The sequence below is a fragment of the Humulus lupulus genome, chromosome 9 (genome assembly GCF_963169125.1).
Source record: "Humulus lupulus chromosome 9, drHumLupu1.1, whole genome shotgun sequence".
NCBI lineage: Eukaryota > Viridiplantae > Streptophyta > Magnoliopsida > Rosales > Cannabaceae > Humulus > Humulus lupulus.
This window is the reverse complement of record NC_084801.1, coordinates 122,892,468-122,964,556: the sequence shown is the minus strand read 5'-3', so window position 1 is coordinate 122,964,556 and position 72,089 is coordinate 122,892,468. Positions and strand designations below refer to the sequence as shown.

The following is a 72,089-nucleotide window of genomic DNA, read 5'->3' as shown; positions in this document are numbered from 1 at the left end:
TTTATATCATAGCCAGTGTGACCTAGTCTCAAATGCCATAAATATGTCATGTTATCGTTATCGGTCTTTTAACGTTTATTGGTCCTAGGTTTAACTACTTTGAATAAATCATTATTAAGCACGAGGGGTTCGTTAGATCGCAGAATATAAAGCATGTTTTCGATACATTCATTACACAATTGTGATCCATTGAAAGAAATAGATATATTAGAACTTGTAAAAGTCATAACAATTTGTTCTAATTGTAACATGGAAACTAAAATTAAATTTCTACTAAAATCCATAATAAAAAATACATCTTTCAAAATTAAATATTTATTTTTGAGCTTCAGGCGAGCTCTGCCTCTAGCTTGGACCACAACGAACGCTCCATTCCCAATTCTAAGCTTTAAGTCGCCTTCATCCACTTCCTCCCACAATTCAAGAAGCTATAAAGAGTTACAAACATGGTTAGTATATCCAGAATCAATAATCCAAATAGATTTATCATTCTCTAAAACACATGTTTATTAGATGAATGAACTATAATCATTACCTTTATTTTTCGCTGCTAGAAACTTGGGGCAATCTTGTATCCAATACCCCTTCTCATTGCAGTGAAAGTACTTACCTTTACCTTTCTTGTTTTTCTCTTACTTCCCCATAGGCGTCTGTGCACTTGGTTGTGCAATCGTCTTTGTAGCCTTTGCAGGCCTGGGATTGGTGTTTTGTCCACCTTTCTTATAGTTTCAAGCTTTTGAAGATGAAGCTAGGTTAGCTTCAACCTTAGCTGGATCAGCAGCAGTAGCATTAGTCTTCTTTTCTCCTCCCTTACTTGGTCCACCCATGATTGACTCGAAATTTTGAAGCTCGTTCATGAGTTGTGTTAGACCATAGTTGAGTTTGTTCATCACATAGTTGGTGGTGAACGCCAGGAAAGTTGGAGAGAGACTTTTGAGGATTAAGCCGACTTGAGTCTCCTCATCTATTATTGCCCCATGCAGTTCAACTTCCTGAAAGTAGTTGATCATTTTGATCAGATGATCTTGAACATGTGGAGACGGTGCCATTCGAGCATTGGCATACTTCTTGGTGGCCTCAAAACGAGTCTGTACAGACTTTGCCCCGAACAAGTCTAGGAGTTGAACCATGATTTCGTAGGCCATCTCGACATTCTCCATCTTTGTCTTGAGAGTGTCGACCATACAAGTAAACATGTAGTATTGTGCCTTGTTATTACCCGCCTACGAACGCTCATATTTTTCTCTTACAAACATGGTAGCTCCTTCAACTGGAACTTATAGGGATTCTTCAGTCATGACGAACTTGGAGTTGTCACCAATCAACAATATGTTGATGTTCTGCTTCCACTTAAGGAAGTTTTCTCCAGTGAGTATCTCCATTAAAAGATGAGAAAGGATGGGAGTAGACACAGCCATAATAATACTACATATTATCAATAAAATAGAAATCAATCACATTTGCTCAATAAAACTTCTAATCACTCAAATTTCAAGAAATAACACAACATATACCATAAATATGTAAGATATGGAAAAAAAATACCAAAATAATCATATCTCTATTTCTTTAGGTTTTTAACTATTCTATGATATTATTGTCCCGGTTAGTGAGAGTAAAAAAAATACCATTAGTTAAATATAGTTGTAAACTCATTTAATAATGGACACCATTATTAACAACCTACTATATGATCAAAATAAGAAAACAAAATTTCTTATTTTATGAGCTAGACCCGCGGTTTTGATAATCATAGATTTAGTCATGGCAGCCACCGTAGGGGTGAGTCTATTAGAATTTGACCTATAAATATTTATCTTTCGATATCTAACCTTGTCAAAATAACTAATCAACACCTTCTATAGGGGGACGAATCAAAGCATCTCGAGGCCCCATTTTGATCTTGTTAAACTAACGGTGGAGATCGAATATAATTCTTAAAATAAGCTCATTTTAATTAAAAATAGTATTTTTATTATTAATTTTCGAAAATTAATGACTATGGTTCTCCAAAAAATTGTACAATTAAATTTTTTAAAACCAATGTCCTATAATTTTCTATTAATTCTAAAGTTTCACATTGAAACAAATTCAATTAAATTAGAATTAATTTGTTGCTAATCAATAATAGGTTTAACTACTATAATGAACCTATACAATTAAGTCTAACTTAGACAAATGGGACTGAACAATTGGACTTGTATGGTGGAGGGTTGAGTCCAGTATGTCGTTCTCACTACTATGGCCCCCAAACTTCCATACAAGGTCCAAAAGACAGGAATTTAAACCTTCGTTTTATTAATTGTTATTAATTAATTAGGCCCACTATAATCATGCAAAGCAAATGGGTTCACAAGTGGAATCACCCACAAGATAGGAATTTAAACTTTACATTTTCTAATGGGCCCAAATAAAACCTATCATTTTATGAATGTTTTATTTAGCAAAATTCCATATATTATTCAAACATATGGGCCACTATATGCATCTTAGCCCAATTGCAAAAATATCACATATAGTGTAAATAGACATGTTATAATTGGATAGTCCTAATCATGTTACTATATGAACAAGTCTATGAATTTTTGCAAAAATACCACAATTTATTTCATTTTAAAAAATACCACAATTAATGTTCTAGAATTTATCCAAAATTTGAATTAATTAAATTTTTGCTAAAATAAATAATTCAATTTAAATTAAATTAAATTTAACAACAATTAACAAAAGTTAATTTAAATTCATTTATCAACAATCAACTTTGTTACACCCAAGGTTCAAGAATGGGAATTGTGGACCTCGAAACTCAGGCTCGTAAGGCGTAAGCTCAAGATTAGCACGGTCATCATGTGAATCGCAAGTCAGGGATAGCCTCGCTAAGGCAGCAAGTGGCAACCTCGGATTGGTGAGCTCGGGAACTACGTGGTCTCAGAGGTGCTCCGATGTTATAAGTTAGGTTCGCAACTCACAGTAGCAATGGTTCAACACTTGTATAAACCTCTTGATTCATTTCCCGCCCTCAAACAAGATGGTTCGAGCTCGAAAGGTGTAAGCTCGAAGAAGATGGTTTCGTCAATAATTACTTATTGGGAGCATATGCGAACCAAGATAACGAGCTCATGATAGGCAAACGATCTCGAAGGCACGTGAATCTAGCGTCCAAGCTCGTCGAATGTGTGTGAACATATTTATTGTTATAAATTCCCTATGTTTAAGGGATCTGATATAATTTGTTATTAAATCTCACATATTATGGGATATTACTACGTACATGATAACTGTATGCATTTAATGGAATTATATGATTTGATTTGTAGAGTAACTTCCTGAAATATGTTGGAAGCAATTCAGAAAACCCCTCTATAAATAGAGTGGGATAATTCTTTTGTATGGACCGAATCATTGATATTGGGAAAAACTCTGTACAATTGCTTCCAGAAAGCTATTAGAGAATTCCACAGAGTTAATAACATAGACTCGTGGACTAGGCAGATTTTAACTGCTGAACCACGTAAAAATCCTGTCTATATTTTCTGTTTCCTCTGGTATATTTTGTTTAATTTCTCTTCTTCTTTAAGTTGACGAAAAATGGCGTCAACAGTTTGGTGCTTTCATTGAGAGCTATTAAACAAGACGTGAGCCTGTTTAGTCAGAAAGCCTCTCAAATCATCAATGGCCACTGCAAGTAACACGACCAATGCCCAATATACCCAAGGAGGAGATTCCTCATGACGAGAATTACCCCTGACGGCCTGGAAAGCGGCCCATGGTGGACCCCGATCCCGAAGAAAGGAGTGATTCATCCAACTCTCGAGGGCCGCCTGCCCCCAAGCCTGTCTAGGATATGTATTACAACCCTGAAAGGTATGTTCCAATTGTGGAGCTTGAATATTGCCAATTGCACAAATAATTGGCAGAAGCAATGAAATGCAATGAAGAGTTAGCTAGGCAGGCTGCTGGCACCTAGGCCCTTCCTCGTAGGCTGCTGACACTTCCAATTGGGGACGTCCCTGTGGGAGCACAGCTGCCAGGAGGGCGGAGCAGGTGCCGCCATCGGCATCCCCGCTTGTTCAGCCAAGGCCCCGGGCTGAGGATACTGCTAACCCAACTGTAGAAGCACAAGCAGGAATGGGAAACAACCGAGCCCCCTCAGTGGCTCGGAACCCAAATCTTGATGCTGCGTAGAATGACCCAGAGCCTAACCTATAAAATTTGGGACCATCTAGGCCCAACAATGGGAGACAGCCACCATCTCCCATAAGACACCCACCATCACCAATAAGGCACCCCTCGTCAGTCCAGGAAGTTCCACGACCTGCACATTGAGATGGAAATTGACGGGCTAGGCATGGACAGGGGAGTGAAAGAGAAGCTACCCGAGATCGCAGGACCCCTCAGCCTACAAAAAGCCAGATGTCACGATCACAAACTGTTGGGACAAGGAAGCCAGCAAGGGTACCACCTCGTAATGACCGAGCTACGACCCATGTAAGTGAAAGATCGGACTACACTAGGTCCGTGAGAATTTACAACACGAAGCCAAGGAATGCAGGGAATTGAGGGAACCACCCTGATCTGCGGGAACACTTAAACCATAATCGGGGTCGAGACAATCCCCCAGGCCCAGATCTGCGAGACCATCTGAATGGCTGCCAACATCCAGTGTATAACCCTGCACCAAGACAGGGAGCTAGAATTTTTATTAATGATAACCAGCCCCCTTCAGATCCAAGCTAGACCTCTCGTGGATTTAGTCTAAGAAAGGACTGAACAATTGGAAAGAGCGTTCAGGCTCTTACAGAATGAGCGTAACCGGGAGAAGGATGAAGAGTTTGATGAAGAGCTCGAGCCTTTTTCCCCGCATATCTCCAACACCCCGTTCCCTCAGGGATTCAAAATACCTCATGTCCGGCCATTTGACGGAAACTCAGTTCCTTATAGTCATCTGAGCACGTTCAACACTATTATGCGAGCCAGCAATGTTGGTTACGAGCTCAGGTGTATGCTGTTCCCAGCAACACTTACAGGACCAGCAAAAAGCTGGTTTGAGAAGTTCAAAAGGCATTCGATCGCGTCTTGAGATCAATTGACTAGGGACTTTAAAAAAAAAATAAAGCTACGGTTGGCATTAGGCCCGAGGCTTCATCCTTGACCAATGTCCGACAACAACAAAACGAGTCACTAAAAAGTTACCTCACGAGGTTTAACTTAGAAGTGGCTCAAGCTCGAGATGTCGACGATAGTGGTCACTTGATGGTGGTTAGAGCTGGCGTAATGCCAGGAAGTCCCCTCTAGGAAGACTTACAAAGGAAACCTATCAAGTCTTTAACTGAGTTCAATCGAAGGGCCCAGAGATTTGTCAATGTAGAAGAGGCGAGGTCAGCACTAAACATGACCTCTCAACCCATAACTACAATGACAAACACTAACTATGCTCCGATCTCAGCAGACCCTTCAACTTCGAAACCCCCTGGGTATAACCCTTCAAAAAGGAAGAAAAACAAAGGGAATAACCCTGAGGCAGATGGAGGAAAGAAGAAAAAGGGGAAAGATACTTTTCCGTATACAAAGTGTATATCAAGCCCAACGAGTCTCAGGAGAATATCTACCTGGCTAATGAAGGCCAGGTTCCATTTAGATGACCTGACCCCATGAGGAACCAAAAAGAAAAGAGAGATTCTAATACATACTGTAGATTTCACCGAGACATCAGACATACAACCGATGAGTGTTGACAGTTAAAAGACAAGATCGAAGGCTTGATCTCAAGGGGTTATTTTGGACAATACGTCAGAAACCGAAACCCCAATCAAGCCTCCACCAGCCAACGGGTAGCGGCTGCACCACCTGCCCAAAACAGTAACTCCCAAGCTCAGGAGGATGAGCGACCCCTTCTGATTGATGGAGAAGATGTAATAACCATCTCGGGGGGACCCCATATCGCAGGATCGGGCAAGAATTCCCAAAAGAGATATGTAAATGAACTCAAGACAGGTGATGGCTCCCCCTATGAACCCGAACCAAGAGCTCCAAAACAACAAAGGGTTGAAACTCAACCTATAACCTTTACTGAAGAGGACGCATCACACATCCAATTTGCTCATAACGACCCCCTGGTCATAACCCTCCAGCTTGTGAACAAGAGGGTACGCCGAGTCCTGATTGATAGCTGGAGCTTGGTAAATATCCTCTATAAATCCACCCTATAAAAGATGGGACTCGCACTTCGCGAGCTAAAAGCCTGTGCAACAACGTTGTATGGTTTTTCAGGAGAAGGGATTGCCTGTATGGGATCCATTGAACTCCCTGTGACCTTGGGAGACTATCCAGTTGATGTAACCAAGATGATGGAGTTTGTCGTGGTGGATCTCCCATCAGCCTACAATGTACTACTCAGGAGACCTGCCCTAGTGGTGTCAGGACGTTGAAAGAGGACCAGCTCGCTGGAAGGGAATGCTATAGCATCTCTGTTAGGGGAAAGAAGCAAACAAGTGCACAAACACTTGTAATTATTCATAACAAGGATGGGACAATCTTCGAGATAGACAAAGAGATCGACCCCAGAATAGAAGAAAGGGCTAACCTCAAACCTCTAGAAGAGCTCGAGGAGGTCAAGCTCAAAGACCCCACAAAGATGATAAAGGTGGGCAAGAATCTTTCTGAAGAAGCGAAATATCAATTAATTTGCTTCTTAAAAGAAAACTAGGATGTATTCACGTGGTCGCATTCAGACATGGTGGGAATGAGTCCAAATGTCATGAGTCATGCACTTAACATCGACAAGAGCTTCCCCTCAAAGCAGCAAAAGCGAAGACTTCTGGACGACAACAAAAAGAAGGCCCTAAAGGAGGAAGTTGAGAAGTTAAAGGCAAATCAATTCATACGAGATGCCTTCTATCCTGATTGGATTGCCAATCCAGTGTTGGTTCCAAAACCCAATGAAACGTGGAGAACTTGTATCGACTATTCCGACCTTAATAAGGCGTGCCCCAAAGATTGCTTTCCCTTACCTCGGATCGATCAGATCGTAGATTCCACGGCAGGTCACGGCCTCATGTCGTTCATGGACGCCTATTCTTGATATAACCAGATCGCCATGCATGCACCAGACTAAGTGCATACAAGCTTTGTAACTGATAAGGGACTATACTGCTACAATGTCATGCATTTCAGGCTTCAAAATGCTGGAGCAACTGGTGAACATAATGTTCTCCAAGCAAATAGGTAATAACATGGAAGTTTATGTTGACGACATGCTAGTCAAGTCTAAACATAACGATAACCATGTGGATGATCTCGCAGAATGCTTCACCGTATTGCGAAAGTATAACATGAAACTCAATCCACAAAAATGCTCTTTCGGAGTATCTTCGAGAAAGTTTCTAGGTTTTATAGTGAACGTACGAGGGATAGAGGTCAATCCTGACAAGATCAAGGAATTGATTGATATGCCCTCACCTCAAAAACATAAAGATGTCCAGAGTTTAATTGAACGAATGGCGGTACTAAGTAGGTTTGTTTCAAAATATATAGATCGTTGTCTTCCTTTCTTCAACCTTTTGAGAGAGGGTAAAAAGTTCGAATGGACAGAGGAATGCGAGCTTGCATTCCAGAATTTAAAGAAACATTTCGCCGAACCTTTGATCTTTTTGAAGCCTATCACAAGAGAGGCCTTGTACTTGTATCTCGCTACTACCGAGCACGCCATTAGTGTTGTGCTCGTCCGAGAAAACAAAAAGGTACAAAAACTAGTATACTATGTCAGCAAAAGGTTACTGGGGGCAGAATAGAGATACCCTTTAATGGAAAAACTGGCTCTTAGACTGATCCACTCATCTCGAAAGCTCCAACCTTATTTCCAAGCACATCTTATTCATGTGTTAACCGATCAACCACTGCGACAAGTTTTATCCAAACCAGAAGCCTCTGGAAGATTGTTAAAGTGGGCGGTTGAACTCGGATAGTTCGAGATCACATATCACCTAAGAACGATCATAAAGGGACAAGCCCTGGTGGATTTCATCATAGAATGTACCCGAGTATCTAACGACAAAGTTATAACCCAGCCCGCGAGTTGTGGAAACTTTATGTCGATGGATCCTCCAATGAAAATGGATTAGGGGCAGGTATCATATTGATCACTCCTACGGGAAGTCGATTTCATTCTGCATTAAGGTACAACTTCAAGGCGTCAAATAACAAAGCTGAATATGAAGCATTATTGGCAGGACTTCGAATAGCCAAAGAACTCAAAGAAAAGGCTATACACTGCTATAGTGATTCACAGTTAGTGGTCAACAAAATTGTAGGGGAATATCAAGCTCGTGGCATGAGGATGGCTGCGTATTTAGAGAAAGCAAAGGCTGCACTCAGACAATTCGAGTTCCACGCTATAGAGCAAGTTCCCCGAGAGCAAAACTCAAATGCAGATGCATTGGCCAGGCTCGCTACGACCAACGAGGCCGACACATTGAACATGGTTCCAATAGAATCTCTATCGACCTCGAGTATCAGCGAGCCTGACAAAGAAGATGTGTGCATGATCGACTCCCAACCGACCTGGATGACCCCAATAGTTGATTACCTCGAAACTGGTATTCTCTCAACAGAACGGAATGAGGCTGGAAATTGATGTATCACATCCTGAGATAAACTATTATGGAAGGAAGGTTGTACCGAAGAGGATATTCTATGCCACTACTCTGATGTGTAACTCCATCCGAGGCAAAGAAAATTCTAGAAGAAATTCATGAAGGATTTTGTGGAGATCACACAGGGGGGCATAGTCTATCTAAAAAGGTGATAAGACAAGGATATTTCTGGCCCACTGTCAAGGCAGACGCGTTAGAGTATGACAAGAAATGTGATAAGTGTCAGTGTTTTGCTTCGATTCCACAAGCCCCACCTACCGAGCTAACCATACTAACCTCCCCATGGCCATTTGCAGTGTGGGGAATCGATCTCATAGGTTCGCTACCAACAGGTAAAGGGGGAGTGAAGTATGCTGTGGTCGCAGCCGATTATTTCACAAAATGGATCGAGGCTGAACTTCTAGCAACAATTACCTCAAAAAAAGTTTTAGACTTTGTGGTAAAAAACATCATCTGCCGATACAGAATGCCCAGAAAGATAGTGTTAGACAATGGCACCCAGTTCGACAGTTACCTTTTTACCCATTTCTGCGAAAAGAATGGGATAATAAAAAGCTTATACTCTGTGGCTCATCCCTAATCAAATAGCCAGGTCGAAGCAGTCAAAAAAACCCTTAAAAGTTCCATGAAGAAAAGGTTGGAGGAGGCTAAATGAAGGTGGCTTGAAGAGTTACCCCAAGTGTTGTGGGCATATCGAACCACAGCTCGAACTTCAACAGCCATATTCCCTTCTCCCTAGCATATGGATGTGAGGCCATGCTGCCAATTGAGGTCGAAATACCTACAATTCGGAGTCATGCCTACGATCAGATCTTAAACCAATCCCAGCTCGAAGAAAATTTAGACCTTATTAAAGAAAGACGAGAAGAAGCTCAACTGAAAAATGTCGCTTATCAGCAACAAGCTACCAGATATTTCAATAAAAATGTTCGAGATAGAAAATTCAGATTGGGAGACTTGGTACTAAGACGTGTATTCCTGGCTACAAGGGACCCATCTGTTGGAGTACTCGGACCTAAATGGGAAGGACCTTACCAGATCAAGTCTATTATTCGACCTGGAGTACATAAATTGGCCAGATTAAATGGATAATTAGTACCACGAGCTTGGAATGGCGAACATCTACGACCTTACTATCAATAGTATAGGAAAGATGCCTTTGTTGTAACCAAGCTTGTATGTTTTTCAGACTTTTTGTTAATAAAGTGTTCAACTCTGCTTTCTTTACTAAATGTTGTATTTTTTTGCAAAATCTCTTAATTCAATAACCTATGGTCACACTCATAGGATATTAAGGAGGCATCAGTGGTATACAATAATACCATAATTTTGAAAAAATAAAAATGTCTAGATCGTTAACCCGACATAAGAATGATTGTACACTCGTAAAATAATAAAAAAATGTATGGATCTTTCACCCGACATAGAAGTTATAAGTGTATATGCGAGCTAAAGCTGTCTGGACATAACCAGATGCGCGAGCTAAGATGACCTGGATATAACCAGGTCATCAAAATTACAAGTGTGTGGATCAGAAACTAGGCATGAGCTAAATAATTTTGGAACAAACCAGCTAAAACCAATCGACAGAAAGTTGGAATATAAATAAACCTACTTCGAGCTAAGTCGAGATCGAGGCTGGAATATTTTGCAAAAAATAGTTTCAACCTCGCAACCTTGGAGAGCTACTCGAGGAAGAGGAAAATTGACTAGAAAAGCAGGATATAACTAAACTACCTAACTTACACGCCATATAAGTACTTTCGAGTGCATGGTAAAAGTAAGGTCCGACCTTGATAAATAACGAGATCGGACAGGGATATATCGAGTAAACTGTGCATGAACTCATTGAAATTTGAGTTTAAATATAACAGATGTGTTTGTATAAATAAACAAGCATAGAAGCGAACCTTTAATATGAAATGCTTAAAATATTTCGACCCAGAAATGTAAAGCAAAAATGTTGAAGTAAAAGCTTAATAAAGGTTTTCGAGCAAAGAAAATCATATACAAAAATGACTCTGAATAAATATAAAATAGTCCTTAAACGAGCTGTAGATTGTTTTTGCCCCAAGGGCATAAATAAAAAATTATTACAAAAAATATTAATGGGAAGCAACCCATGGCCTCGCTTCTATGAAGGAGGTGCATCCCCCCCCCCCCCCAGCAGTATCTGGCTTCTCCGTTGCCCTTTCAGCCTCCTCCTCGGCTTCCTCCTTATCAAGTCGAGCTTGCCACCTCACCAGGAACTCCTCTTTGAGAGTATCGAGAAAACTCGTATCGAGATCAGCATTGTTGGCCCAGATTCGGTACATGGCCTTATCAACTGTGTGATCTTTCTTTTGCTTGAATTCCTCGAGGAGGCGAGCCTTCTCACCCTCGATTATCACAAAGGTGGCCTTCTTCTCCTCCTTGAGCTTGGCGTTCAGTTCTTCAAGCTCCTTAATCCTTGAGTCCTCTCCTTAATTTCAACATCTTTGGCTCCAGCTTTGACTTTGTGGCCTTAAGCTCATCTACGAGCTTGATCTGGAGATTGTTTGATTCTTGAGCATAGGACATGCTCAAGTGGACTTCATTGTTCAGCTTGTAGTTAAGCTGAGCAAATGTAGCAAGGGCCTATACACAAACAAATTGATTTAGAACACATAAAAAATAAACTCGAACAGACAACACGACAGTAAAAAGAGGAGAATTACTGAGGAGATGAGCTCGCTATCCTTGTCATAAAGGGTGTTGGTGTCTTGGCAGGTAGTTAGGAACTACCATTGAGGAGCACCAAGAGTGTTGAAGCTCTGCCCAACTCGAGACAGAACGTCTGAGCCAAGGGTGGCTCCGTGCTTCCCCGCAGCATTGTCGATCACGTACTCACTGGAATGAGTCAAAATCGCAACAGGCGTTCCCAAGTGGGAACTAGCTTCTTTGGAGCCGGGGCAGTTTTGTGAGAAGTCTAGATGGCAGGAGGTAGGGGGAGTGTGACTTCAGTAGATACCCCGACCTCGGGGTCTGCAACAGCAGCTTGGCTTGGGCCTTGGGAGTCTGGAGGAGGAGGGGTCACCTCGATTCTCTTTGAGACCTTAGAAGGTCGTCCCGCTCTCTGTGATGCTCTCAGGCGCTTTCTTTGTTTTTCTCCTGAGCAGTGATTGAGCACATTGTCAAGATCGGACTCCATATCACCTGAATACACAAGTCGTGCATCAGTTTATGAGTTTAAACTACAAAAAGAAACGAAGGTTCAAGTAAAAATAAACCTAACTGGAACTCTCCCCCCCCCCCCCCCCCCCAGCTTGTGCTCGACAACCATGTAATCCCCCTATCTTTAAAGGAGGTTGGGGGAGTCCCTTCCCTATACGAGGGTGACAGCCTTGAAAGGTCCCTATAGTACTTGGTACCGTACTGAATGGTGACTCCATCCCAGACTTTATTTAAACTATACATAGTCTGGAATTTTCCTAACCAACTATCGAACCTATGAACCCTCTCATCTACCCAAGACCATACATGGAAATTATCCCTGGAATCCGGGAATAGGATCAAGGTATTGGGTTTATCCTTTAGCAGGGAGGGGGACCACATAGTCGAGCTAAGAATGACTTTACCTCCACCACTCAAGCTCGAAGCCTCGTCGTTTGCTTTATTTCCCGAGCAAGGGCGTTCGTGACAATGAGCCAATAGGGAGCGAGCCCTTGAGCTCGTTGACCTCTCTCTTTGAGGAAGATTTTCAGTGGGAAAGGGTACATGCTCCCATTCAACATGCTTACAGTACGCGATTTCATCTATCGACTGGTCCAGCTCCAGGAGGCCATAGGCTCGAAGTTTATCTTCATGAAGAAGATAAGACAGAGAACGTCTACTGTAGGGCGGCTGGAGTGGAGCCTTCTTGTGCTCCACCATCGAGTCTGTAGGTGTGGGACGGTGATAATTGGCTGAAGAAATGGATATGTGTCATTATTTTGAGCCTAATCACCAATCGAAATAAGGAAAATAATAAGTATGTGAACTTACGAATTCGTTGGAACGAATAAAATTTAGAGGGAGCAAGGTCGTCCGTCCAGAAGAAGGCTAGCTTGAAGTTTGGAGGATGGTTGGGCATGTCCTCGAAGATCTTTTTCTCCTTTGGGTAGCTCGACAGATAGTAGAAATCGTATCCTCCCCGAGCTCGAGAGGGATTGCTTTTTAGACAAAAGAGATAGAGGATTTCTTTTGGTGAAGGTCCTTCCCACTTTAACTCGTGGTATAGCGACCTCAGGGCAGGCAAGACCCTGTATGAATTGGTCTGAAGTTGGAAGGGCGCAAGCCCGACAAAATCCAGAAAATCCTTAAAAGAGGATTTCAGGGGCAGTAGAGCCCCTGCATTCATATGCTCCCGACTCCAAGCCGCGAGCTTAATCTTATTATTGGGTCAACCATCACCCGGGGCATAGCAGTTCTGCTCATTTAGAGTAGCAGCTTGACACATCAGCAAGCTGGATAGTCTCAAGTCGTGGCGAGCAAGGATGTTCGAAATCTATCCCGTCAAAGTCACTGAGCTCCAATAATGCTCAGCTTCGAAAAATTCCTCCCTAGAGGTAGGAATGGTAGCTTGTGAGGTAGATGGACGGTTTGAGGGGTCCTCCATCAGAGAAAAGGAAAGTACACCAGGCTCAAAAGCAATAGTGACTTTGAGCTTGGGATCGAGGGAGATAGGTCTAAGCTCAGGGTCTGGATCTGGGTAAATGGCGAATCGAAGTTTCCTCCTTTTTCTTTCTTTGATCTCGTCGATCTGACGTTGGAAATGGGCTCGAATATCTTCTTGCTCACACCTCACTTTGTGCTCGCGAATCAGCCGCTGGTTCCGAGTGAAGGGAGATTCTGGACTTGGAGTTGTTGGAGAATAAGGGATTGTAAGCACTGAACCCCACCAATTCTCAGAATTCTGTGACATCTAGCAAGAAAGAAAAGGGTGAGGGCCAGGCATACAAGAAATCAGAGTATGATTTTTGGTGATTCGAGCTCGAAGGCTTGAAATCACGAAGTAGGTTCGATCGAGGGCGAGGTCTCAAATGGATAGGACGAGTTTAAGGAAGAACCCCGAACTATTATAAAGTATGGGCTTCGTGTGTGTATTTGATGCGAGAGTGGGAAAGTGTGGGTTCATTTTAAGAATCTCATATTTTCAGGAGAAAAGTTGACGGTTACTCAGAAAGGTGATAATTTTGGGATTCGTGCAATTTAAAACCCTAATTCAATACTCCATTTCTTGGTCTACACGATACATCACCTGTAGTCTTAAAGGTAAAAAACCTGCATTTGCATTTTTTGCACTAAATCAGGGGTTGAAACCCATGATTTCAAAAATCTTTCTGAATCCAAAGTTTTTGTAGTATCAGCTAAACTACATTGCTAAGGCTATAAACTGGTAAATACGTTCAGAAGGGAAGGAAGTACGTAAAAATGTATGAAAAAATAAAGAGTGAGAAATCAAGAAATAGGAACTTACACAGAGAAGCAACTTGCGGGTATAGTGAGGTCGACAATCGAAGGAGCGGTGTCCGAGAAGCTCTCACAGAGTCGAAAATACCAGGGATAGTTTGCCTCTTTGGTTTGGAAAACATGCAAAGATGAAGCAAACCTTTTAAGTTCTATTTTCTCTGTCTTTTTCTCTGAAAACTCAAAACACGAAAGTGAAATGAAGAAGATGATGTGAGCATATTTATAAGCCCTAGAGAATGTCAAGGGTCGAATTAATCTGGACCATTGGTCAGATCTGGTATCTGATCGAACGATCGGGTGCAAAAGTGGTAATGGCAGCAAAAAGTTGGCAGACGAATAGGCGTGGGTATGGTGAAAAGGTACTTGAGTATTCTGATTGAGCAACCCATGGTTGACACGTGTCCACACTCGAGTATATTTAGTGGCTTAGTCTTCGATAGAAGCAGTTCAAAAGTTTCCTACTCATAGGATCCAAACTGATACTTTTGAGGGGGCAAAATGTTACACCCAAATTTTGAGAATGGGAATTATTGATCTCGAAACTCAAGCTCGTGAGGTGTAAGCTCTAGATTAGCATGGTCGTCATGTGAACCGCAAGCCAGGTACAGTCTTGCTAAGGAAGCAAGTGGCAACCTCGGATTGGTGAGCTCGAGAACTACGTGGTCTCGGAGGTGCTCCGGGGTTATAAGTTAGGTTCACAACTCACAGTAGCAATGGTTCAACACTTGTATAAACTTCTTAACTCATTTCCTGCCCTCAGACAAGACGGTTCGAGCTCAAGAGGTGTAAGCTCAAAGAAGATGGTTTCGTCAATAATTACTTGTTGGGAGCATATGCGAACCAAGATAACAACCTCGTGATAGGCAAACGTTCTCGAAGGCACGTGAATCTAGCGTCCAAGCTTGTCGGCTGTGTGTGAACGTATTTATTGTTATAAATTCCCTATGTTTAAGGGATTTGATATAATTTGTTATTAAATCCCAAAATTATGGGATATTACCGCATACGTGATAACTGTATGCATTTAATGGAATTATATGATTTGATTTGTAGAGTAACTTCCCGAAATATGTGGGAAGTGATTCAGAAAACCCCTCTATAAAATAGAGTGGGATAATTCATATGTATGGACCGAATCATTGATATTGGGAAAAACTCTGTACAATTGCTTCTAGAAAGTTATCAGAGAATCCAAAGAGTTAATTACACAGACTCGTGGACTAAGCAGATTTTAACTGCTAAACCACGTAAAAATCATGTCTCTATTTTCTATTTCCTCTGGTATATTTTGCTTAATTGCTCTTCTTCTTTAAGTTGACGAAAAACAGCGTCAACAAACTTATTTCACGTTATTTTAAAAAATAATAATTGAATTTAAATAGTATTTATCAATAATTAACATAAAGCTAATTTAAATCTCATTTATTAACAATTAAAAAAATTAATATTTTGTTAATTGATTTGAAAAATGTGATATTTTTAAAATTAAACCAATTTTAAATTTTAAAACAAATATCTTAACCATTTATTAAAAAAAATATATATTAATGGTTATAACAAACCTAAAATATCTCAAACAGTTAAACAAATTCAAATATCCATAAAAATATCTAGTTAACAAATTTTCTAATTTCAAATAATTTAAATATTAAAATCTATAGAATAATCAGATATTAATATTTTTGTAATAAAAGATATCAAAAATATCAAGAATTTTAAAAAATATCTTTAATATCTTATAACTTAATTCTAATATATTAATATATTAAAATATTTCAAATTAATTAGTTAACCTATTTTTAAATTTGAATTTGAATCTTTGAAGAAAATATCTAATTTTTAAATATCAAACAACAAAAATATCTTATTTTAAAAATTAATTTTTAAATGATAAAATAAATCTGATATTTTTAGGTTTGATATAAAAAATTAAATTTCATATTTTAATATATTTTATTTTATAAAAAAAAAAAAAAAAATCTAGATGAACAGTACCCGTAACGAGTACTGTTCACCGCAGTCGTACAGGGGAGACGCGCGTGGATGCGAACGTGCGAGGTAGGGCAACACCAAATAAAGAATTTATAAAAATTAATTGCATAAAAAACACAAAAAAATAGCCCAAATTTGCAAACAATTTCATAAAATTCAATATACTTCATAAAAAACATGAAATCCATCCAATTACTCAACACACTAAATAATTCAATTTTACCATGCTCATGCATGAAAATCAAGATTACCAAAGTCTTTAAGGCCAGTTGTTGGAAACACTTACACAGGATCTTATTTATTTTTCATCTAAATCATATATTAAACAAAATAATATAAGAAAACTTAAAACATGTTTCTATTATTTAATTTAAACAAAGATAATGATAAGAACACTTACATTATATGCAGCGGAATGAATAGTCATTCCTTCAATTTCTCTAACTCTTGTATCCTTTATGTGGCAGAGTATCACCAAGAAACTGAACCGATCTTCAAATATCTTTACAGTCTTTCATAGTATCCTTAGAATCCTCTAGATTATAGTGGGTAATTCTCAACACATGAGATAGATACAGAGAGAGAAGAGAATATAGAGGCTTAGAAAATGACTTTTTGTGTAGAGAGAGGCTTAGTCCTTCTAATCATCGGTTTTCAACTCTCACTTAGCATTCCTTTTAAAAGCTCAATTATGTCACTTATTTAATTAAAAAAATCAATAAAATAATAGATAATATCAGTCATTAGGTCGAAATTCTCATGGGCTATAGGCCCATGAAATTTCCCATTTATTTATAAGCTCGTTGGACTTAAATTCAAGGCCCGAATTATTTTCTATTGATTAATTAAATAAATAATTATTTAAATCCTTTATCAAATTAATTATTTATAATTTGAACCTTAATTTAAACTTATTTATTAATTTAGACACAAATTTGTCTTAATTAATGTATCTGCCCTAAAATCTCTTTTCTTCTCTAAATTGCATAACTCTGTGAAATTATCCAAAATTGACCTGGTCAACTTTGATAATTCTAATTAATAATTAAATTAATTAATTGACACTATCTAGATGATTTTATCCAAGGTACTGTGGGGACCATGGGCCTATGAAATCAAGCTTCAATAAGTTATCATAAATTATACAAATAAATTTACTAACTTATTTGTAACGCCCTGGATAGCCAAGACCGCTACACTGTGTGTTTATAAAGGTGTGAGACTTGCTAATCAAGTCGTTTAATCAAAACATGTCATTAGTTAAAGTGTTCTAGGGCTAAAAGACATTTTGGCCTCAAAAGACACATTTTATAGACTATAAACAACTTTACAGAAGGGATCCCCAAAAGTACAATGTTTAAAAGTTGGTTTACAAAATTCAACAGTTAAGAGTAAACATTAGCCATACTAAGGCAAAATACAAGGTTCTGGTCCTCTCGTCCCTGTAATCTCCTCAACTGTGGCGATTGAGCGGCCTGACATGTACATTCACCCTACAGAGCTCTCCAATCAAGGTTGATCAATCTTGCCCTTGCCTTTACCTGCACCCCGCAGCACCCGTGAGCCAAGGCCCAACAAGAAAACAACATACACAGCATATACAATATTATCAAACAAATATTCTAATAAGCATGTTCAAGTATTCAATCCATAGCGTATAAGCATACTTCAAGGTACAAATAACCTCATCTATACTTAGAATATTTAGCAATCTCACTAATCACAATCACAGCCAAGTATAACAATCAACTAACACAAATACTAGGGCCGACACCTTAGGTCGCGCCCTCTGTTTAACCCACTGACTCCGGCCCACTTAAACCGAGCTCAGTGCATAATAAGCTGTCCTCGGATACCAGTGTCCGAGCCATGCCAATTGCACAAGTTAACTGTGGCACACTTAGGCCGTTGGTTTACAATTAACATGGCATAATACCATTCTTTCAATCATATATATATCAGGGAGCCCTTAGTCCCGTTCAAGTATTTAACCGGGTGTAGTTTTCTTACCTTTGGCTTCTAGATGAGCCCTAGCTTAGCACCTAGTCACAACCATGATGAAGGACACCATTAACAATCTTAAATGAGTTTCTAAACCAAGTTCTAGTCCTCGGAACATTGAACTTCACCAAATATGGTAAAAGATTCAATCCCGAGCACCCTAGGTTAAATTCCCAAGCCTAAAATCTCAAAATCCCAAAATCCCTTAAGGGCCCCGGCATAGGCCATCCATGCCGCGGCATGGCCCCAGACAGAGCCCTCCATAGGCACAAAAATAGGTAAGGGCTGGGGCATTCCTTAGGCCATCCAACGGCCCGCCCTCCTTCCTCAGCACAACTCAACTTCCAAGGGTCGCGGCTCACCAAGAACTATGCCGCGGCCCGACCCCTTCGAACCCAGAAAAACCACCATTTTTAACTCCCAAACCTCATGCAAACTCTCTCAATACCACCCCAAATCCACAACTCAATTATCCAAAGACTTCCCACAAGATCCCAACAACTCAGCCCAGCTGAATCCTAGGCTAGAAACCCATCAAAGACCCATTTCAATTACTGAAACTTCCTAACTTAAAAAACACAAAACCCAGCCATGGAAACTCTAAAATTCAACCATCAAACTTTGAATTGAACCTTACCTCAGTTGTAGAATAGTTTCTCCAAGAGTTCCCTGACCTAACTTCAAAGATTCCAGCCTTAGAATCCCGTGATCCGTAAGGGGAAAGACCGGGTAAGCTGTGCAATCCCACACCGCCTGGGGAAGGTCAAGTGTAATGATTCTAAGACTGTGTAGGTATGGGACTACACAGTTGAAGAGGGCTTAAATGGATTGATAGGTACTACCTATATCAGGAAGGTGCATCTTCTTTTTGGTAGCCCATCACTTGAGAACTCCATGGTTAAGCGTGCTTGACCCAAAACCACAACCATTAAAAACTCAGCCATTTTCTCAAAATTCCCAACCATAGAAACGAAAAATTCAAAGCTTACCTTAGCTCTATTTTAATCCTTGATCAATTCCTGAGCTAATCCTCCAGATTATTCCCTTCAATTCCCAAATATTCAGCTTGATTCTCTTGAAAATTCAGAGTTGTTCTTCTTCCTTAAGAGAGAAAAGAGAGAGAAGGCTGAGAGGGTCGGTTTAATTTCTGTGTCTAGTATTTTCTAAAGTCTTCCAAGTATATCCTTAGGTTATTATACTAATCCCAAAGCTCGGGGTGCCGGAAACGTCCCCGAGGGTAAAACGGTAAAATCCCCCAATAATCCCACCTAGACATCCTAACCTCAAATATATCTCCAATTATTTATTTTCATAACCTGATAGTCCAAATCACTATCTGATACCTAAAATACCCCTAACTTGTCCAAAGTCAATTATAATGCCCCGTTGTGACTTTTCCCGCTATCTAGCCCTAAGATCGCCTTGAGTCGCCAGCTACAGAGTTATCCACATAATAATGTGGTTCTCACATATACAACATATTTATATCACATTAACATCAATTATCATACAAACATTATTAATCATATAATTTCACATTTAAATCACATTAAATCCATCATTGCCCTCCTGGCACACTAATCAAGACCCTTAAGCCTCATTAGCGAATTTGGGTCGTTACATTATTAATTCATTGTGGCTCTACTAAAGACTCAGAATTGCACTCTTGAATTCATAGAACGCTCTATAAGCAATATAGATACATTATTAGTTATCCATTGTTACAACCATAATTATCACTCAATCCTCTATAGACGGTCTACAATGATATGGGAATAAAATACTGTTTTACCCCTCATTGTATTTTATCCTTAAAACACTTAGTTCCTTGTACATGATATTTCAATAAACTAATATAAATTACTGAAACGAGATATCTGTCATTTAGCACCTCGAACTAAACTAAAAGGAAATCATTGTTTTACTTCTTCACCAGAAGTTATAGATGTTCATATCTATGATTAAAAATCCCACTCAATTATACTACCAAGTTCCCAAGATTTATATATGGGCTATTCCGTAGGGTAAGCTGGTAACGAACAAGTCAAAGAACTCAAATAATACAATCAGTTAGAATACCAACTACCCAGAAATGAGATTGAATTGACCTATGGTCACCTATATGATATGACTAGAATAGATAATAACAGTATGTCTTATTCTCTAATCTACTGTTAATATCAGTCCAATCCGATGTAAAAAATACATCTGATCTAATCTACTTTGCTAAAGTTCTGGAAAGAACATAACACTACAATGTTTAAGTAGATCATATCGTACATTGGCAAATCAGTGTAAATCATGTGCACTGACTAATCTTAGGACTAAATTATTTTTTAACATATAATTATATTTATATTCCACTGTTATTATGTCACTATAAATATGATTAGCTATATGCTCGGGATTTAATAGAAGTTTATATTAAACAAATAATCATGAAAATAAAACATGTGAGCATGGTGATTGACCAAGTCAAAAATTATTTCTATTATTTTATTAATAATAAAATGAGATTACAAAGAAATTGGGTTTTAATTAGGACATAAAACCCCAACAAAATGTACTGAGATAATCCCGCCCTGGGGCGCACTTTCCCTGGGATGATATTTTTGGCTTTATGCTTTGCCTCTCAAGTACAGTTACTCAGGCCTTTGCCATGTGGAAGCCATGAACTCGTTGTCCATGGGCTCTAAGTCCCCGGAGCATGTAACCGAGTTTTACGTCCTTAAGCCAGGCGTCGCGATGTTAGATTTCTGTTCACACCTCAAGACTAAGGGACTTGTAACCTTAAGTCAGCAGTCGCGTTACTTAGATTTCTCATCGCCGAGGTGTTTCAGGGTTGTGTCTGAGTACAAATAACTCAGGCTTCCGTTCACATCTCGAGGATTATGACCTAGTTTTCCCTCCTCAGGCACGCGCTTTCCTTGGGAGATACCTTATGTCTATCCTCACGTTACTTGAATTTGTTTGACACTAGGGTTTTCCAGGTCTTAGCTTTGGGGTCCAATGACACTAAAGTTTCTCCACTCATCAACTAGCTTAGCTTCCCAGGTCAATGACTCCCAGTGCTAGGATTAGCCTTATGGTGCCCAAGTTTTGGAACCTCAAGGCTTTGGGCCCCAGTGCAGATGACTGGGGCTTCCATTTGCATCTCAAAAATTAAGAACTTGGTCATAGCTCCTCGGGCTCAATCTCCTCGGGAGGTAACCCAAGTTCGCTCTCACGCTATTAATATTTTTTATCTTCAAAGTCCCGTGACACTAGGCCTACTCCACTCATGACAAGCTTATTTTCCTAGGTCTTTGGACCCGAGTACAAATGACCTGGATTTCTGTTCGTATCTAAAGATCTAAGAATTTTGTCACAGCTCCTCAGGCTCAATGTCCTTGGGAGGTAACCCAAGTTTGCTCCCGCGCTACTAGAATTTTTAGGTCATGGACTTTCCCAGACTTTGATTAGTTCCTTAAATTTTTCTACTCTCTGGGTATTGACATTAGGCCTACTCCGCTTATGACAAGCATAGTTTCCTAGGTCTTCCTCCGTGAGACACTATACTCTGTGAGGCTACCCTAACCTCATCCCCCCAAGTGATCGGAGGCTGGTCTCCGTTCACTTGTCCAGGCCAGAAAGTGGGTGCTCTACGAGTAGTACAAATAGAATAAAAAAGAAACTAAAATATAAGCAAATTCTTTTAAATTTTTCTATCGTGTTTATTTTACACAGTTTCCATTAATTGTGCTCGGAGGCTACAAAATGATTACAAAATTTAACAAAAATACACTCCTCACATCACTAGTAATACTAGCAGAGATGCTCAGCATTCCAGGAATGGTGTACTAACTCCGCACTCTGTCGGGCGAGCTTATAAGTCCTTGGACATACAAGGCTCTCAACTTGGTACAGACCTTCCCAATTAAGGTGCAACACTCTAGCACCAGGATCTCAGGTGGCTGAGAAGACTCTTTGCAACACCAAATCTCCGACCCCAAATTTTCTATCCTTCACTTTAGAGTTAAAATATCTAGCTACTTTCTGCTGGTAGGACGTTACTCGAAGCTGAGAAGCTTCATGAAGCTCTTCCACGAGGTCCAGAGACTCTCGGAGTAAAGTGTAATTTATGGTCGGATCGTACGCATCTCTCTAGTGTGTGGAGATTATTGCCTCAACTGGGAGCATGGCTTTGTACCTGTAGACCATGGAGAATGGAGAGTGGCCAATGGAGGTCCTGGCAGTGGTGCGGTTACTCCACAATGCTTTAGGCAGCTCCTCAGGCCAAACTCCATTTGCCTGCTACAGTATTTTCTTCAAGGTGGCCTTAAGTGTCTTGTTCACTGCTTCCACCTGCCCGTTTGCTTGCAAGTGAGCTACGGAGGAGAAGATCTTTACAACTCCATGTATTTGACAAAAATCCGTGAATAATTCACTCTCGAATTGTAGGCCATTTTTGGAGACTATCTTCCTTAGGAGCCCGTAGCAGCAAACGATGTTCTTGATGGCGAAGTCTAGTGCCATTTTGGAAGTGATGATAGCAAGAGGTTCGGTCTCGACCCACTTTGTGAAGTAGTCGACCACCACAATTTCATATCTCACTCCCCCATTTCCCATGGGTACGGACCCGATAAGGCCAATGCCCTTGACTGCGAAGGGCCAAGGATTTGTCTTCATAGTGAGCTCATTTGGAAGAGCTCATTTCCCATGGGTATGTTGGTGAAGAGTTGGCATTTGTCACACTTCTTGGCGTAGTCCATCACATAACCATTCATAGTGGGCCAGAAGTACCCTTGTCTCAATATTTTATTGGCGAGGCTCTGTCCCTAGCTTGGTCCACACAAAAGCCTTCTTCTATTTCCCAGAGTAGAAGACTGGCTTTTTGCTAGGACACACATCGGAGTAAGGGCAACAAATATCCTCGCATGTACAGCTTATTGTCCATGATCATATACCGAGGTACCTGATAAAGTAGCTTTCGAGCTGCTTTCTTATCCTACAGTAACTCCCCATAGACAAGGTACTTCATAATGGGCTCCATCCAACCATCCTGGGGATAAACCGCTTCTATGTAACGCCCTAATTTCTCATAGATTACCGGGAACACAGCGTTGGGTCATAATCATAAATATTGCTCTTTTATTGAATAAAAACTTGAAAATAACGACATGGATCCATGGTTTTTTTAAAAAATAAAATAATTGTCTTTAACATAAAAATGAGCAACATTTAAATAAAACTTTAAAATAAATATTCTTTAATAAAAATAGGCCCGCTTGAACTTCCTCGACTATATGGTCCCCACGAGTACATCACGAAGCTCTTAGGTCCCCACTCGCCACCGTCCTTTCTATCCTAATTTTCCTGAAATAATAACATCATAAGGAGTGAGCTTCTAAGCCCAGTAAGGAAAATACAAATAAGGGTTAGTCATATAATCAAACATAATATAAATTCACTAGAGTCATACAAACACAAACCTCTAGGTCATATCATAGTTTAAGTCATAATTCTACATCATAATCTAAGTCATAAATAATAAATCATACTCTAAGTCATAAGTCATAGGTCATAAGTCATAATTCATAATCATAACTATAGGTCATAAATCAAAAATCATAACTATGGGTCATACTAACAAGTCAGATATAATAAAAAGATAAGTGTTTATACAGAGGTGGCAATTAAGCCCCGGACATCACTTAGGTCCGTCATAAAGTTTTGGCAACCGAGCCTACCGGACATAGTCCGTCATACATCATTGGACACCTTAGGTGTAGACACACTTACCCCTTTATTGTACCTAAAATGTTAGGTCATACAAATACAAACTATATCATAAACTACATAAACTAAGTCATAATACGAAACTATCTAATTTTCCTTACCAAAAACCGGAATATTGGAGACAAGAGCGGGATTGAAATTCCTAAAACCAAACATAAAGAAACAATAAGTTTCTAAAGAAATGAAGTTGAAAGAAGATCTAAACCATCAGGATAGAAACTTACCAAAAACTTTACGTTTCAAAGAAATTGAACACCTAACCAAAAGTCACTATCACAAGTTAGGATTTGAAAAAAATGAAAGAATAATAGAAACTATAGTGAACTAAACCTGAAGATAATGAATACCTTGGATAGCTTAGAACCTCGATCTATACCTCGAACACCGAAATCACACAAAATCTTACTTCCCAAGTGTTTATAAAACCTTTATATTTGAAAGCTTTAACCCTAAAACCCTAGTGTGTGTCTCTAGAATAATCTTAGCAGCTTGGAGGTTCTAAACTATGCTTGAATGATGAATGAAATGGCTGAGTGAAGGGTCCTATTTATAGAGTTCAAGGAGTGAAACTAACTCCTTTAAAATGAATAAATTTGAATTATATGTTCAACAGATACCCAGAATTCGGTCAAAAATGTTCAGGAACAAGTCAAGGTTATTGAGGGCTAACTCTAGTTCAGAATTCTACAAAATTCAAAAATTGGCCACTGGAGCCGATATATCACCTAGGGTAGGCGATATATCTCCCCTACCATGATCCTGAGGGTCCGTGGTTTCGTTTGTACGAAGTCAACGTGTTATCCGTATCAATCATAGGTGATATATCGGCCCTTATAGCTGCGATATATCGGCATACGCTGATAATTCAAACACGTTTTTTCACATTTCAGGATAATTTGAAATTGATTAAAACTTACTTTGATTGAGTAAGAGCGTGATCGTAACAGATAAAGGAAGGTTCTAGAGCTTCTAGATCTTTCTTTTAATAAAACTATTCATAAAAAATACTTAAATCCTTAATAAACATACATGTGACAAGTGTCACGCTCTTATTTAATCTATCTAAACCTTAGGTTATAATAAATAATATTCTTAGGACTATATTCATTAATCAAACCTTATGATAAAATCAACATTTCTAAACCATAGGTTAAACTTACAAAATCCATAACTATTTCTACTACTGCTGCTGCCGCTGCTCCTACTACCGCTGCTGCTGCTGCTACAGCTACTACTACTGCTGCTGCTGCTGCTTCTGCTGCTGCTGCCGCTACTGTTGCTGCTGCAGCTACTGCTGCTACTGCTGCTGCTGCTGCTACTGCTGCCTGCTGCTGCTGCTACTGCTGCTGCTACTCCTACTGCTACTGCTGCTGCTACTGCTACTACTACTACTACTACTACTGCTGCTGCTGCTACTACTGCTGCTACTGCTGCCTACTGCTGCCTACTGCTGCCTACTGCTGCTGCTGCTACTGCTGCCTACTGCTGCCTACTGCTGCCTACTGCTGCTGCTGCTGCTACTGCTACTGCTACTGCTACTGCTACTGCTACTACTACTTCTACTACTACTACTACTAGTACTACCACTACCACTACCACTACCACTACCACTACCACTACCACTACCACTACCACTATTACTACCACTACCACTACCACTACCACTACTACTACTACCACTACCACTACCACTACCACTACCACTACCACTACCACTACCACCACTGCTGCTGCTACTGCTGCTCCGACCACTACCACTACCACGACTACCACTACCACTACCACTACCACTACCACTACCCCTACCACTACCCCTACCCCTACCACTACCACTACCACTACCACTTCCACTGCCACCGCCACCGCCACCGCCACCGCCACCGCCACCGCCGCCGCCGCCACCGCCACCGCCACCGCCACCACCACCACCACCACCACCGCCACTGCCACCGCCACTGCCACTGCCACTGCTGCTGCTACTGCTACAGCTACTACTGCTGCTATAGCAGTAAGAGTAGCAGTAAGAGTAGCAGTAAGAGTAGCAGTAGCAGTAGCAGTAGCAGTAGTAGTAGCAGTAGCAGTAACAATAGCAATAGCAGTAAGAGCAGCAGTAGCAGTAGCAGTAGCAGTAGGAGTAGCAATAGCAGTAGGAGTAGCAGTAGCAGTAGTAGTAGCAGTAGGAGTAGGAGTAGCAGTAGTAGTTGCAGTAGCAGTAGCAGTAGCAGTAGCAGTAGGAGTAACAGTTGCAGTAGGAGTAGCAGTAGCAGTAGTAGCAGTAGTAGTAGCAGTAGGAGTAACAGTTGCAGTAGGAGTAGCAGTAGCAGTAGTAGCAGTAGCAGTAGTAGTATTACTGCTACTGCTACTGCTACTACTGTTACTGCTACTCCTACTGCTACTACTACTACTAAGTAAAATTTTCGGGACGCTACAATTCTCCCCTACTTAAAATAATTTCGTCCTCGAAATTTACTTACCAAATATCTCGGGATACTGCTCCCTTATATATTCCTCCAATTCCCATGTGGCCTCTCTTTCAGTGCTATTTCTGCACAAGATTTTAACCATAGGGACACTTTTGGACCTTAACTCCTTAGTTCCCCGTTCTAGAACGCGTACTGGTCGTTCTTCATAACTAAAATCTTATTTTAACTCCAGAGCCTTGTAATCGAGCAGATAGGATGGATCTGATATATATATTTTCTCAACATCGATACATGAAAAATGTTACGCGTTTCAACTAATGATGGCGGTAAAGCCAACCGATATGCTACATGCCCTACTTTGTCCAATATCTTAAAAGGACCTATAAACCTTGGGCTTAACTTTCCTTTCTTTCTGAAACGCATAATCCCCTTCATCGAAGAAACTTTGAGAAAGACTTGATCGCCTACTGAAAACTCAACAGTCCGTCTCTTCGCGTCGGCATAGCTCTTCTGGCAACTTTGAGTGGCAATCAGTCGTTGTCTTATCTTTTCTACTACCTCGTTTTCTTCTCTTACAGCCTCAGGTCCCAAATATCATCTTTCACCAACCTCATCCCAATGAAGTGGTGATCGGCATTTTCGTCCATATAGCATCTCAGAAGGCGCCATGCCTATCGTTGCCTAATAACTGTTGTTGTAAGAGAATTATATCAATGGAAGATACTTGCTCCATAATCCTTGAGAAGTCTAATGCACATGCCCTCAGCATATCTTCTAACATTTGTATGGTACGTTCTGACTGACCATCGGTTTGAGGGTGAAATGTCGTACTTAGTTTTAACTTAGTGCCCATTGCACGCTGTAGACCTTCCCAGAACTTTGATCTAAAAATCGATCCTCTATCGGAGACTATTGTCTTTGGAACTCCATGTAATCTCACTTATATCTGCCACATAAAGCTCTGCGTACTGCTCAGCGTTTTAAAATGTTCTCACCGGCAAGAAGTGAGCAGACTTTGTGAGTCTATCTACTATCACCCAAACAGAGTCATGCTGCTTGGTGGTCCTTGGTAATCCCGTCACGAAGTCCATCGTTGTATCTTCCTATTTACATTCAGGAATTTCTAATGGTTGCAAAGTTCCAGTGGAGCTTTGATGTTCGGCCTTAACTTGTTGACATGTAAGGCATTTTGCTACAAATTCTGCTATGTCTTTCTTCATTCCCGCCCACCAGTACATTGTCTTGACATCGTTGTACATCTTGTTCAATCCCGGGTGTAGTGAATACGAAGCAGTGTGCGCTTCTTTCATAATACTTTCTCTTAATCCTCCACTTTCTGGCACACACACTTGATTCCTATATCGTAACATGCCTCCTTTTGTCAAGGATAAATCAACATTCTCTGAGATTTGTAATGCTGCCTTCATCTTAAGAAGAAACTCATCCTCTTTTCGTTTCTCCTTTATTTCCTCCATTAGAGTTGACTTGATCGTGAGGTCAGCTAGTTGTCCAGTTATTAGCTCAAATACGGACCTCTTAATATCATCTTGGAAGTGTTGAGCTATCCCTTTAAGTGTTGACAAGCTCCCATAACTCCGTCTACTAAGTGCGTCTACCACGACGTTAGCCTTTCTCGGATGATACAAGATCTCACAATCATAGTCCTTTACTAACTCCAGCCACCTTTGTTGCTTCATATTGAGCTCCTTCTACGTAAAGAAGTACTTTAGACTTTTGTGGTCCGTATAGATTTTGCAATTTTCTCCGTACAAATAGTGCCTCCAAATCTTTAGAGAAAAAACCACCGCTGCTAATTCTAAGTCAAGGGTCGGATACCACTGTTCGTACTCCTTTAACTATCTTGAGGCATATGCGACCACTCTTTCGACTTGCATCAAAACACATCCAAATCCCTGCTTCGATGCGTCACAATACACTACAAACTTGCCTTTATCGTTTGGGACGCATAGAACTGGGGCTAATATAAGCTTGTCCTTTAACGTTCGGAAGCTTTCTTCGCATTTCTCCGTCCATACAAGTTTTTGCTACTTCCGCGTCAAATTTGTTAAGGGTGTAGCTATTTCGGAAAACCCTTCAACAAACCGTCTATAATATCCTGCCAATCCCAGAAAACTTCTCACCTTTGTGGCACTCTTGGGTTTGGGCCAACCCTTCACTGCTTCGATCTTGGCTGGATCTACTTCTACACCATTTTTAGACACAATGTGTCCTAGAAATGCCACCTTCTCTAACCAGAATTCGCATTTCTTAAACTTAGCATATAATTGATGACTTTTGAGTCGTCCCAGTGTCAGTCGCATGTGCTCTTCATGCTCGTCTTTTGTCTTTGAGTAGATCAATATGTCGTCTATAAACACCACAACGAACTTATCCAGGTTGTCCTTAAATACTCGGTTCATAAGATCCATGAACGCTGCTGGTGCATTTGTTAAGCCAAAAGACATCACCAGAAACTCGTAGTGTCCATATCTAGTCCAAAAAGTCGTCTTTGGCATATCATCTTCTCATACTCTTAGCTGATGATACCTCGACCGCAAATCTATCTTCAAAAATACCGTAGATCCTTGTAGTTGTTCAAAAAGATCGTCTATTCGAGGCAAAAGGGTATTTGTTTTTTATCGTCACTTTATTTGAAACGTTATTTGTAATACCATATTGTTTCATAAAATGTTCAAATGGCTTATTACAAAAGTGTGTATCGTTATCACTAATGATAGTACGCGGTGAACCAAAATGGGAAAATACATTTTCTTCAAAAATTGAAGCACAACTTTGCAGTCATTAGTGTGGCATCCAATAGCTTCAACCCATTTAGACATATAATCAACTCCAACAAGAATATAAAGATTACAAGAAGATTTAGGAAATGGCCCTTAAAATCACTACCCCAAACATCAAATATGTCTATTATAAGAATAGGATTCAAGGCATCATGTTTTGTCTAGTTAAACCTCCTAACTTTTGGAAACGTTCACAAGCTTTACAATACACATGTATCACGAAAGATAGTAGGCCAATAAAAACAACATTGTAAAACTTTTAGAGTTATTTTCTTACCACTAAAATGTCCTCCACATACATGATCATGACAAAAAGATATAATTTTAGATTGGTCACAATTTGGAATGCATCTTCTAATTATTTGATCAGGGTAGTATTTAAACAAGTAAGGATCATCCCATTTAAAAATTTTCACCTCAGAATAAAATTTAGATTTATCATGCTTAGACCAATAAGATGGTATTTCTTTAGTGATTAAATAATTCACACTATTAGCATACCAAGGCAAAGAAAAAACATGCATCAATTGTTCATCAGGAAAAATTTCAGTGATAGGAGTGGAATCATGTATAGCTTCAAAACCTATTCTAGATAAATGATCAGCAACAACATTTTCAGACCTCTTTTTATCACGTATTTCTAAGTCAAATTCTTGTAAAAGCAGGATCCAACGGATAAAACAAGACTTAGCATCTTTTTCAACAAGAGATATTTTCTTGCAGCATGATCAGAATAGAAAATTATTTTAGACTCTAACAAAGAAGATCTAAATTTCTCCAATGCAAAAACAACAACAAGCAATAGTTTCTCAGTTGTGGAATATTTAATTGAGCATCATTTAAAGTTTTGCTAGCATAGTAAAGTACATGAGGTATTTTTTCAAGTCTTTGTCCTAAGACAACACCTATAGCATAATCAGAAGCATCACACATTATTTCAAAAGGTATTTTCCAATCAGGAGGTCGAATAATGGGTGCAGTAGTCAAAAGATTTTTCAATTTATCAAATGCAACATGACAATCATTATCAAAGACGAAAGCATTTTCTTTTCCAAGTAAATGGCATAAAGGCCGAGAAAATTTGCTAAAGTCTTTTATAAATCTTCTATAGAAACCAGCTTGGCCTAAGAATGATCTAATTTCTTTCACAGTTTTAGGTGGGGGAAGTTTTGAATTAAGATAAACTTTTTCTTTATCAACTTCTATTCCCTCAGATGAGATTACATGACCTAAAACAATTCCTTTTTTAACCATAAAATGACATTTTTCCTAGTTAAGCACAAGGTTTTTCTCTTTGCAATGAATTAAAACTAGTGAAAGATGGTGCAAAAATTCATCAAAGGAGGATTCAAATACAGAAAAGTCATCCATAAACACTTAAAGAAATCTTTCAACCATATCAGAAAAAATTGAAATCATACACCTTTGAAAAGTCGTAGGTTCATTACATATCCCAAAAGGCCCGAAAGGGCATGTAAATGTAGTCTTTTCTTGATCTTCTGGGGCAATGGGGATTTGGTTATATTTCGAATACCCATCAAGAAAGCAATAATATGCATAGCCAGCTAAACGTTCAAGCATTTGACCAATAAAGGGTAATTTAAAGTGGTCTTTTCTAGTAACATTATTTAGCTTTCTATAGTCTATGCACACTCTCCACCCCGTTTGTACTCTAGTAGGGATTAATTTATTTTTCTCGTTTTCAACAACTGTGATCCCAGACTTCTTAGGCACAACTTGAACTAGACTAACCCATTGACTATCAGAAATAGGGTAAATGATACCTACATCTAATAATTTAATGGCCTCGTCTTTAACTAATTCTTTCATATTTGGATTTAGCCTTCTTTAACATTCCCGATAGGTTTTAAAATTCTCTTCTACATGGATTCTATGCATACATATGGATGGGCTAATTCATTTAATGTCTCCAATGGACCAACCTATGGCTTCTTTATATTTTCTAAGGACATCTAATAATTTATCTTCTTGTTCTTTATCTAAGGTCGATGCTATGATAATAGGTAAGGTTTCAGACTCTACTAGAAAAGCATATTTTAAACTTTTTGGTAAAGGTTTTAGGTCTAACTTTGGAGACTCAGAAATTGATTGAATATTCTCTAGGGGTGACAAAGGTTCAGTTATGGTATCATTTAAGGGCATAGACTCTAACAAAGAATTCACACCATTCATGGAATCATCAACATGTAAGCTCATACCAAAATATTTTCACAAAAGTCAAGCAAGTCATTTCCATCATCTTCAAAAATATTCTCAATCATGTTCACTTCATGCACTTCCTCACACTTAACAGATTTAGCGACATTAAATACATTCAATTCAATAGTCATATTTCCAAGAGATAATTTTAAAACGTCATTACGACAATTAATGATTGCATTAGAAGTAGCTAAGAATGGTCTACCTAAAATGATAGGAATTTGAGCATGCACATTTTTCACATGTTGAGTATCAAGAACAATGAAGTCAATAGGAAAGTAAAATTTATCAACTTTTATCAAAACATCTTCTATAATGCCTCTAGGAATTTTCATAGAACAGCCGGCTAATTGAAGAGTTATAGAAGTAAGTTTTAGTTCACCAAGACCAAGTTGCTTATAAACAGAATAAGGCAATAAATTCACACTAGCACCCAAATCAAGTAAAGCCTAATTAATAAAATTATCACCAATAATGCATGAAATTGTGGGACACCCAAGATCTTTATATTTAACAAGACTCTTACATTGAATAATGGAACTAGCTTGTTCAGTTAAAAACTTCTTTTTAGGAACATTAGTGTTTCTTTTTATAGTACAAATATCCTTCAAAAATTTAGAGTAGGCGAGAATTTGTTTAATCGCACATAAGAAAGGGATATTGATACTGAGTTACTTAAAAACTTCTAAGATGTCATTATATTGACCGCCTTTTTTAATTGGAAGTAATCTTTGTGGGAATGGGGCTTTGGGAATGAAAGGATGGATTGGTGTATCCTCTTTTAATGAGCCTGTTGACGCGGTTCTTCGCCAACAGGAAATTAAGAAAAGAAGAGAAAGGGATTAGTGCTAAATGTAGAACCGTAACAGATATATGATCTTAAAGAATGAAAAGGTGACTCAAGACCCATTTTTTAAGTGGGTCGAAGGTTAAAATCCTTCTACTCCACTAGTCGATATTATTGTTATATTCAGGGGACACAATTACACGGTATTTCTTACAAGAGAGAATCCAACCCTTATCAACTCCCAAGGTCTCCATATTTATAGGAGAAGGCACCTGGGAGTTGGTAAGAAGGCCATCCCGTGACCTTCTTACCCATCATGTCGACTCTGTGACATTCATGATTAATTCCTAAACCTGACACATAAGTGTGGTCAAATCAATAGGTAAGGGGATAATGGGCCGCACGGCCCAACCTAGTTGAGGATGTCTGAATACGCACGTTCCTGCTGCGTGTCCGAGAAGTCAGGGATATATCAGACATGTGATGTCTGATATATGCACGTTTACCTTGCGTGGCTGACTTTATAAAGGGTCACAGCCTTCAACCCCAGCTCGTACTACGGGCTAGATGCTTGACCCGACCTTCGGTCATCGTAGCCCGGACTCTGTCTTTAAGTTACCAAAGGTGAACCCCCAACCATCCTCGAGCTAAGGAGATGTGACCTTACGACGCAGCTCCGGTTGCGAGGGATGTCCACGAGATAACCAAGGTTAGGCCGCAGCTCAGCTTGCTAATCAGCCCGAGGGAAAATCAGGGCGTACAGAGCCATTGGCATTAGAACTAAAAGGTTGACTCTTTTCTTTTTCTTTTTCAACCTCGGGTATGTAATCGGGTTTGACAATGTTCTTTCCAAACCTAAGAGTTGAAATTGATTTGGCTTCTTCATTATGGCTAGACTTTCCTATCTCATATTGGCCTTTTGGATTTAGGATGGGTTGACTAGGAAATGTTCCTTTTTCTCTATTGCTAAAGCAGTAGCGAGTTGTCCTACTTGTGTCTCGAGTTTTGTAATTGATTGAGACTAGTTTTGTAGGATTTGTTGAGTGGATTGCATAAATTGTTGTAAAGTATCGTCTAAGGAAGGTTTCCTTTATTGAAGATATGGTTGATTTTGTGGGGCATGATTTTGGTTTTGCGTGTTGTATTGGTGCCCTTGATTCATTGGAGGTTGGTTTTGTCTCCATGAAAATTTTGGATGGTTTCTCCAATTGGATTATAAGTGGATGAAAATTGGCTATCATTTTGTTTTCCATAAGCATGAAGATCATTGGCCTCCTCAGGAAAGGCCTCTTGGTAGGAATGACATGATTGAGCATTATGGCAAGGATTAGAACATATAGAACAAAGATCTTTTCTGGGTTGCATTGGAGAATTTATAGTTTGGCTTATGGTTAAAGCTTTTGATTTTCTCGCTAATTTGTCTAAGGATGTTCTTAAGTATAATTCATCTTTTACTTCATACCTTCCTCCTCTTTTTGGTGAATTAGTTGACCTAGACCTAGGATCAAAATAAGTCCATTGTTGTGAATTGACATATAAAACTTCAAGGGCATCACAAGCCTCTTGCCCTTGAAATTGTAAATATTTTCCAGTATGCATAGATTGAATCATTTTACAATTAGAGGGAGTCAAACCATCATAAAAATATTTGACAAGTCTCCATTTTTCAAAACCATGATGAAGATATTTTAATGATAAATCTTTAAATCTTTCCCAACATTCATAAAACTCTTCATTATCTTTTTGAAAAAACGTGGAGATTTCTCTCCTTATTCTATCAATTTTAGACATAGGAAAAAATTTCAACAATAATTTATTATAAAGTTGATCCCATGTAGTTATAGACCCTGTGGGAAGGGAATTTAACCAAGCTTTTGATTTATCTTTTAATGAAAAATGGAATAATCTTAGTTTGACTGACTCATTAGAAAAAAAATTAAATCTAAATGTTGAGCAAATTTCTAAGAAATCTTTGACATGCATGTAAGGATCCTCTCTATCTAACTCATAAAAAGATGGCAACAATTGAACGATTTATGGTTTAAGCTCAAAATTGGTAGCAGAAGTGGTAGGAAAAATAATACATGAAGGAGCATTAGATGAAATAGGTGCAAAATACTCAAGTTAGGTTTTTTCAGGCACAACATTTTCATCAACTGGATTTCTATTAATATTAGCAATTGGTTCCATGATTCTCAAATTATTAATAACACTTTCAATTTCAAACAAAGATAAACATATTCTTACCAAACGGTTTTTAGAGTTACGTTCCCAATGATGCATACAATTTTCACAAACAAGGCAACAAATATAGTCTCAAACAAACAATTTGCTGATGTGGAAGATCAATTAAAAGTGCAACCACAGACCATACTTAGAATTTTTAGAGATTTCACAACAATATAATTTTTATGGTTTACTTGTCCCAAGGCCTATTTGATTCCACTTACTCGCACACTATTAACGACTCCCCAAGGTTAATTAGTAGAGGCGGATTGGGATTTTTGTTCAAATTTCCTTTAAGCAAAAATTGCTTATGCTGAAAGGACAAGATTTAGGTTTTTTCCAATTATTTTTTCACAATTACACAATAATATGATAAGAGAAATACAATAGGACAAAATAGATAATGTTAACTGAAATTGAAGAAGAGTTGGGAGGCATAGCATGCCATCAACCATGACAATAATAAAGTAAAAACTAGGAGGCAAAATTGTCATCAACTAGTAAATAAGGTAAAAAAAAAATTAGGAGGCACAAGTGCCATCAACTAAGGAGAGTTGGGAGGCAAAAATGACACCAACCATAGCAAAAATGACACCAACCATAGCAAAAACTAGGAGGCAAAAATTTCCATCAACTAGTAAATATGCACAAAAATGCATAAAGTAAATTACAACAAAGGTTAGGAGGCACAAGTGGCGTCAACTAACAAAAATGTAGCAAAAAGAAAAATATCACAAAAAAAATAAAAATAAAAATAAAAAATTAGGAGGCACAAGTGCCATCAAATAAAAAAAAATAGAAAGCATAAGTATAAATAGATATATATATAAGTAAAAAAAATTATGGGTTGTAGAATCGTCTCAAATTTTCTTCTTATCTTTTTTTTTAGTTTTATATTTTATATATATATATATAATATAGTGCAAAATTTAAAATAACTAATAGAAGAATTCACTAACTTTGAGAAAAAGTTTGTTTCTTTTCTTGCAACTCCCCGACAACGGCGCCAAAAACTTGATAGACCCAAAATGGGTACGTTTTAAATATGTAAATCGCAAGTGCACGAATCGTATATATAATTTAGAGTTCGTGTAAGCAAGGATGTCGAACCCAAAGGACTTGTCTAAAATAAAAAAGAAAACTTTTTTAAACCAACATTAATAAACTCTAACCTAGCTCCAAAGATTGATGATGGGATATTGTGACAAGAAAATCAAGTAAAGCCAATAATAACGAAATTAAAGACACGATATATAACTAAATTAGTCATTGTAAACAAGATGATAGAAGAAAGATAATAGAATCCACAAAATATAAGTTCAATAATATTTATAAGTATATTGATTCCCAAGTTTTAGTAATAGTAGAAATTAATCAAACCATCACTTATTCAAATTAGATGTTCTATTTAAGCACAAGTTATTATAGAAATATAGGATTTATCTTCACTTTTTAAGATATAATTTCAAAGTATATAGTGTGAATCAATCTAAAGAAACAACAAATAAATAAATGAATATTATTTATAAGGAAAAATATAATATTTTTGTTCTAAGCATTTGATGTGCACAATTTAATGGCACACCTTAATCAAAGAACATTATGATTTTGCACTAATGAAGAACAAAGTGTAAATATGTGCTAACAATAAAAAAATACATGATATTTAAGATGAAAGAAGATATTTGAAGAAGAAAAATTCATAAATTTTGTTGCACAAATGGGAAATCAACATACAAAATAAATATTATCTAGTTACATATTGTTTCATCATCACCTTAATAATCTTAAAAATATTAGAAACTCATAACTAGAATAGAAATTACAAAACAAGGAGAATACATACATGAAAAATGCTCTTGAAAAATACTAAAATGGAGGAGAGAATGGTAGAGAGAAATGGTAGAAAAGATGATAGTAACCAAAAATTCAAGCCCCCCAAAAATGGTCTTGAAATTCCATATTTATAGCCAAAGTGAAAGTATTAAAATAATCATGTTAAATTAATTAAAATAATTAAATAAAGTAAATATGGCATGTAGAGGTAAATTATAGATGTAATGATGACTTTGTGGTGAAATATGTAGAAAAGTTGGGTAAAAAATTGGCAGTTTTGGACAAATGGACAAAAGGACAATTGATGGGCTCAAGAGAGGAGGTGGCAACTGGGTTTGGTGGAGTGGTGGCTGCTGGCAGGTGGGCTTCGGGCCTGGTGGAGTGGCTGGGAAAAGCAGGGCTGGTGAGATAGGCGGGTGTAAGCTTGGATGCAGCATGAGCTTCGGGTGGGCCTGAAGCAGCTGGAAGGCTTGGACCTGGGAATGGCGTGGGCCTGACTAGCTTTTTTTTTTCTCCTTTTCTCTCAAAAATATCACTTTTCTTTTCTTTTCTCTTCTTTATTTTCAAGCATAACAAAAAAAATGCAAAGGACATCCTATAAAATAAATAAACATTAAATTATAATTAAATATTTTCAATTATAAAATAAATCATATTAAGTCTATGAAAATATTAATTAAAATTTTATTAACTTTGGTAATTACGTTCAATAAAATCACATTTTAACTATTAATTTTAAACAACATATTATAATAAAATATCTATAAAAACACACAAAAATCTATAAAATCACAATAAGACTAATAAATTCAAAATTACTTAAAAAAAACTTAATAAATTAATTAAAAACTCAAGAACTAAGCAACAATTGGCTTACAAAATGTGGTAAAATAACTCTATTTTGTAGTGTTATCACTAGACGCGGCCTTCCTTGTACACCAAGGCAGCATTAATGGCACTCTCCGAGACAACCATATAGAAGAAAGGCTCTCCATCTAGGGGATTTGAGAGGATCGATGGGTTAGCCATGTGTGCCTTTAACTAGTGGAATGCGTGTTTGCACTCCTTCGTCCATTCAAACCTCTGACCTCCATGGAGTATGTTGAAGAACGGTATGCACTTATCAGTTGGCTTGGAGACAAAATGGCTTAGGGCCGCTATCCTCCCAGTGAGGCTCTGCACATCTTTATGCTTATGGTGGCATGGAATCTTTACCAGAGCTTTGTTCTTCTCAGGGTTTGCCTCTATTCCTCGAGCATTGACAATGAAACCCAGGAACTTCCCAGAGGCAACCCCAAAAGTGCACTTTTGGGGATTCAACTTCATCTCAAATTTGCGAAGTACCAAAAACACTTCTACTAGGTCTTTCACATGGTCGGGGGCCATCCTAGAATTGACCAGCATGTCATCTAGATAAGCCTCCATGTTCCGACCCAGTTGGTTTTTGAACATATAGTTTACCAATCTTTGATAGGTGGCACCATCATCTTTGAGCTCGAAGGGCATCACTTTCTAGCATTACACACTCTTATCAGTTTAGAATTTGGTGTGCTCTTGGTCCACATCATGCATGAAAATCTAGTTGTACCCTGAGTATGTGTCCATACAGGACGAGAGTTTGTACCCAGAGGTGGCGTCAACCATCTAATTTATCTTCGGCAAAGGAAAACAATCCTTTAGGCAAGCCTTGTTGAGGTTGGAGAATTCTATATAGGTCCTCCAAGTTCCATTTGGCTTGGGCACTAGGACTGGATAAGATAACCATTTCGGATAGTAAGCCTCTCAGATGAACCCGTTTGTGAGAAGCTTTTCCACCTCAGCCTTCAAAGCTAGTGCCCAGGTTGGGTCCATGCAGATTGCACGTGGCCCATTTGCAGAAAGCTGCCTACCAACCTTATGGGGAATAGGTATCTGACCATGTTAAGATACGGCGCACGTTCGCTCATGTCAGGCGACATTGTGCGAAATGCTGATTGTCGAGTGTATGATCTCAACACCACTACTCGAGGCCCACCAAAAGTTGTCAGACGATATTCTGGTGGGCCATAGCTGCGGTGATTGACACCTGGCGGCTACCCAAGGTCCGAGGAGAAGAATCCTAGACCTGGGGGATTAGCAAATGAAGAAAGCAACAGGACTACCTGAATGGTTGTTGAGGCGTGACCTTACTTGGAGACATCCACCCCTTGGAAACGGGTCACAGGATGTGGCCTCGCTTGGAGACATCTGCGCCTCGAGGATAGACCTCAGGGTATGGCCTCACTTAGAGACATCCATGTATGGCCATATCATAGTACAAAACCTCACTAGCGCTCGAGGAGATTAGTTACTCCTCTAATGATTGCCATGTGTCCTCTGGTGAAAACACGGACAACAATGTTAATCCTAGATTATATTGATTAGATCAAATTTAGATTTTATCTTTCACATTCCTCCTAAATTACTAATTCGATTTCAAAGTTAATCACTCTTTGAAAAAGCATTAAGCACAAATCAATATAAAAAATTAATATGAACATAAAAATAAAGAATTAAAAAGAAAACTTATATATAAACATGGGGTTCCATTAAAGCCCAAGAAAAAGAATTTTAATTCATCACCTCAAAAAAAAATACCAAATAAGAATAACAATTCATGGTTTAAATTTCAAAAGAATAAGATAAAATAAAGAAGAAGAAGAAGAAGATGAAGAAGAAGAAAATATGAAACTAGTGTGTAGATCTTTCTTCAATCTGTAAAATCCTCTCTTCTCTTGTGTTTTTCTCTCCAAGAACTTGCTCTCCACATTCAGATTGATCTCTAATCATAACCCTGATGAAAATTATGAATTCTTCCTTAAATAAGCTTCAAAAAGGCATTAAATTAAGCACTAATCGTGACTCCCCTTGCCTACGTGGAAAATTCATGTGCCCATGTACAGCTTGTTATCCAAAGCATTTTTTCTCAGTAAAATGGGCATAACTTTGTCATTCGAAATTCAAGTAAGATGATTCAAAATGATTTAGAAATATTAGAAGGGTAGGTAACCATTTGGTACCCTGTGTTTTTGCAAAGTATCACCTTGGTACCCTGTATATACAAATAATGCTCATTTGGTACCCTGCATTTTAAAATCGTACATATTTGGTACCCTGCATTTTAAAATCGTACATATTTGGTACGTTGTATTTTAAAATTGTACATATTTGGTACCCTAAACTCAAATTTAATTAATAAAATTTTACTAATTTAATCAAATTACTCTCAATCACATGAGTTACAAATTATATATAGCTGCTGAAAGTTTGGTCATATTGACAAAATTTTATCAATTAGGATACAAAATATCTATGTTTTCAAAATACAGGATACCATATGAGCATTATTGAAAACAGAGGGTACCAGAATGATACTTTGCAAAAACAAAGGGTACCAAAAGAGCAAATTCCTATATTAGAAAGAGATCTGTAACTTCTATTTTACAAGGTGTCCCCAGAAAATTCTTGGATCATAGCCAAAATTAAGGTTTAAGTTTCAGACTGGGATGGAGACAAGCCAAATCAAAACATGACTTAAACGAAAAATGTTAGTGTGAGGGTATTTTTTCCTCAAATTGATTACTTTCCATTTATAAGTATTATTGATAAGTACAATTTTAATTATATATTATTAATTTCCTTAAGCTTAGAATTGTTAGTTTTTAGTTATATTATGATTTTAATTTTATTTTTGGTATTTTGTGATTTTTTGGATAAAAAAATTAATAGTAAAAATACACATTAATTAATATAAAAATAAATTGAGTTTGATTTTATATATTTCTTATTTGGAAAATTTTAATTTTGATTTGATTTATTTGGTTTTATAAAGAAAATAAAGAGTTGGAGGAGCCTGAACTTGAGTCAGAGCTGAAGCTGAAGCTGAAACTTCATGAGTGATTTTGACATTATTTCTGCCATAATTTAGAAATTCTTGCAGAAATAAAAGTTGAAGACCTTTTTCTTATATTTCCAAATCATATTGAATCGTCCAATTATGAGTTATATCATAAAAGCTATTGCTAAAATACGATTAGTTGCGTTGGAAAAATCAGTTTCTTGAGGAATACGAAAATAACAAATTCAAACTTCAATTTTGGACCAAATTGTGAGATATTTTTACTCCAAATTCGAAAATTGGAGATATCACATCAATATTAAAAGCAAATTAATATCTATTCATTTAATTTTAAGTTTTAGATTTTAAATTTTAAATTTTATTTTGATTAGTTTTAGTTAGTATGTGACTATTATAAATAGAGGTATGTCTCTATTTGACACTACACTCTTTACTCTCTGTCTTCTAGAGAGGCATTATCTTCTACTCTTTTTCTTTTAGTAAATTTAGTTCTAATTGTTGTGTTTATTTTTAAGAGTGATTTCAAAGCCCTAAATATGATTTCTTGGTCTTAATAATTTTCATTAAACTTTTATTCCCTTGTATTAAATTGCTTCTATTCTTCTGTGCTAAATGTTATGATTAATGTCATATTTTGCATTATTCTAATGTCATTTTAGGATTGCTATTCACCTAATAGTTTAAGATTCTAAGTAGAGTGAAAAATTGCAATTAAGTATTGTGACTGGTATTTTAATTGTGATGAAGAATAGAACTTATAGGTTAAATGAATTGCATGCTTAATGATTTTTTTGCCTAGATTAACTTGTTTCCACTGAATGTAATGTTTTTCCTGGGTTAAATAGATCGCATGCTTAATGGGTTTATTTCTTGGTAAGAATGATCAATATAATTAAATTTGGTACGGCATACGACACACATCAATTATTAAAGACTTGTATATAAATGTTGGAAAGAGTGTGACAAATCACGTGATTAATAATGGGAAAATAAGTATTTGTTTATATGCTGGGAAACACTAAAATGTGTGTTTCACTAAAGCAGATAGTTAAAGGATTGCCTGCAGGAAGCGAAGCAGAGGCAGAGGCAGAGGCCTTTGCACGAAGAATACCAACTCGAATAGGCTCGGGCGGAGTCGGTTGTATTTGGCAGGAAACGAAATCTAGGGTGGACACGCGAACCAATAACAATAAGTCTTTCTTAACCCTTTATTCCACTCCTTGGCTATAAACTCGTAGCAAAGGGACTTTTTTTTCTGGTCTTGACTATACTGTTACTCTATCAAAATATAGATTAAGAACTGACTTAAGCATCAGAGAGTTTTCTTGCAGGTACCCAACATTAGTTCTTGTCAAAGACAATTCTTTCCAAAGATTGTTCGTGTCAAAGATCAATTGAGCAAGAAGCTTTTCCCAAAATTTGAATAAGTCAGCACAGAGGTAAAGACAAAGGATGTTAAAGTGAAAACATAGAGAGAGAGAACCGTACCCAGAGTTTCCATTTTTGTAAATTCCACGTGCTCGGGAAAATCGACCCGAACATTTGGCGGCGTTTGTGGGAAACTGAAACGTAACTTTTTTATTTCATTGTTTTCTTGAACCTTTTTGTTACAGGAAAGACCAAAGACACAAGAAGAAAGGAGTTGAAATCCATGCCACAAAGAAAAGAAGGAGCGAAAAAGTAAGCGAGCGATCCATCAGCACAAAATGATTTCTCACGAGAGATCCATAAGTTGATGGAGTACATGAAGACAATCAAAATGAGTGTAGGTGAAACATACAAGGAATTGGCGGTTCAACATGAGTGCACCATGGTGAATCTCACCGAAAAGCATGACCAAATTGAATAAGAAATGGCTCGAAGGCAAGAAAAGATGGCAGAGGAAATGGCTCGCTTAAGAAAGGAAGTAGATGCAAACAATAGAAGGAAAAAAGAACATGAGAAAATATGAGGGCACCCCTCAAATGAGTCAAACCGTAGAAGAACAAGGAGAAACCAACAATGAAGGAGCAGAGAAATATGGTGAAAGCGATGCCTAGGAGCCTCATGGCAGAGATAAAGAAAATAATGATGGATCGAGAATTAAGAAGATGGATGCCATAGTACCTCAAAAGCCAGCGAGGTCAGAACCAAACTCAGAGGTACTCGCTGATTGGAAATAGCAAATGATGAAAGAAAATCTAGAAAAGATGGCGGACAACCAACTTCCAAGCACCGTAGAGTGGGACTCAGCATCCATCAGATGCATTTACAAGTCCCCAATTGCATATTGGATCACCAACGAACCAAAACCTAAAGACTTTGTTCTCCTAAACTTCACGTTGTTTGATGGGAACTCAGATCTAGTTGACCACATCTTGTAGTTCCAACAGATGATGGCCATGGAGACTAAGAATGAGGTGATTCCTTGCAAAGTGTTCTCCACTACCCTGGCCAGGTTGGCCTTGTTGTGGTTTAGGCAACTTAAACCATAGTCCATTAACTCATTTTAAGAGTTGGGAGCTCAGTTCGTGCTTCAGTATGAAGGCAACACTGAGATGCAGAAGACGATGGATGATATGTACGCCATCAAGCAAGGGATTAGTGAACATCCTAAAGATTACCTAAAAAGATACATGAAATTGTCCATTAGATAATTAATGTGGATAAGAGGACAACAATTAGGCTATTTCGAGAAAGCCTACAGAAAGGATCATTTTTGTGTGAGCAACTTTACTTACAACCTCTTAGAGACTTAACCGAGATCCAAATTATAGACAAAGGAGATTTTAGAATCTTAGAGATCCAGAGGAAGAGGCGAAGGGCGTCGCACTAATATCCTTTCCGAGGACAGAAAGTTAGCAAAGGAACGGAGCAAGTACGAAAAGAATGGGGGATTTCTCGCAAAGATCAGATTACCAACAGTCCCAAGCATGAGAGAAGAGACAAAGGTTCACCTATCCACTCTTAGAATGCAATACTACCATCAAACTGATTTACTTGGAGAATAAAGCAAAGCCCATTTGGCGCGAGCCAAACAAAATCAGCACACCGATGGAGAGAAGAGATTAAACCAAATATTGCATAAATCATAAAGATATAGGCCACGTGACCAATGCATGACATGCTCTACAAAACCAGATCCAACACATGTGTGTCAAGGAGGGTTGACGCAATATGCCAAGAAGTCAGTCAAAGCTCAAGTATCACCTTACACCGTAGCAGCAAGATCAACCCCATCCAGTACGACAGTCACCGTGACAGAAGCTGGGGCACCATCTACTTCCAATGGGAAGCAAATTTTGAAACAGATCCCAATGATACTAGGAGCTACAGATCCTACCATTCAGAAGGAAAACCTCACCAACTTAGAGAAAAGAATGATAGAGCGAGTGAAGAGAATGAGATATTTTCAGGATGTGGTCAATTTCATCATGCCCGAGGATAGATACTTTCCAGCAGCACAGATAACATTCACATAAGAAGACCTCAAGAAAGTTAGCTTACCACATGATGACACTCTAGTAATTCAATTACAAGTGGGGGATTGTCAGCTGGGGCGAATGCTGACGTGATGTGTCTAGAAGCCCTACAGAAGATGGTCATAGAAAAATCTCATATACGACCATCCACTATACTAGTTTTGTCCTTTAGTAGCACCTGAGTGTATCCATGAGGAGTAATAAAGTTGTCGATGACAGCTGCAAAATGAACTCTGAAGGTGGATTTTATCATAATGGATCCACACTCAGGGTATAACACCCTTATGGGCTGGGGATGGACACACAGAATGCAAGTCGTGGTATCTACACTACATCAAGTGATGTGATCCCCAGATGGCAAATACACTATTGACATCAAGGGATGTCAAAAGCAGGCAAAGAAGTGTTGTACCTTAATGAAGGAATTCAACAGTATCAGTGTGACCCTCATGTAGAGGAAGAAAACCCCAAATAGCAATTAGAGGGCAAACTACCAGCATATTTGTGGATTTTAAAGACGGAGGAAGAATGTCATGCACAACAAAGTACTATAGATGAGTTAGAAGAGGTGGTCTTAGATCCGACAGAACCAAGTAAAATTGTGATGGTACAAGCCCACATGGAAGAAAGCGAGAAGCAGAGACTAATGACTCTATTAAGGCAACATAAGACCACATTCACAAGGACTCCGAAGATATGCCTGGAATAGACCCCGAAGTGATGACGCACAAACTTAATTTATCAAAAAATTACCCGATGGTTAAGCAAAAAGCCAAACGGTTCACCCCAGAGATGAAGTGGACATGTTGTTATAGGAAGGATTTGTTGAAGAGTGCCAATATCCATGATGGATTTCGAACCCGGTGGTCATGCCCAAGAAAAATGGGAAGAAGCGTGTGCACTTAGATTTTACGAATCTAAAAAAAGTCTGCCCCAAGGATAGCTTTCTGCTGCCAAAGAGAGATCAAATGATTGATGCTACCTCAGGGTATGAAAGGATGATCTTCCTAGATTCTTATTCAGGCTATAAATAGATTCCAGTGGCTCTAGAAGATAGAATACACACAATATTTACTACGGAGAGAAGCTTGTGCTGTTACAGAGTGATGCCCTTTGGATAGAAGCACACTGGAGCAACGTATCATAGCCTAATGAATAAGGTCTTCGTTGACTAGCAAGGTAAAATCATGGAAGTTTATATTGATGACATGGTAGTAAAGTCGAAAAGGATGGAAGACCACATTGGGCATCTTTCTGAGTGCTTCGTCGTGTTAGACAAATATCAAATGAAGTTGAACCCTATGTAATGAGCCTTTGGGGTAACATCGTGATAGTTCCTAGAGCATATCTGTAACGACCCCAAATTCATTAATGAGGCTTAAGGGTCTTGATTAGTGTGTTGGGAGGGCATAATTGGGTTAAATGTGATTTGAATGATTTTATTGATTTAAATGCATAATTATATGATTAATAATGCTTGCATGATTATATTGGTGTTAATGTGATATATATATGGTATTTGTGAGAACCACATTATTATGTGGGTAGGTTTGCAGAGCACGACTCGAGGCGATCCTAGGGCTAGATAGCGGGAAAAGTCACAATGGGGCTTAGCAGTTGACTTTGGATAAGTCAGGGGTATTTTAGGTATCGGGTAGTTATTTAGACTATCGGGTTATGAAAATAAATATATGGAGATATATTTGAGGTTAGTAAGTCTAGGCGGGAATATTGGGGAATTTTACCGATTTGCCCTCAGGGACGTTTCCGGCACCCCAAGCCTCAGGATTGACTTAATGGGATAAGGATAGGCTAAAGTTAAAGGAAAACAATAGAACAAAGATTAGACCGACCCATTATTCTCAGCCTTATCTCTCTATTCTCTCTCAAGGGAACAAGGAAAAAACACAAGGAAACAGAGGAAATTTGGAGGATTTGAGTTGGGATTTCGGAGAATTGAAGGTGGGATTTAGCTAATTAACTTAAGGATTGTCCAAGGAACATAACCAGGACTAAGGTAAGCATTGAATTTCCTTCTTTGTGGTTAGAAATTCTGAGTTTTGGCTGGGTATTGAGATAATTGTGATTTTGATGTTTAAAGGCAGAATTAAGATGGAAAGCTTGGGAATTAACTTGGATTTTTCTTGGAGAAGTGGTTCAGTAGAAGAGGTAAGCTTCAATTTGTGGTTTAGAGGTTTCAATCTGAGTTTGTATAGCTGGTTTTAGTGTTTGAAGTTCTTGAGTTTCAGAAATTGAAAATGGGATTCTAGTAGGTTTTTGGGCTGGATTTCTGTTGGGATGTGTTGTTAGAATCATGATAAAAGTGTTGTGATTAATGGGTTTTAAATTAGGGAGCTTTGGGATGATTTTGGGAAAGGTTTAGGTGTTGAAAATTGTGGAATTTCTGGGCACGAAGGGAAGGGTCACGGCTCTGTTCTAGAGCGCTACGGCCCTAGGATGAAGATGAGCCAGGAGGGCTCAGCCAGGGGTGAGCGCCGCAGCGCCCAAAGCAAGGGCTGCGGTGCGTGTCTTCTTCCAGGGAGGCCTTAGGTTTTATTTTAGGGCAGGGCCGCGGCTAGGCTTCAAGGGCCGCAGCCCTTAGATGCATACTTGAACGTTTAGGGTTTTAAAGCACGAGAATCTAGCCTAGAGTGCTCGGGATCAATTTCACCACCGTGCTTGGTGGAATTTGGATTCCCGAAAGTTAGTTTTGTATCCGAAAACCCTTATTTGAATATTAATGGAACCCTACATCTTGGTTGTGACTAGGTGATAAAAGCTAGGGCTCGGGAACGGATCGTGCTTGAGGAGCGTTGCTCGTAATCAGTAACCGCAAAGATCAAAGGTAAGAAAACTGCACCAGGTTGTATATCTGTAATGGGACTAAGGGTTCCCTATTGTGTATGCTTGAAAGGATGGTATTATGCCATGTAAGCTAATCAGTGAACCAACGGCCTAAGTGTGCCAAGGGTTACACTAGCGCACAAGGCGCGGCTTGGCCACTGGTAGTCGAGGACAGCTTAATATGCACTGAGCTCGGTTTAAGCAGGCCAGAGTCAGTGGGATAAACAGAGGGTGCGGCCTAAGTTGTCAGCCCTGATTATTATGTGATATGAATGTTATAAGTGATTGATTGCATCCACGATTCTGAATAGATGCTGAATGATTAATGTGGATTATTTGATGAGAGTTCATGCTTAGTGAATTTACTATCTGTTATTATTGTTTGTGTTGCACATCATGTTTTCTTGCTGGGCCTTGGCTCACGGGTGCTTCGTGGTGCAGGTAAAGGCAAGGGTAAACTTGATCAACCTTGATTTGGAGAGCTCTGTGAGTGGAATGTACATGGTCAGCTGCTCAGCCGCCACGGTTGAGGTTTAGGCAAGGACGCGAGACCCATAAATTGTTTATTTTGCCTTAGTATGGCTGACAGTTGTCTGTACTTTTGGGAGTTTGTAATCCAACTTTTAAACTCTGTTTCTTTTGGGATCCCATGTATATAACTGCTTAATTATATAAAGTGAAACTTTTGAGACCAAAACCTTTTTAACCCTAGCTCATACATGTTTAGTGACACGTTTTTAAATTAATGACTTGATTAGCAAGTCTTGCACCTTTATAAGTACACAGTGTAGCGGTCTTGGCTATCCAGAGCGTTACAACAAAATATTAAATACGTACAAAAGATAACAGTGAAAATAGTTGCACTCAGCCGCTTCATTTTGAAGATGTCATATAAGTGCCAACCATTCTTCCAATGTATAAAGAAAAACTCAAAAGCTATGTGGGGGCCAGAGCAGAACAGTGCCTTCGCACACTTGAAGGAGTTGTTACGGTTTATGCCCTAAAAGCATGTGAAAAGACTTTTTATTAATTTAAATAAAAGTACAATTTTATTATATTTAAATGTTATAATTATTGTTTGAATAATTTGTATAAATATCATAAAATTCCATATTCACTTATGAGAATATGATCTTGTATTAGTACGACAGAATAAGATCGTATACAATCAATAAACTAGTCAGTAACATATTAAAGTAAGGAATCTTTAATGAATGGTTACTAGTACAGTTTACTAAGCATATGAGATGCAAGTAGTCTAGATTCGGATTACTGATGTGGATAGAAATCTTGGTAAAGGTGATGTATATAATAGTGATTATATATGACAGGACCAATTTGAATTAACTATCTTTATAAACTTACATTTTGCCATAAAGATTTAATTCTTATCATAATAGATGATCATTTGTAGATTATTCTAAATCCTGAGTAGTCATGAACTCATGTTCGTGTTTATTGGATCTTTTGATTCATTCGTTAAGGTCTCTTAATATAATGAGGCTAGTGACTTTTGTTTTGGAGATTCAATATCATGAATGGTTGAGAACATGATATTACAATAATGGAATCCATGCTTTCCTAACAGACCGAATATTGGTTCCTAAAGGGTTAATTCTATAACTGAATAGTTATTCAACTCAAATCTATTATATGATTATTATGGATTAATTATTCGCTAGTGAATTAGTAGTACTTAAGGTACAAGAGGTAATTAAAAGAATAAAACATTAATTTTGATCAACTCTAATTAACGAGCCAATAAATGGAGGATAGAACTACATTTATTGTTTATATCAATGGACTACAAGAGAAAACTCTGTAAATATAATTCTATAAATACTTATAGTGCAATTCCATATTTATAGTGGAGTAATCATATAATTAATAAATAAGATTATTGAATTAAAATGTTTAATTAATAATCTGGTTTATTGGAGTTTCGTATTATAGGTTCATGGTCTCAGGTCTGTCCAACACTGTCAAGGGTAAGGATGTCACAAGGAAGATTAATAAGGAAAATGACTAAATTACAAATGAATTAATTTTCTAGGGCATGGAAATAATTATGTGATAATTATGAACAATTGATTAATTGTGAATTAATTAATTAACTATTTATTTTTTATTTGAAAATTTTTATATTAGTTGAAATAAATATTAATGATTTTTGGATTAATATTTTGGAGAGTTTAATTATTATCTTATTATAAGAATTTTTTTTTAAATTGATAGTTTTTAAGATAAAGTTAATTATGAATTAACTGATATTTATTTTCTGATAAATATCTTGCCTTAAAATTAATTAAACAAACAAATAAGAAAATTGGGGATACACATAAAGTGGCACACACCACTCACAGTATCTGACAATGATTGGTGCCACTCACATGTGCCACATCCCTCGGATTTGATTTTTGAATTTTAAATTAATTTTTTTATTTAATTATTTAACTATTCTTTTTAAATATGATTTAAATTAAATAATTAAAATAGTTGTAACTGATTAGTTTTAATTTAATTAAATAAAGATTAATAAAATAGTTTATCAAACTCTCTCAAAAGAAAGAAACCATAGAATTTTATATACCTGAAATTCTAGAAGTTTCCATAGCCTCTCTCTTTTCAAACATCTCTAGATCTCATGTTTTGAGTATATCTAGAGAGCCTAAATCAACATGTGAATCCTATGTGCCCACACATGCCCTTGTGTATTAGAGGAACGACTTGGAAGACTAAGGTGTGAGCTTTCATAAGGATAGGAAGATCATTGATTTTACTAAAAGACTCAATGTCACTTGATAGGCTATGAGAGATAATCTCTATTCCTTATATGTGTTAATTTAATATATATATATATGTATGTATGATCCTAGCTGGTATTAATAATTTAGGAAAATCCCCTCCCTATACATTTCACTACGTATTTTGATATATTTCTAATTTAATACCAACAGGAGTGCCTCAGTTCGCCACCAATACTAAGTGCGTCATTGCCCGATGAAGAATTGTATGTGTACTTAGCAATGTCAAAGGCTGCAGTGAGCTCGATTTATTTAGAGAAAAAAATGGCAGGCAAAGACTGATATCTACATGAATAAGATGCTACTCGATACAGTACAATGGAGAAACTCATCTTGGCGGTGGTAATGTCCAAGAAGCGGTTGAAGAAATACTTCAAGAGCCATACGATTGTGGTCTTGACAGATTTTCCCCTAAAACAAGTCTTCTCAAGGCATATTTATCTGGACGAATGGCTAAATGAGAAATTGAGTTGGGCGCATACGATATTAAGTATATGCCCAAGAAGGCAAGAAAGGGAGAGGTACTAGCAGATTTCATCGTAGAAATTAACTCTTTTGAGCCTGAAAAGCTAGAAGAAATGCATATGCAGGAGCAGGACTAGATTTGGACATTGAGTACTAACGGATCATCCAATGCCCAGGGATCTGGGATTGGCGTCGTACTTGAAGCACCATCGGGACTATGAATAGGGGAAGGTCTGAGGTTGGAATAGCCAAAAACCAACAATAAAGAAAAATACGAAGCTTTGGTGTACAAGCTCAAACTAGCGAAAGCCTTAGGAATAACAAAGATACAAATAAGAGTGGACTCCATCTAGAGATTGTGCTGTATGGGAAAGACTTTTTTTCAAAAGGTAAATATATATACATTTATTTATTTATACATTCAAGGGACATTATCAATATAATTAACTATTTTAATCATTGAAAAATAGGTTGTTGAACCTTCATAATCACATACTAGTTCGTCTAGCCATTTTAAACTACGAATTCAAGCAGTCTATATATTAGACTGAACTCGATTAGTTAACAAGGTATATATGTCATTAAAAATAATCACCGCATTATTATATATTTAGTTACATTTATTTTATTATTAATTATTTGAAAAATATATAGGTGGCCTAAAGATTAGGGACTGTGTGTTAGTCAGGCCCAAGTGGAATTGGATCCTCAAATAGTTCAACAGCAAGCCCAAGAGTGGATACAAACCTCAACTCAGGAGGCCCAAGAACAAGAAGTAGCGGACCCAAAATTGCATCAAGGGAAAGGGAACATTCAAGAGGTTGCCATAGTTGCTGAAGCCGAGAAAGAAGAAACCAGAGGAGAGTTTGGGCGTGGCTGGGCTAAGGAAACGCGTGAAGCGAAGTTGGCTAAGAAAATTTGTGCTTGTAGAATTTCGTTAGGCTTTGGGGCCCTCGAGGTGTAACAGTTTGAGGGCATTGTGATAGTTGTAATTGCCTTTCTGTTTCAGATATTTGAGAATCATATAAATATGGGAGAAAAATTATATTCATGTTTTATGTTGAATTAAATTATCTGATTGGCTGGGGAGTTCGGCTCGGCACTGACTCTAAGAGTGCAAGCATTCTGATTTGGGTAATATAGTGCAGTGGGGTTTGGAAGAGAGAAAACTACGTATTGTTATTAGCTTCTTGCTGATCTTTGCCTTATGATTCTCATTTTCGAATCATGGTCACAAATGGTGCTATAATTATTATGGTAGCAGATGATTTCTTTGATATGAAAGGCTCTCAAATATCTGAATTAAAGAGCTTTACTAAAGCAGTTCAAAGGTATTGTTTATTTATATATTAAACTAATTTTACACGTTGCTTTTATTAAAAAATAAATATATATTTTACTATCTAGAGATATTGATTATAAATATTTCTAATATAAATTCTAATAATGATCTTGCAGGTGGGAAATGGCAACTAAGTACCTTGAAGAAGAAAAAAGTCATGACTTAACCAACTATCTAAGAGAAATAGTAAGCTGTTTAATTAAACAAATAAATTATTATGGTGTTGTTGGGTAATACTTAAAAATATAGTTTTTTATTTATTTAATTAAAAATTTAAAAATTAAATATAAAATATGTTTGGTAACTTTATTTTTATTTATTATTTTTTTAAATTTTAAAAATAAATTTTTTTCACTTTCAAAATATTTTTAAACAGTTTTCAATTTTTCTTTTCTTTTTTTCTTCTCTTCTTCAAATCAACACCTTATATTGTTAAACAAAAAATAAAAATAAAAGTTATCAAACGCATTTATTATTTTTTATTTTTAAAAACAAAAAACAAAAATAATTACCAAATATATTTTTATTTTTTAATAATAAAGAAATAAAAATAAAATTATATTTTTATTTTTGTGTTTAAAAAATTCAAAAACAAAATTTTTACCAAGCGGACTAAGTTTAACTACTTGCTTAGTACTTTATTACTCATGTTAAAATAATAAATTAGTAATATATATAGGGGATGATTTGGTCCCACCCTTGGCAAAACGGAATACGGAATGCATTCCATTAAAATCCAGTAGTCGTTGGATGTAAATCTAAGGGATGGGGTTAGTTATAGGTACATGGTAGGGAAATAGGGGTGCCTAGGTATTGGTTTAGTAAATAGAAAGGCAACCGATTGCAGCTTTAATATTAAAAAATTATGTAATCATTTTTTTGGTAAAAGAAAACTCAATTTTATCAAAAGTACCTGACACAGACGTGACAGATTTTTTAAAATCGCCTATCCACTTAACCCAATCACTCAAACCGCCCACGAACTGCCTTCAGTACTCCCATTTGTTTCCTTGGTCTTCATTTCTCTACAGCAAGTCGGTTGAGTTGCTCTTCATTTCTCTGCAACAAATCGATCGAGAAGATTTTAATTTTGCAAGGGGGTCTTCAGGAGGGTTGAAGAGGGAAATTTTTTGTAGATTTCCAAACTATACTTCAAGGTGTTTTTTCCATATTTCTTCGCTACTGCACCACCGTGTTCAATAATCCCATTTTCTCTCATTTTTATATTTTTTGTTACTCTTCATTTTGTTGTAACCAGTGGAAAAGAAGGTCTTTAATCGGAGTTCAAAGAGTGGACGATTTTTCAATCTATCCAAGTGTACTTTGAGGTATTTTTAAAATATTTCTCAATTTATTTTTCATTCGTGTTTTTAGGGTTTGAAATCACTTATTTCTTCCATTTATTTCATTGTTCTCATTTTTTAAAAGAATTTCTTGCATCGAAGGTCAAAGAGTGGAAGATTTTTTAATATATCCGAGTGTACTTTGAGGTATTTTAAAAATATTTCTCAATTTATTTTTCATTCGTGTTTGAAGGCTTTTAAATTGGTTATTTATTCCACTGATTTTGTTGTTCTCGTTTTTCGTTTGTGTCTCATTTTTTTGGTTTTTCTAAAGAAATTTAGAAATTGTTAGTGCCGAGTAAGTATCGATGTTCTTTTTCTTTGAAATTTGTATCTCTTCTCTGTCTTTTTCGTTGAAATTTGGTTTTGTGGTATGGACTATTCTTAGAATAAATGCGTTGGGTTAAAGAACATTATAAACAAGCAATTTGCCTTAATGTGTTTATATGTGCTTACTCGTTTTGTTTGGGTCGTTTGACATTCCTTTTTGGTCTGTTTATTGACTTAATTTTTGGTTCTGTGATATGTACTGTTATTAGAATAAATGTTTTGGGTTGCTTTCTGTGCCTTAGATGATTAGAACTATAAATAGATGAAGTTCTGTTTCTATGACTTTGTTTTAGGTGGCTTCAAAATATTTGTTATGTTTGGTCTTGATTTGTTCTTAAAATTTTAAGGTAGACCTACATCATTGTATTGTAAGCATGGACATGTTAATAGTGTCCTTGTTATTTTCTGTTTGTAAATATTGTTTAAAGAATTGGTTAGAATTATATACAATTGAGTTTACTTTGTCCCTAGGACTGTGAGTTGAATTATTCTATTTTTTTTATTTCTTCCATATTTATTTTTATATCACAGTGTAAATATCATGCACTACTTCTTTGAATCTATGTACTTAGTCGGATTAGCTTATATTTGCAATTAGGCATTCAATTAAAAATCCAGTATTATGTTATTAGATTTGGCATATTGATAAATCCTATTATGCATAATACGTCTGCCTACATGGCACCAAAGGGTAGGAAGAAGCGAAATTTGGATAGCGATAACATGGTGATCAATCCAAAGAAGGACAATGCTGCCGCATGGCGGAACTTCTTGTAATATTCGGTTCTATTTCTGTTTTTATGCATTGCTTTTAATGGACATACGTATGCTGTAAAATTAAATTTAACTTTATAATTCACTTTTATTTATGCCGCAAAGCACAGTATAAAGATTATCGGGCTACACACAAAGAGAAGACAGATAGAGAGGTTGGTTTGTACTAATTCATATTACTCATTGTCATTGTCATTGTGTTTTATTTTTTGTTTTTTATCCAATTCTTGTCCTGTCTATACTGTTGCTAATGAAGTAATTAATTCTCATTTTCAGGCAAAGGATAATTTGCTTAAAGAATTTAAGGCAACGTCATTCATGGAGAAGGCACGGTGGAAAAGGGATGATCCGTACAGGAGGAAAAGGTCAGTAGAAAGGATATTTGTCCTAAGGAGAAGAAGCTGAAAGCTCGGGAGGAGAAAGATAAACACTCTGAAGTGGATGAGGAGGAGGGTACGTTGGAGGGGGATGAGTTACATCGAGTTTCTGGAAGATTCTCATTTGAAAGGGTGTCGCGCATTGTAAATTCGATAAGCATAGAGCATAAGGATGTTGCTCTCAATGCCGATTTCAGCACATTCCTAAGGGAGGAGGGCCCTTACATTGCACAAAGATAGTCAGTTATCTCATTGAGCATATTGACCCTACAACAAGCAGACTAGATTTTTTTGGCAGATCCATCCACTTGTGTGCTCGGCTGTTCTCCAATGTTTGGCTGTAAATGATGGTGAGGAACCTATGGTAATGGAGAGTGAAAAAGACATTCAGAGGTGGAGGAGTTGTTGGGGGCGGGAAGGTACACGATATCACTGACTTCTTTGGAGAAAGACTTGAAAGAGTCCACCGAAGCTAAAGCCCTCTTTCTGAAGGTTTGCACTAGTTGCCATCGGGTCTGTTCTATGCTCGAAGAGCGTCACTGACGTAAGCATCGGTTACCTTCACTCTTTGATAGAGACCAGTGGCATTTAAAAAAATAATTGGGCGTCTGTGGGGATTCGATACCTAATGAACTCACTAGATAGGCATCAGACTCACCATACAAAGAATGTTGGTGGCTACATAATTTTCTTGCAGGTGAGCTAATTCGTATTTGTTTATTTTTTGTTTTTTTGTTTTCTTTAAGTTGGTTTAATAATGAACTTGATGCTTTGTTCCTTTGCCAGCTTGTATATTTGACACATGTGGACTGGAGTAACGGTTTTGTAGACTGCACGGGTGCTCCAACCGACTTTTGGAATGCCAAGCAATGCAAGGCCATCTACCGTTGGATCCGTGACCACGATGGTCATTTGAGTGATTCGGTAAGTATATTTCCTTACTAGTCCTAGTACGTTTTGTTCTGATATATCTGGAATATGTTAATGATAATCTGAATTTAAATTTAATGTAGAGATCAAGTTGACAAAGACTCATGTTCTCCTTCCAAGTGTTGCACCAGAAACCTATGGAAAAGCTACAAATGAGGAAGTAATGCAAGCAATGGCCAAGGTGAAGGATGAGGTCAGCCGTGTCGACATAAAGGTCATGCACGCTCAGGAGATTTTTATGAAGGGAATGAGTTTTTTAGGAAGTGTGTTACAAAGTACTTTGGGAGAGAAGTTGTGGAGGAAGGAGTTAGAGAGAAGGAAGCTTCCATTGAGAAGAAGGAAGGTTATAAAGTGTCTCCTGTTCAACAGACTTTATCTTTTAAACGAGTCTTCTAAACCTATTGATTTGGATAGTGAGAAACACAAGCTATCTGGAGTGAAGGGGTGTCCGGAGCTGTTAGGGAAGTTTTGGGTGATCTTGGTAGAGATATAGCAAATATTGTACCATCGTTTGATGATTCTGATAAAATAATGGAGGAAAATATGGAAGAGGGGAAAGTGGAAAAGGGTATAGTGGCAGAGGATGATTTTCTTAATGTTGTGAGTTTTTGCCAAAAATAAAAACAACCCATAAGGAAGAAAAAGTGGAAGAAGTGGAGGAGGTTGTGAAAGATGATTTTGATTTGGAGTCTTTTGAGACATTTAAGGAGTTGAGAAGAATTGTGGTTGGGCCATTTAATGTGAAGAATAGAATGACCAATCAGATGTTCAAGTTTTTCCGCTTCATATTTTCAAGAATCTTGGACCAGAGGTAGTACGTGATGTTATAATATTTTTTTTAAGTTTCTAAAATGAGCTCATTGTCTCGTCATTTGATATTGTAATGATGCAGCTATATGTTAGCGAAGTTTGGAAAAGTTTAGGTGAGCAAATATGTGATGGGGAACTTGAGGCCAGAGGGCCAAGTCACTAAAAGTGTAAGTGTTTGGATCTTTTTATTACTCATTACTTTTTCATTTCTTAAGTACTATGTTTTTTATAATTTCGGTTGTTTGCACTTATAGGTTATTGATTGTAATGCACAAATCCTGAACTTTGAAGAAAGGAAGAAGGAAGGTCCAAGTCGAGTGTGGTTCATGCCAACATAATGTATTCACTAGTGTTGCTTACTTTACTAAAGTGTATGATCATTTGGGCTGAAAATAACTGGTTCAATTGTTGGTGTTGTTCTATAGAAGGAATAGCTAGGTGCCTCGATGAGTGTGGAAAGGATGACGAGGGAACAAGAGTGGTTGAAGTTTTACTACGATGAAGATTTTAAGGCATGCAAGAAGGAATTTTCAATCTGAAGTATTATTTCCTAATTTTAGTATCATGTAACACAAGTATATTTGCATTTGATTCGTTTGAATATGTATGTATTGCATAAGCTTGTCCCACTTTTCCAAACTTTAGGTGGCCACCATTGGTTCCTAGCCCACATCAATATGCAAACAGTGACTATAAATTTGATGGACTCTTTGTCAAGTGCGATGCACAAGGCCTCTCGACGTCGAGTTCGCACTAAAATGGTAAGTGGGTTTTGACTAGTAATAGTAATAGTAATATAAAATGCTTAGGTCTAAATCTTATATGTTGATCAATGTATATTTATGTGCAGCTTAAGACTGAATTAGTTATTTGCTCTGTCCAAACCCAAAAATATAAAATTTGAGAATTGCTTTATTGCCATGGGGAAGGGGAACTTGCCCCATCAACAGAATGGGGTTGATTGTGGGGTGTACTTGATGAAGTACATGGAATCTATCTTTTTGGGCAGGGAGCATGTGGATGAGGTAAATTTAGGTGCCTTTGTTTTGACATAAATGCCTTTGCTTTGAATTATATGTAATCGAAATCAATTTTTGTATGGCAGTTTCACCTAGAGGATGTATGATTAGAGTTAGCTACTAGGATTGTTAGCCATGCAAACAATAAGTATCGCCTGGGTGTGCAACATTGCTACAGCAAGGAATGAGCTGAAATCTTTGGGTCATCGTCAGCCATACTAAGTGCACCGGCAGCCGTAAAAAGTCCACCAAAGTATCCAGTAGATAAGCGTTTTACTACATCATAGTCTTGGTCGAAGAACATGTGGACGGGGTCCAAGACCTCGTCAAACTTCAAGGAGGCTTCAATTGACTCAGAAGTGATTATCATAGATTTACTTTGCAATTAGTCGTTATTTAGCAAACAACTACATAATTTTTTTAGATTACTAAGTTTATTTTATTTCTCTTGTATTTTGGAACAATTAAGTACATCATTTAGACGTCTTAAATACTCAGGAACAACTAATTTTCCTTTCAAATCAATTTTAATCTAGGAAGTATTTACTAAATAAAAATTCTCAAAAAGACTATATACCCTACACATATGATAATGGAATCAAATAAAAAGAGGTTTCTATTAACATGTAAACATAGAAAATAGTAATATTCAAACATGAGGATATGGCGTGAAGAGTAACTCATGAGAAAATTCGTTCGCAAAAAGTGTATTAGTTTTGAATTAAAAATTTATATCATTAAGAAACCAAGCAGAGTCCAAGGCATATAAAAAATTCCAATGACATGAGAGTGGTCATATAAGTACAAATCTAGAACATAATTATAATTTAACATTTGAAACACAATAATGAAATATCTATTACACAATAAAGCTAATCACAACCTTAATGCACGTCCAAAGGTCAATAGTTCAGTTTGCATAAAGACAGATTAATGGATGCTTGTTGACTTAAAATTTTCCATATAACAAATAATGAAACTATTATGATATACAACTTCCTAATAATTTTTTCCTTAATCTTGTTCTCGTGGTCCAATACCTTGACTTTGTTCAGCAACCCTGGGATAACCTCACCCGATCTTGTGTACATGGATGGATCCTTCAAACGAAAAAATTCACAGCTCAAACAGACATTCCTCTCTTTCCATGTATATGGAAAGTTATAAAGGAATTAAAAATGTACTCCACAGGTTTTTTATAATACAAATTATTTATTCTCGACTTACATAGTTAGGACATCCAAAGAATCGACACCCTGGATTAGCTTTACTCCATGACACCCTAACAATTAAGGGATCTCCACAGTAGCATTTGGGATTTCCGACCTTGTTGTTGTTTGATGTTGAGGCTTCATTATCACTGCCATAATATGATTCTCCACCAATGTTTACTATCTCCTTTGTGGTCTTTTTAGGTTTAGATTATTTGAGAGCTTGGCTTATTGAGAGGTTTCCTTGGTTGAGAAAAAGAACATATGCATAAATAAAAATAGATAAAATGGAACAATCCATGTATGTAGCGCGAAAGTGAAAAAAAATATATTTTCAACTTCCCACCGTCGAATAGTACATTGATAATTTCAAATAGTACAAATGACATGACTGGATACTTACAATCACTATGTAGACACCATTGGAATAGCAAATCCCTATGGATGTCTCAACCAAGCTATGGAAGAGTTAACCTAACATTATAGGGCATGGCTGGACAATGCCTTCTGCAGTTCGTATTATGTCACATCAAGTACGGATAAGACATTTTCTTTATGTTACATCAAGTACGAAAGTCAATTTTTGGTTTACTAATACCCATTAAAAGTGTTAATTTAATCTACCTCTTTACAAGAGAAAAGGAAAAACTAATTTATGAGAGATTAAAATACCTACTAAATATTGATCTCTCACTTATGTCATTGAATGAGCATATAACTAAATATTAAAAAATATGCTAAAAATCTTGTACTAGTTCAGTCTTCATGTGCAACACATTGAAACTTTGGACGTACACATGTCATTCAGCAGTAAAAGGAGGAACATATGTACCAATTTATTAACACATAAAATCATATGCTTGATCTAAAATTTGACATTACTATTTATATAATCATTCATAAATCTTAGTAAAAATATTCATAAGTTACAAATCTTAGTCAATTGAAAACAAATAAAAAAAACATAATTTGGCTGCTAAGTTTGACATCATTTTTTATTAATAAGTTATAAATCTTAGTCATAATATTAATAATGTATAAATCTTACTAAACATATTAAACATATTGTGCTTCATCTTAAGTGTGACATTATTTTTAATTAACCAAGTGGATTATCTTAGTCATAATATGACTAAGTTATAAATCTTAGCCACTAGTTACTCGTTCTAAGTGTCTAGGGAACTAGTAAGTGTGAGATTAGTACACCGTTAGTTGTTTCGAGTGTCTAGGGCACTAGTAGGTGTGAGATTAGCACATCATTCACATTCTAGGTCAGTTTCATTCAGTGTACGTACTACAACTCACGTCTCCATGCACTCTAATAATTTATTAGAATAGCCAAAGTTGGCAAGAGCTTTAAATTTTCACTTAATGATGTCAACTATAAAAAACCTACCTAAAAAACACTAAGAACATATTACAAAAGGATAGTGTGAATGCAAGTCAATCTAACAACTAGAACAAAGGGATTCCAACCATAGTACTTGGAGCAAGTGAAAAACAATTCTAGGTAAGATTTCGAGCCTATTTTGAGTTACGTGTTATTGATATTACTGCATTCTCAAACTCTGGTGATATTTGCTTCATTATAACATGTAGTTTAATTTATTTCCACACCAAGCTAGAGAACCAAGAATGAACTATAAACTACAAAAATAATTTAGAATACTACTATGCTACTCCTCAATACTATTAACTTTTTTTCATGAACTATACCCGGCACCTTTACCTAAATATTTTAAATCCATGCCCACAAACTATGTTTGTTATGGCCCCATGCTAGTGGGCCTTACCCAACAATGTACCCCATGACCCATACAAAAAAAATGGTATTTCCATCATATTTTCCTACAAAGTATCTAGTTTTCTTCACATTACGGGTTAGGGTTAGGGTTTCTAAGGTTTAAAATTAATATTTTGTGAAAACTAAAGTGTGATTTTCAAAATTCTCATTACAAATTATGGAGGACACAACAAGTATGTCCGATCCAGAGTGGGAGAACATAGATGCACAACTAAACATAACTAAACCTATCAATGAGATCAAAAGATCTGATGTTGTAAGCAAGGTTCTTGACTCAATAGAAAAGTGGGAAGAGTTTTATGAAATCTTCGCCAAATGGATAGGCTTTATCATAAGAAAGGATGATGTCAAACATGTGGAAGGGGATAAAACAATGCGTAGATGGGTTTGTTCCAATGAAGGTTATTGAAACGAAAGCTCCTCAGAAAGAACACAGAAAAAAATATCACACCCTATCATTAGATTTGGTTGCCAAGTTGCACTACGCGTGTTTAGGCAGAAGGACATGGGCAACTGGTTATGCAAAGAGTTTAGTATAGTACACAACCATGAAACTGCATCAGGAAGTGAACTCCAGTTATTGAGATCCAACCCCGTAGTTTCTGACGGCTTGGTGGCTCAGATGAGGTCTATAAGTAAGGTGGTATTAAAACAGCTAATATAATGTCTCATGTGGCTCTTCAAAGTGGTGGTTTTCAGAGATTTCCATGCCAACTTTGAGATGTCTACAATAGAGTGGCTGGTGCAAAACATGAAGAGAAGATTGAAATGAACTTTGAACAGGAGTTAGGTTTTCTCAATTGCCTCTCTGAGAAGGATCCCAATTTCTTTGTGGTATATCAAGTTGATCAGGACAATCATCTTGCCAACTTATTCTGGGCTGATGGAACCTCACGCATGGATTATGTTGCCTTTGGAGATGTACTGGGGTTCGACACCACATACATGACCAACGAATACAATAAGCCTCTCACCATTATGCTTGGTGTCAACCATCATTTCCAAACTTGTATTTTTGGGTTTGCTCTTCAACTTCACGAGAAGCAAGTCTCTTACTCATGGCTACTCAGATTTTTCCTAGAATGTCATAGACAAAAAGAAGCTCGGAGTGGTGATGACTGACCAAGACCCGGCCATTAAACAAGAAATCGATGAACACATGCCTGAGGCCAGACACCGACTATGCGCATGGTATCTCAATACAAATGCTTCAAAACAAGTTAAGATCCTATCTTCCTTGAACCATTTAAGGATCTCATGTACAACTACTACACCGAGGAAGAGTTCGAAACAAAGTGGGTCGAATTACTAGAGAGGCTTCAGTTAACAAATAATAAATGATGCCAACAAACATATGCCACCAAGGAAATGTGGGCAGAAAGTTTTATTAGGGGCACTTTTGTTGCAGGAATGAGAACTACACAATGTTGCAAATCCATAAATTCAGCACTCAAAAAATTCCAGGAGAAAAATTACTCCTTACGTGGATTTGTAACCACCATAGATTTCACAATGTTGAAGCTACGCCACCAAGAGCGACAAAATGACAACTTAACCAAGCACACAAGACCCGAACTCCCAAATCATGCAAGATTGATGACAATGTACTATAAGTAGTGTGCAAAGCTTTTCACGAGTAACATGTACCACGAAGTTGCTGTACAAATTAACGTGGAGGATAATTATTTTGTGCTTGCTGAGCAAGAAGATGACGAGTGGAAGATCTTCACCATTGGAAAATTCCAACACCCTAAGGTACAATACACAGTTCATTATTCTCCATATCAAAACTGCCTACATTGTAGTTGCATGATGTTTGAGAGTCAAGGCTACCCATGTAGACATTTATGGGCTGCCATGGAAAGATTAAGCATTAGGAGAACCCCATACTCCCTTCTCAAGAAGCGATGGAGCAAAGATGCCAAGCTAAATGTACACCTTCAATTTATCCATGCAGCATCACAACAAGAAAACCTTTTTGAGATGGCCAGGTATATGGATCCCTTAATTTACAAACAGACACCATGAATTTTTATGCTTCCAAATTACCAAATTCGTACTACCACGCCAAGGGAGAAATTTCACACCTCACAGCAAAGTTCAAAGAGGAGTTTGAGTTGAACTCCAATCCTGAAGGCGAGACACCACAACTAGACAGATATAATGGCAACCCCAACATTCTTAAAGACCCCGAAGTGGTCAGAACTAATGGCACATGTAACTAACTCCACGGGAGAGAAAGGGAGTCCCACAAAGGCAAAAACATTGCTGCATATGTCGATCCACCAGCCATGTAATATCCATCTTTTCGTTTCATGGGTATATTGGTAATTTTGTCCTATGAGAGTAATTTGGTAATTTAATACTCTTTAGGGATATTTTTGTAATTTTGTGAAATTATGTATTATGTGATTATATGAATATGTATATGTAATATTTGCTTCTACTAGTAAGGGTATTATGGTAATCTGGCTTGGGTAAAGGTATTATGGTAAACTGTATGTTCTTATGTGTTTAATTATACGAACTATGATATGCATGATTTATGGTGTATGTTTATTTTATGTTTTCCGACTAGAAATCCACGCACACGTGTTTCTTCAAGTATCAGGGGCCAAAGTGTGATAGTAGTTGAGTTATAGGGGTCAAAGTATAAATATGAGTTTTATGGTAGAAAGTATAATTAAAAGGAGTTGAAACTATTAGTTTTAATGGAAATTACCTCAATGGACTTAAGTAATTATCATGAAAAAATAGAAATGGGGGATAGCATGGTAAATTGGTTTTATACAATTAATTATTAGAAATAAAAGTAATAATGGGAATTAGGTTAAGAATTCTTACGATAGGCAGACACTTTTCATTTTACATTACGCGAAAGAGTATCAGACCAAGAACATCCTTCTTGTTCTTGATTTGGAATTCTTAAGGCTTTGAGATCCCAAGGAGAGTGGGGATTTTGTAAGTGGGTGGACTAAGGATCTCACTAGGAGAGCAAGGCATTGAAGATCTAACTTGAGAATTTGTAAGGTGAACTCTTTAAACTTTGTTACTAAATTTATGATAGATCTAGGTTTTGATGTTGTAAGATGGATTTAATTGTTTTTGGGATTATGAATGTTTATTATAGGTTTAGGTTTGTTAATATCTGGGTTCCAAGGGTTAGAAACATGTTAGGATAGCTATTTTTGTGCAAAGTATTGAGTCCCCTAGTGTTTTGAGATGTCTGGGGTCGAAATGGTTGAGAAATCACAGAGATTTTTGGGTTTTTTCGCAGTGGCACCACAGCTCAAATGGATGAGCGTCACAGCACAAATACATTTCATTTAGGCTCTGAAATGCTCTCTGACTTCGGTAGCACCGCGACCTTTTTGGGAGGGCGTTGCAGCTCAAATACATTTTTTGGTTATAATTTTTCGGGTTTCTTATTTTGACCATAAATTTTGACCCCGATGTCAGATTTGGACGTTCTTTATGTAGTTGGAAAACTTGTGAAAATATATACAGTCCTAGAACCTAACCCAAGTTTAGATGTTATTCTTTTGGAGTCAGAATTATGAACTAAGCTTGGCATTAATTGATTTTGATCAGTTTTGTTTAGGTTTCGCTAGATTCGTTTGAACAGAATCACACTTGGGTTGTTTTACTAACTAAATTGCTAGAATTTAGGTAAGAAGAATGGTCACTGTAACAGGGTGTGCATAGAAGGTGCAAATATTATGTACTGGTGATTTAATTATGTATAGGTATGGTTAATGTTATGATTTTGTCATGTATGTTATGACCTATTGAATATTGCATGTTTATGTATGTTGTATGATTACATTGATACTATCAACACTTTCTTACACTGTTTGGTTGTCGTATGCTTATGTGACATGCTTATATTATGAAAATGCATGTTTGCGTTATGATAAAATTGCATGCTTACATAATGATAAAATGCATGCTTACGTTTCTCGTGCTTAGTTGCACACTTGACCAGGTTAGCACTGGTTTACGACCGGTATGTGTAACGACCCAAATTTACTGTTAAGGCTAAGTGCTTGGATTACAATGCCTGGCCGTCAGTTGCCAAAGAGATACCACCGTGAACTACCTATTATCATGAAAAACATGGCTGAAAAATTAAAACATAAATAGAAAATAAGAAAGTGAGAATGACAGCTGAGAAAAAGAAAAGAAAGAGAACGCTAAGAGAGAATGAAAGACATTTAATTAAGGAAACCATAATATGTTTAAACCTAGGCTTATTTTAATTACAAAATATTTGGCTATTACTTGGGTTATGTGTAATAATTGAAGTAATAATGCACTACTTCGATTATTACATATCTTTATATATTATAAATGTGTGTTTAATGAAATTATTTTTTTCTATTAGAATTAACATTTTTGTATATTATTTTTTAACACTGTTAGTTTTAAAATTATCTAAATAACGTAAATAAATTCTTTTTTAAAAAATAAAGTCATCTAAATAAAGCAAATGAATTGAAGAAAAAAATAGTGAAACAAGACATGAATATGCATTTTTTTTATTTTGCTGTTTAGTTTTTTTCAATGAGAATTAACTTATTTTAATTTCTCTAGCCATTTATTAAATAATACTAGGTATAAATAACATGCAAAGCACGTTTGCTTAGTTTTAAAGTTGTAAACATTGTCTATAATTTTAATAAAAACGGGTTCACTGTTTATATATATATAATATAATGAATTATAGTTCTATAGTATATATGAATATTTATATCAATAATATCTATATATATGACATCTAAATACAACATTCACATAGATATATATATTTACATGACTATATAACATATATATATGTTACAATAATATTTAAATAGAAACTAATAATAGAAATAAAATAAGAATAGAAAAAGTCATAGTGTAGACAGTAGTATACATGCATTGTTATCCCTAAAAAATACGAGGATGACGTGGTGAATGAGAATGCGGCACATGACATCACAAATCAGGGAAAAACGACGAAGTATTGAGAAAAGACCGACAAGCAAAAAAGATAGGTCCAGGACCTATGGGATGTCGACCATGCCTAAATCCCCTAGGGGTGGTCAGCCTAAGCAGGCCCAAGAGCCCCTAGGGGTGGTCGGCCCCAGTATGCCCAAGAGCCCCTAAGGGTAGTCAGCCTGACCCCTACCCCAGGGGTGGTCGGATTGACATGCTCAAGAACCACCTTGGTGGTCGGCCTAAACTCCCAAGTACATTTCATTGAGAAATACTCACACTCGTTCAAACTGAGATCAAACAAGTCCAGCACCCAGAGGATTAATAGGTCTAGCACCCAGACAGTCATCAAGCTTAGCACCTAGGTCTCATAGACCAACCAAGACTTAACATTTTCCCAGAGGTTTCAATTGTGCATTATCTACCATGATCTAGAGCAACAATGAGAAACCCACGATCTCATAATCATGGGGAGGTGGACACGTATCTCCACTACCTTATAATCATGTACCTAACCACGATCCTAGTATTACTGATCATGTAACAGCCCCTGGGTACTATAAATAAAGGACCCAGGGCTTCATTTCAAAGGATCACTTAATCTAGAATTTTTTAGTTCTTAGGAATATTTTGGGAGAAACTTTGGGCAAATTAGTAACGAGTGAATACTTTTTTTCATCAGTGTATTTTTTTATCGAGTGATTCAATACTAAAAGCTATGTGGATTAGGATATTATTGTTCATCAGAATAGGGCTGAACCACTATAAAATTTCTGTGTGTTTGTTTAAGATCGTTGGCCAATTTCATAGGTCAACATTTTGGTGCTTTCATTGAGAGTACGAAATCAAGAAACATACTTTCATCAGTTTTACGATGCCTCCAAAACCAAGTCAGACAAAGAAGACAACTCCCAGGGATTCCAACACTCAGGATCCCATCGATCTCGTTAACGAACCGCAGGTGGAGTTTGGAGACCAACCTGATGTAGAAGATCGAAAGGATGCTCACGAGGAGGAGATGGCGCAATTTCTGGCGAGGTTGGAGGCCTTTGCTACAGAAATTGCCCTCCAGAGGGTGACTATGGAACGACAATGATGGGAGATAGATGAGCAGGTCCAGAGGGAACAAGAAGCTGGTTGGAGACACCAGGAGGTTGTTGTGGCCCTAGAGGCGGCTACTCAGTTAGCCCGAGCTAATGTTGAAGTTGCTGCTCAGGCGGTGGGGGAGGCTGATTAGTGCTCAAAAATGCAAATTAATTAGTTTTAAAGTGTAAAATAAATTAAGTTTTAATTAATATTTTCATGAATTTATTGTAATATATTTTATAATTAAAAATATTAATTTTAATTTAATTTATGTTTAATTTTCAGGAAATAAATTGCATTTGGACACTAATAAAAATGGAGAATAGAGAAATAATTAAATCTGAAAAAAAAAAGAATAGAAAGTGGCATTTTTCTTAAGAGAAAATAGGAAAATTTGGAGGAGCCTCCAAATTATTCCTCTAAAAATACATAAAATCTTAGAAAAGAAAAAGATGGAGAGAATAGAGAGATGGGAGAAGTGGTGTAAGAGAAGGTGTATTTGAAATGGTGAAATGAAACTCCTATTTATAGATAAATTCTTGGGTAAAGGAGAACACTCACATTGGTCTAAAAAAAAAAAAGTACATGGATTCATGCTCAAAATTGTCATCTTTTCATATAGTTACAAATCCAATGTTGGAGAAAGAAGCACATGGATTGATGACATGGCATTGTCAAGAATTGGATTGGGCCTTTCATTTTGGGCTTGATTTCTCATTTCTTTATACCAACATTTTATCAACATTTCATTTTCTCCCAACAACACACATATATAAAGAAATTAAACACACATAAATTAGTAACAACATAATTAAACAAAATAAATACCAAAAACACATAAAAATACATAAAATCAAAATAAAACTAATAAATTCAAAATTACTTAAAAACTTGATAAATTAATTAAAAAATCAAGAACTAAGCAACAATTAGCTTATAAAATGTGGTAAAATAACTCTATTTTATAGAGTTATCAACAGAGGATGATGCCAGGCACGTGAGGTACCCCCACAATGACCCTCTGGTCCTTACCATTCAAATTGCCAATGCCCGAGTGAAGAGATGCTTGGTGGATACTTGAAGCTCAGTAGATATCATCTAAAAATCATCCCTCGAGAAGATGAAGCTCACGATCAAGGACCTAACACCGTGTTCCCAAGTGTTATATGGGTTCACAAGAGAATACCTAGCATAAGCAAGAACTATCCGACTACCAGCCACGGTGGAGGATGCCCCAGGCATGAGACTGTGATGACAGAATTCCTGGTGGTAGATATATCATCGGCTTACAATGTAGTGCTCGGGAGACCCCTCCTGATGGCGTTACACGCAGCAGTATCTTTCTGGCATCTATCTTTGAAGTTCCCCACAAGCACAAGGCAAGGATGCATACAGGATAACCAAAGGGAGGCACGAGAATTCTATAATGCGTCAATGGTCAAGTCAAAGAAAGGACCATGCGTAAATAACATGGTAGTAACCTGTTGCGAAGAGAAGGAAGGAACCGATGAGGTTGTCAACATGGAAGTTGATGTTGAAAGAAACACTCTACTGGAACTGAGGGCTCCTTTTAACGAAGATTTGTTACTATAGCAAGTTTCCCAAAGCGAGGGAAACGACATCGATCCTCGCTTTGGGGATGACGTCATGGGGGTAAGACTAGTCGAAGATCTTGACGAAGTCTTACTAGATGAGGAGGACCTGACTAGAGTAATTAAAGTTGGGAAGGAGCTAATGGTGGAAATCAAGGCACGGTTGGTAGAATTTTTGAAGAAGAACCAGGACGTCTTTGCCTAGTCACATAAGGATGTGGGTGGAATTTCTCCATCCGTGATAAGCCATTAACTCAATGTAGACAAGAACTACCCAACAGTGCAACAAAAGAGGAGACTACTTGACAAACGCCGATCTCAAGCCCTGAAGGAGGAGGTCGAGCGGCTCAAGGAAAACGGTTTTATAAGGGAGGCCTACTACCCAGATTGCGTATCAAACCCCGTGCTGGTCCCAAAGCCAAATGGGAAGTGGAGAACATGCGTGGACTTCACAGATCTGAACAAGGCCTGTCCCAAAGACTGCTTCCCACTACCCAGAATAGACCAACTGGTCGATGCAACAGCAGGACATGGAATACTCTCATTCATGGATGCGTATTTTGGGTATAATCAAATAAGTATGGACCCTCCCAACGAGGAACATACCAGCTTCTGGACAGACAAGAGATTGTACTGTTATAAGGTGATGCCATTCGGCTTGAAGAACGCAGGAGCCACCTACCAACATTTAGTGAATGGCATGTTCTGATACTTAATTTGCAAAAATATGGAGGTATAAGTCGATGACATGCTAGTCAAGTCCAAAGAAGCTGGAGGGCATGTTCGAGACATGGAGGAATGCTTTGCAATACTTAGAAAGTATAACATGAAGTTAAACCCTCTCAAGTGCTCATTTGGAGTTGGTTCAAGTAAGTTTCTCGGATACATAGTCAATTCACGTGGAATCGAGGCTAACCCCAAGAAGATCTAAGCATTGATCGACATGAAGTCACCTACCACAATCAAATAAGTGAAAAGCTTAACCGAGAGAGTAGCTGCCCTCAGTAGGTTCATATCAAAGTCTACGGACAAGTGTGCCCCTTTCTTTAACTTATTGAGGGGCAGCAAGAAGATCCAATGGACCGAGGAATGTGAAGAAGCCTTCCAAGCCTTGAAGGAGCATCTCACTCAACCTCCCATCCTAGCGAAGCCAATATATGGTGAAGTACTATTCATCTATTTGGCAATCACCGAGCATGCAATCAGCGCTGCTTCGGTAAAAGAAGAGAATAGGGTACAACTGTAACGCCCTGGGTAGCCAAGACCGTTACACTATGTGTTTATAAAGGTGCAAGACTTGCTAATCAAGTCATTTAATTAGAAACGTGTTACTGAAACTATAATTGAACTAGGGTTAAAAGATTTTGGTCATAAAAGATACATTTCATTTAATTAAACATTTCATACATGGGATCCCAAAAGAAATAAAGTTTAAAGGATAGTTCACAAAAATTCCAGGTTATAAACAAGTACTGGCCACTCTAAGGCAAAACAGACATTTAGGCTTCTCCTGTTCTGTCCCACTTCTCGACCGTGGCAGCCGATCAGCTAACTATGTACATTCAGCCTCAAAGCTCTCCAACTCAGGACTAGTCCACCTTGCTCTTGCCTTTACCTGCACCACATAGCACTCGTGAGCCAAGGCCCAGCAAGAAAGCCATATCACAGAGCATAAACGAAAAACAACAGTCAGATATTTCATAAACCATCAATCAGATGCAAATAAGTCATACAGCTCACATAAGCAATGATATCAAACTACAAGCCAATAATCAGTTACTCAGATAACAAAATCGTCACAATCATCAGTTTAAACAACATTAAACATATCATGCCAAAATCCAGGGTCGGCACCCTTAGGCCGCACCCTCTGATTATCCCACTGACTCCGGCTCGCTTAGGCCAAGCTCAGTGATTATGTACTTAACCTCAGCTACCAGTGGCCGAGCCGCGCCCTGTGCATAAATATTGATTCTGGCACTCTTAGGTCGTTTATCACATGTCCCCATGGCATAATGTCATCTCATGACATCACATACAAATATAGGGAACTCTTAGTCCCGACATATTCACATAACCGGGTGCAGTTTCTTACCTTTGATTCTGATAGCTTTGATTAGTGAAATCGACCTTCAACCACGATCCCGTCCGAGCCCTAGCGTTCACATAGTAACAGCCATAAATTAGAACCATCACTAAACTTTAATTTTGTAACCTAACCTCGGGACCAATCCCAAGCCCTCGGGAAGCCCCAGTTCCACCAAACGGAGTGGTGAAATCAAACCCTGTGCCGCCGGACAAAAACCCTAAGAACATACTCAAAAATCCACTTATGAAGGCAGGGTAGCGCTACAGCGCCACAAGGTGGATGCTACAGTGCTACAAGCAGAGAAAAAATCCCCCCAGGAAGCCAGCATAGCGCTGTAGCGCTCCAAGGCTAGCGCTACAGTACTACAAACAATAATCTTCAATCTCTGGTTTTCTCCTTCGAATTTCCTCGAGCCAAAACTCCCTAAAACCCCTCCAAACCTTAACCACACACAAAATTGAGCCTAGCATCCTCTACATCTCATCCCACATAGCCCAACAACATAAAACTTGGCCACATGCACCATCAAACAAAGAAAACAAGGATTGAGCTTCAAGCTCAAAAACTCAACAGGAAAAAACAGAACAACCCAGAAACTCAAATGACCAAGTCCAGAATTGTTACCTTTAATGGGGAATTCGACCCTAGGTTGCCCTCTAAGCCTTTCCAGCCTTTAGCTCCTCAACTTCCAAAGCTTAATTCCTTTAACTTCAATCCAAAACCCAAGTTTAGAAATCAATTCCAACAAAACTCAGAAACTTAAGAACAACCTTTAAACTTTACCTTAATTGGATGGCTAATTCCTGTTAAATCCTCTAGCTTCACCAAGGACCCTAACCCCAAGATCCAGCCTAAGCTTCCTCTGAGTTACAGCTTCAAAATTCCTCAAGAAGTGGTGAAGAATGGGCAAACTGAATCGAGGAGAAGGAGGTAAGCTCAAGTGTTATGTTTCATCTTCTTTCCTTCTTCTTTTCTTTTCTTTCAGCTTCTGGATGGCGTCTTCTACACCTCATGCACTCAGGATAGCTCCTCCATGAATCTCCACCTCCTTGATGGCCACCCTGAGTACCCCTACCTCTCCTATCGGGACCAAGAGTGGTCGAAGCATCAGAGGTCTTCCTCTTCAAATCACTGGGGCCTCCGCCCCTACCAGACCCATAATAGGGAGGCACCGCCCTGCGGCCCTCCTGCCTTACTGCACTCTCCCTCTAGATCTTGTTCTCCGCTTCCTCAACGGTACTCAACAGCCTGGGCATAAGTTGTCCCCCCAGGAACTGTTATCTCGCTGCATCAGTAAGCACAAGATCTGGTGTGAACTTCGCAAGTTTGTTGAACTTCAAGGCATACTCTGTAACTGTCATGTTGCCCTGAACCAGCCCCATAAATTCATTAACCTTTGCCACCCTGATAGCAACTGTAACGCCCTGGTTACCCCAGAACAGTTACGGTGATCGGTGAACCAGGAATTTGACCCGCTACCCAAGTCCTTTGGTTAAAAACGTGTTCTAAGTGTTATTAACAGGTTAAGGTGAAAAAACAATAAAGAGGAAAGGATATATTTCATTAAGTATATAACTGCTCATGAGCCTATTAAAACATTTATAAGTAATTTACAACTCAAAATGGCCACTACTGTTTCAAATTTACAACCCCGCCGGCCTAAGCGGCAAAAATAGGGTAAACCCCCTAGTCCCTCTGAGAACTCCTTGGCCATGGTGGTCAAGCGGCCGTATATGTACACATCACAACCTAAGCTCTCCACTCAAGGCTGGGTGAGCTTTTCTATCCTTTTACCAACACCACATAGCACCCATGAGCCAAGGCCCAACAAGAAAACACAATATAGCATGATATAATATCAACAATGATCATAATAATCATTCAGGACTATCAGTCCAAAACAGATAGGTGACAGTGGCAAAAGTCACTAAATTGGGAATAACTCCCTTCAGTCTTGTGACGATAGGGTCACCGGGGCTCAACAGGTAAATAAACCTTTCAATGGCTTAAACAAGATAGGTGCATGGTTTCTGGTCACCAACATAACCTTCCTCATGACCATAGGGTCATAATCCTGGAACATCATTCCCTAGCCATGTGACAAGCAGTCACCTAGGCCTTATGCCCTGGCTCTCAGTAACTAGTCTTAGACTAGCCAAGCGCTTATAAATTCATCGACCTTAGGGTTGGTCCAGTGTTAATGCCTTAGAGCCATTCAACACTGATATCGATTAGATCTAATCTTCATTCGACCCTGCGTTCAAGACGCTTATGCCGTTTCTGACTCTTAGGTCAGTGTCCCTGACTAATCAGTGCCATATACAAGTAACCAACATTCACTATCATTTAATATGCAATCCATGTCCACATTTATCAATCAACATGCCTCATTAACAATCACGCATGTCATATATACACAGGGTGCAGTTTTCTTACCCTAGGTTCGAGCGAGAGATATTATAAGGACGACTCCTGAGAACGATCGATCTTTTGGTTCCTTAGCGGTTACCTAATCACAACCAATTATAACCTCCATTAATGAGAATCCACAATGAAAGGGTCTTAACCTAAGCACCACTCTCTGGACCTAGAAACATGCCCACACGGTGAGTAGATTCGATCTCGGGCCTTAAAGATTGAAACCCCAAGTTAAAAACCCTTAAAAACACACAAAACGGGACTTTGAAGGAACATGGTAGCGCTACAGCGCTGACCCCTAGCGCCCCAACACTATACTCAGAACCTCCAACATGCCTAATTGCCCCCTGAG

At 37.7% G+C, this 72,089-nt stretch overlaps 1 long non-coding RNA gene and 1 other non-coding gene across 10 annotated transcripts; both read left to right on the top strand.

The window, feature by feature from the left end:
• Positions 1 to 33,791: 33,791 nt before the first annotated feature.
• LOC133802891 (small nucleolar RNA R71) lies at positions 33,792 to 33,898 on the top strand. The gene has a single exon (XR_009877637.1). It is a non-coding gene; the product is annotated as a small nucleolar RNA R71 (small nucleolar RNA).
• A 17,980-nt stretch (positions 33,899 to 51,878) lies between these two features.
• Positions 51,879 to 57,081, top strand: LOC133802245 (uncharacterized). Of its 9 annotated transcripts, none has more exons than XR_009877216.1 (12): positions 51,880 to 52,134; positions 52,236 to 52,305; positions 53,341 to 53,579; positions 53,701 to 54,498; positions 54,588 to 54,725; positions 54,815 to 55,542; positions 55,624 to 55,708; positions 55,796 to 55,880; positions 55,967 to 56,081; positions 56,187 to 56,302; positions 56,392 to 56,566; positions 56,647 to 57,081. It is a non-coding gene; the product is annotated as an uncharacterized LOC133802245 (long non-coding RNA). The 9 variants fall into 9 exon arrangements; XR_009877215.1 differs by having other exon boundaries at positions 51,881 to 52,134; positions 53,346 to 53,423; positions 53,535 to 53,579; positions 55,967 to 56,302; XR_009877214.1 differs by having other exon boundaries at positions 51,881 to 52,134; positions 53,346 to 53,423; positions 53,530 to 53,579; positions 55,967 to 56,302.
• Positions 57,082 to 72,089: the final 15,008 nt, after the last annotated feature.